The 71,379-nt window shown below is 50.7% G+C and overlaps 1 long non-coding RNA gene across 1 annotated transcript; it reads right to left on the bottom strand.

The window, feature by feature from the left end:
• Nucleotides 1-35,343: 35,343 nt before the first annotated feature.
• On the bottom strand, nucleotides 35,344-48,797 carry LOC138989243 (uncharacterized). The gene is made up of 4 exons (XR_011465487.1): nucleotides 48,655-48,797; nucleotides 44,968-45,108; nucleotides 35,786-35,922; nucleotides 35,344-35,640 (listed from the first exon to the last, which is right to left on the bottom strand). It is a non-coding gene; the product is annotated as an uncharacterized lncRNA (long non-coding RNA).
• Between the last annotated feature and the right edge of the window lie 22,582 nt (nucleotides 48,798-71,379).

Here is a 71,379-nt window from a genome sequence, read left to right as displayed (position 1 = left end):
AATATTCCAGGGTGAGGGCCAAGGTCACGGCCGGCGAGTGTGTCCAAACCATGTCATAAATTAAAGTAGGTGTTAGAAATCCGGGGCTGCATTAATGGAGCCAGAATGAGCAGTGCAGAGCCACAGAGCCACCAGGAGGAGAGGGAGGGAGGGAGGCAATGGGCCCCCCAGATGTGGTAAGTCAGGGTCTGCTTGCTCAGTTACTGAGGGGGGGGCGCTCCATGTGTCCCCAGGGACCCCCAAGTTAATTCTGGCCTCTGATGTGCAGCTCTTCACAGGTGAGCCGGAAATTCCCCTCTCCCATTGTTTTTCTAATCCCAAACGAGCCGTGACACACGCAGAGTCAATTTCAGGTTTATTCATGTTGTTGTTTAGTCATTAAGTCATGTCCTACTCTCTGCGACCCCGTGAACCGTAGCCCACCAGGCCCCTCTGTCCTTGGGGATTCTCCAGGCAAGCATACCCGGAATGGGTTGCGTTTCCTCCTCCAGGGGATCTTCTCGACCCAGGGATCGAACCCGCGTCTCCTGCTTCGGCAGGCAGGTTCTTTCCCATTGCACCAGCTGTTACCTTTATCCAAATAGGAATCAGCCCCCATCGTCGTGAAGCCCCCTCCAGAGTGCCTTTGTGCAGAGGCGAGCCGGCAGCAAGGAAGCCCACACTGTGCCTTATGGATGAGGCTGCGATTGCCCGCTCACTCATGCCCTCCATGCCCGTGCAGAGGGGAGGGGAGATGCTGCTTTGTGACAGTTTCCACGCTTTATCTCACCATCCATACGCTTCCTCTGCTTCCCTCCGCTTCCCGTGCGACGTTTCCATACATGCCCAACTGCCCCACGATCCTAAAGGAAGTAGAAGCACATTATGACGGTCTAAATCAGAGTCCAAGCAGCAGGGCCAGGCTTTCTGTTACACATTCAATCACATCCTAAAAACCAACCGCAGGCCTTAAAAAAAGAAAGCTTCTCAACCCCCAAGAATAACCTAATTGCTTCTACGTTGCATTGAGTTATAACTACATACCCTTCTCATGCAAAGGCAAATCTATGCTGCTCCCTGTTACTTAGACATTAAATTGCTTAGTGCCTTGGGGCCATGGGACAGTTAGGGAGTTTGGGAAGGTCATGTACATACTACTATATTTAAAATAGGTAAGCAACAAGGACCTATTGTACAGCACAGGGAACTCTGCTCAATGTTATGTGACAGCCTGGATGGGAGGGGAGTTTGGATACAAGGATATGGATGGCAGGGTCCCTTTGCAGTTCACCTGGAGCTATCGCAAATAAAATAACATCATAAATATAAAAGTTTAGAAAAAATAAAATTGCTTAATTTTTTCAGAAACATTTCTGACCAAACAAAACAAAACAAAAAAACCAACAATAGAGCCATCCAGAGGTTCGCAGGCATTAGCAATTCCGGTCGTTTGGTGATTGAATTATTCCTGGTCTGTTATTCTGCTTTGAAATGCTGATGCCTTCCCTTCTCTCTCTCTCTCTCTGCTGTTTCTCCCTCCTTTCCTCTCACTGCCAGAGGGGAAGGAAGGAGGGGGGAGCCCACCTCCCTCGCCGCCTGAACTGAGTAATTGGACGGAGACCCACTTGGCGGCAGGAAATGGAACAGATCCAGGTGACCCATGAATAATCCCGAGTCGACTGTAACTTTCATTCTCGGGGTTTCCTGATGGGAATATAACAAAGTTCTGGACTCTGGAGGACAAGAAAACAAGAAAAAGCCCTTTTTATTAAAAAAAAAAAAAAAAGACTTCTTTATTCACAACCTCACTGCCCATGGAGTGAAATTGATCACTTGTGTAAAACATTTCATTTTCTGGCAGGGAAGTTCAAACCTGGCTGAGGGTTATAGCCCTTTCTTTGTGTCCAGGGATTTCCATGTGCGATTTCTCATGATGTTAATTACCTTTCTATCAAAATTTGAGTGTGTCACAAAACATTCTCGAAAGCACAGGATTCTTTTCTATCCAGTGGCTGTAAGAGGAGTCACTCTGACACATGCCTTCTTTTAGATGATAACTGGCACTCTGTGGACAAAATAACCACGATGAGGGAAAAGCCACTCCCCTCCCAGGCTTGTCGCCTGGGGGAGAGATTCTGAGTGATGGAGAGGTAACAACACCACAGCACCCAATGCAGGGGAGGCCAACGGTCCCTTGGCCGCCGGCCACCCTGGCTTGCAGGGCTGTGGGGCCACCATCGCCATGGACACCCCAGCGCTCTCAGCGTGGTTCAAAGGCCGTGTGGTGTTGAATGGACACCCATCTCAAGGCCCAGAACTGAGGAAGCCACAGAAACCTGTAGGAAGAGTAATAGCAGCACTCCTTTGGGCGCGGGGCCTTGGGGTTGATCGTCTCTTGTGCTTATAAGAGGGTCTACACAAAGCTGGTTCTCAATGAAAATTTGTTACAGGAAGAGTACCTGTTGCCTGTCTCTAGGACAGCTCTGTGGCATAGAACTTTCTGTTGGGTAGAAATATTCTTTATCTGTATTGTCCTGGTGGCGACCACCTGTGGCTCCTGAGCCCTCGAAATGTGGCCAGTGTAGCTGAAGGGCTTCCCAGATGGTGCTAGCGGTAGAGAACTCGCTTACCAGTGCAGGAGACACGGGAGCCCCTTGTTCAATCCCTGGGTCGGGAAGATCCCAGGAGGAAAGATGTGGCAACCCACTCCAGTATTCTTGCCTGGAAAATCCCATGGATGGAGGAGCCTGGTGGGCTAAGTTGATGGTGTTGCAAAGAGTTGGACACACACGTTATGAAATTTTAGTACCACAGATGCACTGTTTACCTGACCACGTGCTCTATGCATATCTGTGCTTTTATGTAAACCCAGTGTAATTTCTTGCTTCCCAAGAACCAATTTTCATCACCTTGTAGGGGGAAGGGGTAATATCACCTTGGTTGAGAATGTTCTAGAATGGACTAACTCTTCTTGGCAACAAAGAGAGGTGAAGTCAAAAAGGCATGCACCGGCTTCAGTCAGGTTTTAGTTTTAGTCCTGGCTCTGCCTCTTGGACAAATTGCGTACTGAGTCGCTTCAGTCACGTCTGACCCTTTGCCACCCCACGGACTGTAACCTGTCTGGCTCCTCTGTCCATGGGATACTCTAAGCAAGAATACTGGAGTGGGCTGCCATTTCCTCCTCCAGGGGAACATCCCAACCCAGGGATCAAACCCGAATCTCCTGCATTGGCTGGGTGGGTTCCTTACCACTAGCACCACCTGGGAAGCTTCGTCTCTAAGCTTCTGTCTTGCTCATATGTAAAATGGGGATAAAACTATTTCATGAGGTGATGAGGATTCATTTCATTAAGAGCTTGTGGCACGCACTAGGTGCTCTCCAGATGTTGGCTGGTTTCATCACATTCATTCTGGCATTACAGCTGATTTTCCAACCTCTTATTTCTAGAGGTTGCTATTTTTGAGTCTCTTTTTTCCCCAATAGCCATTTAAAAATTAATATAGTTAATTTACAGCATTGTGTTAGCTTCAGGTGTATAGCCAAGTGATTCAGTTATACATATACGTGTGTGGGGGGTGTGAAGGTAAGTGCAAGTTGGTCGGTCGTGTCCGACTCTTTGGACCCCATGGACTATACAGTCCATGGAATTCTCCAGGCCAGAATACTAGAGTGGGTAGCCTTTCTCTTCTCCAGGGGATCTTCCCAACCCAGGGATCGAACCCAGGTCTCCCACATTGCAGGTGGATTATTTACCAGCTGAGCCAAGGGAAGCCCATGTGTGTGTGTATTATATATATATATATATATATAGTTTTCAGATTCTTTTCAACTATATGTTATTATAAGACATTAGATATAGCTCCCTATGCTATACAGTAGGTCCTTTTGTTCACCTATTTTATATACAGTAGTATATATATATATACGTTAGGGCTTCTCTGCTGGCTCAGATGGTAAAGAATCCACCTGCGATGCAGGAAACTCGGCTTTGATCCTTGGGTCAAGAAGGTACCCTGGAGAAGGAAATGACAGGCCACTTCAGTATTCTTGCCTGGAGAATTCCATGGGCAGAGGAGCCTGGCAGGCTACAGTCCATGAGGTCACAAAAGGTCAAACACGACTGAGCGACTAACACACACACACATTTATCCGTTAATTCCAGACTCCTAGTTTATCCATTTTGGATTCTTTAAAAGGGGGATTACAGTGTCTAGGAACAGCTCGTTCTTTGTTCTTTCAGGGTGAAGGTTCTTAAGAATTCACTGCTCAGACAGACATAGGGCGTCTTCTTCCTCCGGCTCAAGCCAAATCTTCCAAACACTTATTAAGGCCCTTCAGAGCTGATGAGACAAAGCACAGGCGGCATTTGCCTAATATAAAATATGCACAGTAACACTATCTTAATTAGATGTACATGTCTCTGAAGATATAAATAAATGCTTCCTTTTTGATATGTCTGATTTAATAGCCTAATAACAGGGGAATGTTGCTGAAATATAATTCAGGGGGTGAGGGAGAAATTAATAAACTCAAATATTTAAAGCTCAACAGCAATTAACAGCCCATTTAAAACGAATTTCCAATTTTAAATTGTATTTATCCTTATCCAACCAGGACTAAGCCCTGGGGTTCATCATTATTCATTTTCAGACCTAGCAGGGTGCAGCGCCCTTTGCTTGGGAGGCAGTTTCAGATTCCATTTTCCGGGGGCAGCCGACCATAAAGCCAGCCAGGGCAGGGAGGAAGGCAGAGGCCCACCTGAGTGGCCATGGGCACAGGCTTTCCCGCTTTCCCGTGCACTGCCTTAGCTTCTCTCGCTTCCTTGGGAATCGAATTCAATGTTCAGGCTGCGTGTTCAGCTGCACACGTTCGCACACATGCAAACCGGATGTGGTTTCTCTTAAGGGTCCCCAAGCCTCACGGATGGTCCCCCATGGCACCCCGCTGAGTCCTGACCTCCTTGGTGGCATATGGCAGAAACATGAAGGTGAATGTCCAGGCATGGACACCTAGGACTCACCCTAGAGGGACTGCTCCTGCCCGCACCTCCACGAGGGGAGAGTGTGGTGGGCTCAGGGCCCCCTGCATTGTCCCCACTGGGCCCTGCATCTGATGGGACCCAGGCAGGGCAGGAGGTGGGGTGGAGCTGAGGCAGGGTGTGCTGGTGGTGGTCTAGTCAGTCGTGTCCAACTCTCTGTGACGACATGGACTGTAGCCCACCAGGCTCCTCTGTCCATGGGATTCTCCAGGCAAGAATACTGGAGTGGGTTGCCATGTCCTTCTCCAGGGGATCTTCCCAACCCAGGGATCGAACCCGGGTCTCCTACACTGCAGGCAGACTCTTTACCCACTAAACTACAAGGGAAGATCTACAAGGGTATGCTGGCTCTTCCTAAACGATGCTCCACCCAGCTGGGGCTGCCGGAAGCACACAGGAGTGGATGGAGCCAAGTAAGTCAAGGTTGTTCCCTTAAGGATAAATTCAGTTCAGTTCAGTCACTCAGTCGTGTCTGACTCTTTGTAATCCCATGGACTGCAGCATGCCAGGCCTCCCTGTCCATCACCAACTCCCAGAGCTTACTCAAACTCATGTCTGTCGAGTCGGTAATGGTAGGAGTTGCTCTTGGGTTGCTCTGCTGTTTCCAACATTTGGGAATTGCCAGTGGGCTTCCCTGGTGGCTCAGCTGGTAATGAATCTGCCTCCAATGCGGGAGTCCTGGGTTTGATCCCTGGGTTGGGAAGATGCCCTGAAGAAGGGAAAGGCTACCCACTCCAGTATTCTGGCCTGCAGAATTCCATGGACTGTATAGTTAGTCCCTGGGATTGCAAAGAGTTGGACACGACTGAGCGACTTTCACTTTTTCTTTTCCAGTGAGGTCCACATCTCTCCTATATCACTGGGACTAGCTAATGTGTTTTATTGGTGGACAGATCTTGACCCACGTGTGTTTCAGCATAAAATAAGGAGGAGTTTCTTCTTTAGATAAACAGTGCCCAAGGGAGGGTCAGAAAGACCCTGATGCTGGGAAAAATTGAGGGCAGGAGGAGAAGACAGAGATGGAGAATGAAATGATGGGATAGCATCATGACTCAATGGACATGAGTTTGAGCAAACTCCAGGAGATGGTGAAGGACAGGGAAGCCTGGCATGCTGCAGTCCATGGGGTCGCAAAGAGTCGGACACAACTTAGCAACTGGACAACAACATCATGGGCCAGAAGAATAGCTAGGTCTTGCAAAGACCAAGAGCAAATGCTGATAAACCTTCAGATCCCAGGCAGTCACTTGATCACTTACAGTTTCCAGTTCTCTTCATTTCTCTGCCTATAAACCAGCTCTCCCTGCCCCAGGTCAGCCAGCGGTGACCCCCCAACTGAATAGCATCCATTCCAGCTTCTTGACTTGCCTCTCTTCAGTCCTTGTAAGCAGCAGAAAGTTGGCACCACTAGTGACGGTTTCAAATTCCAGGGAGAGAAGTTGAGTGGGAGAGACCCGTGGCTGGGACCAATGGGCAGAATCACGCGGTGTAAGCCTGGCTGCTGGGGACCCCGAGGGGGAGTGAGGGCTTCTCAGAGAAGGGGTCCACGGGTTTGTTGGACCTGACAAAGTAGCCCAAGAAGGACTGGCCCGCGATGCCCGCTCCTCTGCAGAAGGCGCAGCCCTTGCAACAAGGTGCGTCTCCTCGTCCGGACCCCTGGCACGCACAGAAGACTGCATGCGGCTGTCTGCCTTTCTTCCCGCGTGTCCTCCCACTGGGTTAATACATAATAATTTATCCTTAATCCTGGGTGTTCACTGGAAGGACCAGTCAGGGCTTCCAGGAGCACTTGGGGGCACCTCCTAGAATCAAAGAATTGATGCTTTTGAACTGTAGTGTTGGAGAAGACTCTTGAGTGTCCCTTGGACTGCAAAGACATCCATCCAGTCCATCCTAAAGGACATCAATACTGAATATTCATTGGAAGGACTGATGCTGAAGCTGAAGCTCCAATACTTTGGCCACCTGATGTGAAGAGCTAATTCATTGGAAAGGACGCTGATGCTGAGAAAGATTGAGGGTGGGAGGAGAAGGTAGGACAGAGGATGAGATGGTTGGGTGGCATCACCAACTCAATGGACATGAGTTTGAGCAAGCTCTAGGAGACAGTGAAGGACAGGAAGCCTGGTGTGCTGCAGTGCATGGTGTTGCAAAGAGCCGGACATGACTGAGTGACTGAACAAAAACAGTGTGGAATCTTCCCAGACCAGGGATTGAACCCGTGTCCCCTGGATTGGCAGGAGAATTTCGATCCACTCCATCACCGGGGTTTCCCTGTTCAATCATTCTTAGTGCCTGTTAATTTTCTTTTAATTACAGTTTCCCTTGTCACCTAGGGCCTAGGGCCTAGTTTATTTCCAGGGGAGGATTTTATGCTTGTCAGTTGGGCTTCTCAGGGGGGAAAGGCACCCCAGCTTCTCGAAGGGGATTTGAGCCCAAAGAATAAGACATTCCAAAGGATGGATAGGCCAGTCAGACCACAAGTCTCATTTGTCTCATCTTAACACTGAAGCCAGAGGCATGGCACTTCCTTCAAGGGGCCTGGGGGAGACGAGGAAGGTGATGCTGAGGCTGGCTGGGAGGGTCTGTGATGAGCAGGACCCACGGCTGTTCCAGGCAGGAGCTGGGTGATTTGCCATCTGCAGGGGTCCAGAGGTAAGCCAGTAGATTATAAGAAGCAGGTGGACTGGGGAATCCAGGAAAGGTGTGGTCAATGTTTCCTATTAGTTAAGCTTCAGGTTTTCTCCGAGCAACCTTAAGTGAGAAGCAGATATTTGACAGTTCCTGGGGTAGCTCAGAGAATTAACATTTGTGCATGCTCAGTCTCTCAGTCGTGTCCGACTCTTGGCGCCCTCATAGACTGTAGCTCGCCAGGGTCTTCTGTCCATGGAATTCTCCAGGCAAGAATAGTGGAGTGGGTTGCCATTTCCTCCTCCAGGGGATCTTCCCAACCCAGGGATCAACTCCATGTCTCCTGCATTGGCAGGCAGATTCTTTACCCCTGAGCCACCTGGGAAGGCCAGAGAATTAACACAGCAGCCCAACAACCCACTCCAGTTGCCCACACAGAGGCCATTGCGGGTGGTGTCATTGAACTGCAGTTTTCTGTCATTTGTCATTGCTGTTCCTGCTCCGGTGACATCCAGGCTTGCTCCACTGTCAAGTTTCAGGTTCCCCAAGGAGAATCTGCCTCCAGTGAAGTGTGAGAGCAACCAGCCACAGTGTGAGCATAAGCTGGGGTCTGGGACAGGTGGGCAGCAGGTGGCCAAAGTGTGCAGGGCTTGGGGGTTGGGTGGGGCCTGGGAGCAGGAGCAAAGAAGCCTTGGCGGTGTCCAGTATGGAGCAGCAGATCTCAAATCTCTTTGTCTCAAGACCTCTTCACACTCAAAAAAATTGTTGAGAATCCCAGAGAGACACAGGTGGGTTATAGTATCTAGCAACATTGACCTTGTTAGAAATTAAACCCCGGATGCTTTTCAGACACAAGGGCACAAGCATCTGGGCCATGAGAGTGAAGATGCTGCCATGCCTCAGGCAGCCTCTGGAAGCCTCAGCTGTCTGCTCCTGAGAGTAAGAAGGAAGAAGGTCATGACATGCTAGTTGTTGTTCAATCACCAACTCGTGTCCGACCCTTTGCGACCCCATGGACTGCAGCACGCCAGGCTTCCCTATCCATCACCATGTCCCAGAGTTTGCTCAAACTCATGTCCATTGAGTTGGTGATGCCATCCAACCATCTCATCCTCTGTTGTCCCCTTCTCCTCCTGCCTTCAGTCTTTCCCAGCATCAGGGTCTTTTCAAATGAGTTGTCTCTTCGCATCAGGTGGCCAGTATTGGAGCTTCAGCTTCAGAATCAGTCCTTCTAATGCATATTCAGCATTCATTTCCTTTAGGATTGACTGATTTGATCTTCTTGCAGCCCACAGGACTCTCAAGAATCTTCTCCAGCACCACAGTTCAAAAGCATAAATTTGCTGGCACTCAGCCTTCTTCATGGTCCAACACTCACATCCATACATGAGTATTGGAAAACCATAGCTTTGATTATACGGACCTTAGTCAGCAAAGTGATGTCTTTCCCTTCATGGATCACAGCCTTGTCGTGGCAAAGGGGCTTGCATAGCTTGTTGAAGCCACAGGCCATGTTGTGCAGGGTCACCCAAGACGGACGGGTCACAGTGGAGAGTTCTGAAAATGGTGGTCCACTGGAGAAGGGAATGGCAAACCCCTGCATTCCCTCTTGCTGAGAGAACCCCACAAACATGAACAGTATGGAAAGACATCCCGGTGTTCCTATGAAATTAGCCCTGACCTCAGGGATGTTCCAAAAAAGCCTGAGTATCCTCAGCCCGGGTCCATGCCGGGAGCAGCTCTTGTAGTGATTCAGAATGTGGTTCCAGAGCTGGGCAGCCTGAGTTTGGATCTTGCTCTGCCTAGGCTGATTTGACAAGTTTCCCACCCCTTGGGGCTCCATGTCCTGTTCTGAAGATGGGAAGCATAGCACCTCACCCCCGCCCAGCACACGGGGTTAAACTTTGCGGCTCTGATGGGCCAGCCAGCCCCAGTCTGAGGACTGGCCTCGGGAAGTCTGCTCCGTGAGCGGTTCTGGCACCAGACTCCCCCCGACCCCCTCAACCCCTGGGAGAGGTCTCGGTGCCCCCGGCTGGGTGTGCCCTGGGGTTTCAGTGGTCCTTATCCTCAGGAGCTGGTGAGGTCAACAGCCCATGGAGCTGAGATGAGGTCGGATATCCCAGCAAAGACAATTCTCAAAAAGTATCTTTCTTATGGTTCCTGAGTCTTGTGTTGATCAGACACATCCTTCTCTATGTCAATCAATAAAACATGAAATTGGACCAATTTTTGACTATATTATATGTAATGAATACAGGCTTTCAACGCTCAAAATGACAGAAGTTCTGCAGTGCGCCTCCTGCCTCCGGAGTGCTTCTCGGCCCCTCAGCTCAATCAGAGCCCAGCCTTGGGGGCCGTGTCTGCCCCGGGCTGTGCCTGTATCATCTGTGTCCCCTCCCCGGACCTGCTCTCCCCCAGACCTGCCCACCCCGGCTGGCACCTCCAGCTTCCTTCCAGTGAGAACCTGGAGCCCAGATCATCCCTCAGGGTGGCTTTAGAGGGGGATACAGACCAGGCCAGGGGACGGATCCGAGGGAAGAAGGGGGCTGGGAGGTGATGCTGGGGGGACATGCATGTGCAAGGGGCAGGAAGGTGCCCTGCTCGAGCTCCTGGATGGACCTTGGACGCTGCCTGGCTCTGTGACTGTGCCATCCTTACTTTTAGAATAACTGCTGTGACCTGAGAAGAAAAGGGAAGAACGCGTTTCCCTCGCGCTTGCGAGCCTAGGACAATCCATCCATCATTGGCCGCAGACCACACGGGATCTGCCACCTGAGGATCCAGCGACACCCCCGGCCTTGCTTTGGCTCCCTCACCCCCAACATGCCTTCTCCCACCCATGACCTCTGGTTCCCTCCTGGCAACAGGGAGACTTTCAGTTTGGGGCCATTCTTCCTCCTCATCAATGTTTACTGAGCAGAAGCAGTGACTTCAACCCCGAGATGCCCACAGAGCACCCCCGGTTTCACTTCCCTGCCCTGCCTCCCCAGCCTGCTCTTTGTCAGCAGGGTTACATTTCCAGTTTTCCCTGTGGAGCCCTGGGTGCCCCGCCTACGGTCATAAGAGGGTAGAGTTGACAGAGCTGCAGAGACCATCTCTTTCCACCGAGTTTGCAGATGAGGAGACGGACTGGAGCAGTTAAGGATTTACTCGAGAATGTGCAGATAACAAGAAAGGCATTTCCAAGCCCATGACCACCTGCCTGGACGTGGGGACAAAGGTCCCAAGTTCCAAGACTCTCCTCTCCCTCCCCACATGCCTTTGGTCCAGCTGTGGCCTGCCAGGCAGGTAGAAAGTATCCACCTCTGGTTTGTGAAATGGTTTGTGACTCCAAGGAGAAAGCTGTGTTGTGTTCAGTCATGTTCGGCTCTTGGCAACCCCTATGGACTGTGGCCCGCCAGGCTCCTCTGTCCATGGGAATCTCCAGGCACGAATACTGGAGTGGGGTGCCATTCCCTTCTCCACCAGAGAGAAAAAGCCTTACCTAAATGAACAGGGAACGAAACATTTGGAAAAAACGTGGACAGTATTTATACTCTTGTAACATAAGCTGGCTTCTCCCTCTCCTTCTCCTAAGTTTTGTTCCTGTTAATACTCGCCAAAAGGTTCTCTGTGGCCTAAGACGTCAGCTGATAAGGGATCCCAGAGATTTGTATAATAATAAGGGACTCTTGAAGGCCCATGAGTTCTCAAGACTCAAAGGAACGAAGTTATGAAAGTGGAAAATTAAATCCACTGTTGCTAGATTCCACAGGGCCTTACCCCAGCCCGTCACCGTGCTGCTTGGCGAGTAGGGCCAGCAGGTCTTGGCCGACTCACCAGGTGGCCCATTGTGGGGCGGCTGGCAGGAAGGCGTGCCCTGCAGCCAAGAGGCGGGGAACGTGAGCGCTGGAGCCCACAAGCGCTCTCACCCACGTTCCTCCCTTCACCTGCGACCAGAGAGGGCAAGTGGTTTCCTTTAGCTCACACAGCTCATGAGTGGCAGAGGCAGTCTGTAGGAGCTCCCAGCGGCTCAGCCCAGTGTTCTTTCCGCTAACGGACCCTGCTCCTCTGACACCCCTGCTGCTGGCAGACAGCTCCAGACGAGCCATGACCTTGGGTCTCAATGTTGTCAGCTCACGAATCGGTCCTCCGGGCAGGTGAGCGTCATCAGCCCTATTCTAGGGCAGCCCCACTATGAGGGAAGGACCCAAGCCCCCACGTCACCAGGTCAGGTCACCACCCACTGGTTCAAAAATTCTCCAGGGCTGGCTCTGTCCTCTCAAGCTTCTCATCCTGGATTCCGCATTGGTGCTGTGCGTCCTGAAGCACTGATTTTAAACTTGCAAGGGGAAAAGACCATGTCATTCGCTTTTATGTTCATTGTGAAAAGAAGCCAAACTTCCTTGACTTTGCAGGATAATACAAGAATTCTGGCTCTTTTGGGCTGTTGCTTTCAACATGGTGGACTGAGTTGACTTTCCTCTGATTCTGGGGCTCTTCTGGAGAAGTTCGAGGCACACAGAGGCAGAGTCAACCCTAGCCCATGCTGGTGGTGAGGTCCTTGCTGATTGGACCCCTGCCTGCATGTGGGACTGGCCTCCTGGGGCCCAACGGTGCGGTTATACCAATCACCTGGGCCTCCCCAGACGCCTGTGTCTCTTGTCCCCAAGTGCTTGCTCACGCGGGCCCTGAGCAGGTCATGACATGCTAGTTGTTGTTCAATCACCAACTCGTGTCCGACCCTTTGCGACCCCATGGACTGCAGCACGCCAGGCTTCCCTATCCATCACCATGTCCCAGAGTTTGCTCAAACTCATGTCCATTGAGTTGGTGATGCCATCCAACCATCTCATCCTCTGTTGTCCCCTTCTCCTCCTGCCTTCAGTCTTTCCCAGCATCAGGGTCTTTTCAAATGAGTTGTCTCTTCGCATCAGGTGGCCAGTATTGGAGCTTCAGCTTCAGAATCAGTCCTTCTAATGCATATTCAGCATTCATTTCCTTTAGGATTGACTGATTTGATCTTCTTGCAGCCCACAGGACTCTCAAGAATCTTCTCCAGCACCACAGTTCAAAAGCATAAATTTGCTGGCACTCAGCCTTCTTCATGGTCCAACACTCACATCCATACATGAGTATTGGAAAACCATAGCTTTGATTATACGGACCTTAGTCAGCAAAGTGATGTCTTTCCCCTTCATGGATCACAGCCTTGTCGTGGCAAAGGGGCTTGCATAGCTTGTTGAAGCCACAGGCCATGTTGTGCAGGGTCACCCAAGACGGACGGGTCACAGTGGAGAGTTCTGAAAAATGGTGGTCCACTGGAGAAGGGAATGGCAAACCCCCTGCATTCCCTCTTGCTGAGAGAACCCCACAAACATGAACAGTATGGAAAGACATCCCGGTGTTCCTATGAAATTAGCCCTGACCTCAGGGATGTTCCGAAAAAGCCTGGAGTATCCTCAGCCCGGGTCCATGCCGGGGGAGCAGCTCTTGTAGTGATTCAGAATGTGGTTCCAGAGCTGGGCAGCCTGAGTTTGGATCTTGCTCTGCCTAGGCTGATTTGACAAGTTTCCCACCCCTTGGGGCTCCATGTCCTGTTCTGAAGATGGGAAGCATAGCACCTCACCCCCGCCCAGCACACGGGGTTAAACTTTGCGGCTCTGATGGGCCAGCCAGCCCCAGTCTGAGGACTGGCCTCGGGAAGTCTGCTCCGTGAGCGGTTCTGGCACCAGACTCCCCCCGACCCCCTCAACCCCTGGGAGAGGTCTCGGTGCCCCCGGCTGGGTGTGCCCTGGGGTTTCAGTGGTCCTTATCCTCAGGAGCTGGTGAGGTCAACAGCCCATGGAGCTGAGATGAGGTCGGATATCCCAGCAAAGACAATTCTCAAAAAGTATCTTTCTTATGGTTCCTGAGTCTTGTGTTGATCAGACACATCCTTCTCTATGTCAATCAATAAAACATGAAATTGGACCAATTTTTGACTATATTATATGTAATGAATACAGGCTTTCAACGCTCAAAATGACAGAAGTTCTGCAGTGCGCCTCCTGCCTCCGGAGTGCTTCTCGGCCCCTCAGCTCAATCAGAGCCCAGCCTTGGGGGCCGTGTCTGCCCCGGGGCTGTGCCTGTATCATCTGTGTCCCCTCCCCGGACCTGCTCTCCCCCAGACCTGCCCACCCCGGCTGGCACCTCCAGCTTCCTTCCAGTGAGAACCTGGAGCCCAGATCATCCCTCAGGGTGGCTTTAGAGGGGGATACAGACCAGGCCAGGGGACGGATCCGAGGGAAGAAGGGGGCTGGGAGGTGATGCTGGGGGGACATGCATGTGCAAGGGGCAGGAAGGTGCCCTGCTCGAGCTCCTGGATGGACCTTGGACGCTGCCTGGCTCTGTGACTGTGCCATCCTTACTTTTAGAATAACTGCTGTGACCTGAGAAGAAAAGGGAAGAACGCGTTTCCCTCGCGCTTGCGAGCCTAGGACAATCCATCCATCATTGGCCGCAGACCACACGGGATCTGCCACCTGAGGATCCAGCGACACCCCCGGCCTTGCTTTGGCTCCCTCACCCCCCAACATGCCTTCTCCCACCCATGACCTCTGGTTCCCTCCTGGCAACAGGGAGACTTTCAGTTTGGGGCCATTCTTCCTCCTCATCAATGTTTACTGAGCAGAAGCAGTGACTTCAACCCCGAGATGCCCACAGAGCACCCCCGGTTTCACTTCCCTGCCCTGCCTCCCCAGCCTGCTCTTTGTCAGCAGGGTTACATTTCCAGTTTTCCCTGTGGAGCCCTGGGTGCCCCGCCTACGGTCATAAGAGGGTAGAGTTGACAGAGCTGCAGAGACCATCTCTTTCCACCGAGTTTGCAGATGAGGAGACGGACTGGAGCAGTTAAGGATTTACTCGAGAATGTGCAGATAACAAGAAAGGCATTTCCAAGCCCATGACCACCTGCCTGGACGTGGGGACAAAGGTCCCAAGTTCCAAGACTCTCCTCTCCCTCCCCACATGCCTTTGGTCCAGCTGTGGCCTGCCAGGCAGGTAGAAAGTATCCACCTCTGGTTTGTGAAATGGTTTGTGACTCCAAGGAGAAAGCTGTGTTGTGTTCAGTCATGTTCGGCTCTTGGCAACCCCTATGGACTGTGGCCCGCCAGGCTCCTCTGTCCATGGGAATCTCCAGGCACGAATACTGGAGTGGGGTGCCATTCCCTTCTCCACCAGAGAGAAAAAGCCTTACCTAAATGAACAGGGAACGAAACATTTGGAAAAAACGTGGACAGTATTTATACTCTTGTAACATAAGCTGGCTTCTCCCTCTCCTTCTCCTAAGTTTTGTTCCTGTTAATACTCGCCAAAAGGTTCTCTGTGGCCTAAGACGTCAGCTGATAAGGGATCCCAGAGATTTGTATAATAATAAGGGACTCTTGAAGGCCCATGAGTTCTCAAGACTCAAAGGAACGAAGTTATGAAAGTGGAAAATTAAATCCACTGTTGCTAGATTCCACAGGGCCTTACCCCAGCCCGTCACCGTGCTGCTTGGCGAGTAGGGCCAGCAGGTCTTGGCCGACTCACCAGGTGGCCCATTGTGGGGCGGCTGGCAGGAAGGCGTGCCCTGCAGCCAAGAGGCGGGGAACGTGAGCGCTGGAGCCCACAAGCGCTCTCACCCACGTTCCTCCCTTCACCTGCGACCAGAGAGGGCAAGTGGTTTCCTTTAGCTCACACAGCTCATGAGTGGCAGAGGCAGTCTGTAGGAGCTCCCAGCGGCTCAGCCCAGTGTTCTTTCCGCTAACGGACCCTGCTCCTCTGACACCCCTGCTGCTGGCAGACAGCTCCAGACGAGCCATGACCTTGGGTCTCAATGTTGTCAGCTCACGAATCGGTCCTCCGGGCAGGTGAGCGTCATCAGCCCTATTCTAGGGCAGCCCCACTATGAGGGAAGGACCCAAGCCCCCACGTCACCAGGTCAGGTCACCACCCACTGGTTCAAAAATTCTCCAGGGCTGGCTCTGTCCTCTCAAGCTTCTCATCCTGGATTCCGCATTGGTGCTGTGCGTCCTGAAGCACTGATTTTAAACTTGCAAGGGGAAAAGACCATGTCATTCGCTTTTATGTTCATTGTGAAAAGAAGCCAAACTTCCTTGACTTTGCAGGATAATACAAGAATTCTGGCTCTTTTGGGCTGTTGCTTTCAACATGGTGGACTGAGTTGACTTTCCTCTGATTCTGGGGCTCTTCTGGAGAAGTTCGAGGCACACAGAGGCAGAGTCAACCCTAGCCCATGCTGGTGGTGAGGTCCTTGCTGATTGGACCCCTGCCTGCATGTGGGACTGGCCTCCTGGGGCCCAACGGTGCGGTTATACCGAATCACCTGGGCCTCCCCAGACGCCCTGTGTCTCTTGTCCCCCAAGTGCTTGCTCACGCGGGGCCCTGAGCTCAGGGCATCTCAAGCTGGGCACTCTTTTTGAAAATTAACTAATTAATTAATTTTTGGATGCGATGGCATCACCAACTCAATGGACATGAGTTTGAATAAACTCGGGGAGTTGGTCATGGACAGGGAAGGCTGGCATGCTGCAGTCCACAGGGTTGCAAAGAGTCGGACACTACTGAGTGACTGAACTGAACTGAACTGAACTGCACCGGGCCTTCATTCCCGCTTGTAGACTTTCTCTAGTTGCAGCAAACAGAAGCTGCTCTCTAGCTATGGTGCCCCGGCTACTCCTTGTGGTGGCTTCACCTTTTGCAAACCACAGGCTCTAGGTGCATGGGCCTTAGTAGCTGGGCACACAGGTTCTAGGGTGTGGGCTCAGAATTCTGCCTCAAAGGCTTAGTTGCTTTGTGGCATGTGGAATCTTCCCAGGCCAGGGATGGAACCTGTGTCCCCTGCCTTGGCAGATGGATTCTTTATCGCTGCACCTGGAGGGGGGTCTAGGCAGGTCACTCTGGGTGTTTGGGGCTGGGTGACTGTTTGTTGCAGCATGATTCTTTGCATGGCAGCAGCATGCAACGCTGGCCTCCACCTGCCAGAGGAGCAGGACCAGACATCCTTCTGCTGATTTCTGAGCCTTAGCGATTGGCACCCACATTGGGTGCTGATTCCCTAGCAGTATTATTTTGTTTATCTCCTCTTAAACTCCATGATGACTGTAAACCCCTAGAGGTCAAGGGTTATGGCTCCAAATCTATATTCTTCAAACCTCAACACAGCGCAATATCTGATCCACAGAAGGGACAGAAGTGCTGAGTGAATGAGCGATCTGCCAGTCTAGGCTAGTGCCGAGGATGGTGATGAGCCCTCCGAGAAGCAAGACAATTATCCTCTCACCTAAGATCACTGTGCAGCTTAGCCACTGACATCACCTCAGCACCACCACGTCACTTGATGGCTACTTGAAAAATAACTCTGCCAACAAACCCAGATTTCATCACTTGGTCGTAGTAATAGTAGTAACAATAGAGTAATGACAGTGGCTGGGTCATGAGTGTCTTTGCCAAGTTCTGCCAGATGTTTTCATTCTAATTGCTAATCCTCCTAATATTTCTACAAGCTTACGTCTTATTATTCCCAAGTTACAGGTGGGAAAACTGAGGCTCTGAGAGATTAATTCACAAATTCAGCATCCGGGCAGCTCTAGGATTAGATCCAAAGCAGTTTGTCTCCAGACCCTAATCATTGCCCTGTCTTTGGTTTTCCAAAGTTTATCCTTATGGATGATTCTCAAGAAGTGGTTGTTTAAAATCTGAATGGCCTCAGGGTGCCAGATGAGCAGGCTACCCACGCCCCGTCGCAATCTTTGTCACTTCCTATCACTGCAATGAACCTCCAATTCTATCAAAATATGGGAAAAATCATTTTGACGCTGTATTTGCATATCCAAGGACTGCAGGATGGTTCGTATAATCAAATTATGTAGAGTTGTAAAAAAGGAGCATCGCTTAAATAGCTTACAAAATTACTTTGAAGACGTACATTAAAATCTAAGGAATCCATCACCTCCGAGATCTTTACAAAAGTGAAATGCTAACTGATTATGACAGCTTTGTCTCCATCACGGGCACCATTCTCCATTTCTACTCTGTCACTATCTCAGCTCCAGCATCACTGTGACCTCAGCCCCTCTTCCGGGCCCACGCGTGCCATGAGAAACAGCAGATGGAATTAATGCACGGCTGGCTTCCCCCTTCTCCCTATAGTTGATCAAAGGAGCAGTCTGGGGAAAAAAAAAATAGCACCCTGGAAGTTGCTGAAATTCTGATTTCTTTCAGCAGTTTTATAGATTTTATAACTTATCTTTTATTGACTCTGCAAGGTCTCTGGTTCTCAGCATCTGTTTGTGGCATCTGTGGAGAAAGATAAATCCTATTTTTTATGCCACGGAACCAAACTTAAGAGATAGACAAATGAACAGGCCTTGGGAGGAGGGGCCAGCAGCGCGTTCCTCTTACTGTCCTGCCATCCTCGGCCTCTCTGGGACCTTGCGCCCACAGGGCGGGGGGAGGAGAAGGTCCCTTCTCACCTGCCGGGTTTGAAAGCTTCAGGACAGAGGTGTTGGAGACCCAGTGATGAAGTTGAGAGTAGGTGTGCCCCCCCAACCCCTGCCCAGATCGGAGACCTGAGGACGGTTGGTCATGACCACAAGTTTTGGGGAGGCTAGTTGGTAACCATAAAAAACTCCTCTGCATCATTTACAATTTCTCAGACTTAAAAGAATCGTGCCTGGTCACCCAGACCCATGATTATATATCAGTGAACTTCATTATAATAATGGCTACGATGCTCCAACTTCTTTAAACCCTCAACTGTTCGATTCAGTCTCTTCGGCTCCATAACTGTTTGTAAGATTAATAGACTCCAAGGCATAACTGACTCTCCCACTGGAGAAGAAAAGAGAGAGATCCAATCCTACCCTCACAAAAGCGACCCTGCCATCAGGAGACGGTGTCTGTATCCCTGACACCAAGGTGCAGAGAGGTGCTGGGGAGTGGGGTCACCCTGGGGAGGGTGGTCTGGGGTACTCTCCTTTCGCAATGTCTTGACTGGAACTCGTGCAAAATAGACAATTGCCGAGCCCGTGGGATGGAGCCAGAGCTGAATCGGGGCGGGGAGGTTTCAGCCTGGGCTATGAGGTACGCCCAAAGACAGTGGGGTCCCAGCAAGTAAGTTGGTGGATGGACAAAGCTTCCAGTTTGATGTCAGTGGAGCCTGGAGGAGAGAGATGCCTGCAGCTCCCAGTCTCGGGATTTTACACCAGTACCTACAGAACGACCCCTCCTGTAGGACATGAGAGCCTGCTTTCCAGGCTGGTGAGGAGGGCAGGGCGAGCCTTCCCAAGTCTCAGAGCCAGAGGGTCACCGGGGTGAGCCCTGGAGGGTCAGGAAATGCTTCTCGGAGTTGACGGTCTCAGGAAATGACGGCCATGATGAGCGGACCAGAGAGGAAGCTGCTGTGACGGAGGAAGGCCAGAGGCAGGCTCCGGGGCTGGAGGCGCGCCTGGGCCGGGGTGGGTGCCAGGAGAGGGTCCCCTCCTTAGGTCGTGCCCTCCGGGGTCCACACTCCACGGGGCGCAGTCCCTCCAGCGCCGGTGGTCGTGGGAACAGAGTGCGGCCTGCCACTGAGGTGGGACCTGACGGACGGAAGTCTCCCTGTGGAAACAGGAAATGGAATTCTAATCGCGAGCCTGTCCTCTGCAGCTGCCCTAACGGGGCCTCTCCTCTCGGCTCCTGTAATGTCGCAGAAGGAGATTGGGTCCCTTGCAGTCTCACTGAAACAAGCAGGGCGCACAGTGAGAGGTGGGTGAAATAGAGGTGGGCTTTCCCTCCTGCTCCTGGATGGGAGGACCCACCATGGCTAACGGAGAGGTGTCTGGACTGACCGTTCATTCGTGGGGCTTGTGCTCCTCTCTGCTTTAAATAACTGCCTTTAACTGGACATCCATGGCATCTGCTTCTCCCTCAGCTCCCCCAAAACACCCAAAGCAGATTGCGGAGATCAGCCTTCCCCCAGCCTCTGTTTCCTCTTAGCTGACCACCAGATGACCCTGGTGTGGAGAAGGAAGGTCAAGTGTTAGTGGTTCAGTCATGTCTGACTGTTTGTGACTCCATGGACTGTAGTCCACCAGAATCCTCTATCCATGGGATTCTCCAGGCAAGAATACTGGAGTAGGTAGCCATTCTCTTCTCCAGGGGATCTTCCCGACCCAGGGATCAAACCCAGGTCTCCTGCACTGCAGGCAGATTCTTTACGGTCTGAACGATCAGGGAAACCTGAAGGAAACTCAGACCCATATTAATGTGGCTGTATTTCACACATAATTCAGTCCTTGGAAGAAAAGCTATGACAAACCTAGACAGAGTATTAAAAAGTAGAGACATTACTTTGCTGACAAAGGTCTGTATAGTAAAAACTATGGTTTTTCCCATAGTGATGTATGGATGTGAGAGTTGGACTATAAAGAAAGTTGAGCATCGAAGAACTGATGATTTTGAATTGTGTTGGAGAAGACTCTTGAGAGTCCCTTGGACAACAAGGAGATCCAACCAGTCCATCCTAAAGGAAATCAGTCCTGAATATTCATTGGAAAGACTGATGCTGAAGCGGAAACAACAATACTTTGGCCACCTGATGGGAAGAACTGACTCATGGGAAAAAACCCTGATGCTGGGAAAGATTGAAGGTGAGAGGAGGAGACAATTGAAGGCGGGAGGAGAAGGAGATGACAGAGGATGAGATGGTTAGATGGCATCACTGACTCCATGGACATGAGTTTGAGCAAGCTGTGGGAGATGGTGATGGACAGGGAGGCCTGGCACGCTGCAGTCCATGGCGTCACAAGGAGTCGGACACGACTGAGGGACTGAACTGAATTCACACATCTGCCCAGTAAAAGCTGGTGCCAAGGAACAAAGCCACGTCATGGACTTGTAACCATCCTTGTTCTTTAGACTTGAACCCTCTTCTGTTTCTCTCCAGGAGACACTTTACCTGATGGATGTAAAGGGCTCCGTCCATACTGAGTTAGACCCTTCACATGAAGTCCCACCCCACTCTTACCCTCCAGGCATGTGAACCCTCCAGTTAATTCTTCCTTCTTATCATTTCCAGGGAAACAGAAGCAGGGCCTGACCACAGAGAATGCCCAGGACCAGTTTATTGACTTCCAAGGACTATTAACCTTCTGGAGAAGGGAAAAAAAAAAAATACCCTTCTTGTATCTAGGACCTGCTGGGTGCTAATTTAATGTGGCAATGAGATAAAAGTCCACTCAGGCTGCTGTCAACCTCACTGGATCGGAATGCCGTCTACTTAGCATAGAAGTCAAACAATTCCCTGGCAATAGATTGCCTTCCACTTGTAGGTCTACTAAATAAATAGAAAAGTAATTAACAGTGGGCGATGGCAGATATATCAGAGGGGATTTCATTACAGCAGAACAACAGAGGGAACCAGGAAGTCACTGTGCGTCCTCGCGTCTGACGGGGCTCTCATGCTCCGTCTCTGCGAGAGAAGAAATTTCAGAATTTCCCATCTTCACTTTAATCAACAGGGAAGAGAAAAATCTGAAGTGCCTGAAATTAGTCCCCAAATAAAGAATTCTCCTTATTGTTCCATTTAATTATTTTGGTCCTGGAACTTGTGGATGATTGTACCTTTTTTGTTGTATTTTTGTTTTTCTTCCTTCCTTCCTTTCTTTTTTTTTGGAGTGGGGGGGGGGGCTTGCCTATTAAATAACTGAACTTCAAAATGCTAACTGAATGTCTCATTATTTTTATTCTTTCCTCCCTTTGGAAAATAAGTGGCATTATGTCACTTAGAGCAGCAGGAAGGAATGAAATTTCATAGGAAGGAAATTTATGCTCAGTTGGAAAAAGAAAAGATGTTGAAGGCATTTATTTTTGACCAGCTTTTAAAAAACATATTGGAAAGTACTAAATTCAATCTTGCATCTCCAGAATGGTATAACCTAATTTTAGCATATTAATTAACAATAAAAGTAGTGTTTTTGCCTCTACAAAGAAATAAAATAATTAACTTACTGAGGAAATGGGGTCATATGATTTTACTTTCCGAGGGTAATGAATGACATTGAACAACAGTAATGAGGTTTTGAAGAGCAACTCTGACTACTGAGCCCTTTTGGAATTCTTTGTTAAATACCCAACAGCTGGCCAGCTTTCCCTGTCTCCAAACATTACCTGTCTCAACCCAGACTAACCCACCTACACTTTAATGAGTCAAGCCTATGTTCCCCAGGAAGAATGCTGAGCAGCAGGGGCAGGTAAGTTTTTAGGATTCTCAAGGCCGACCTGAGTGTCTGAATGGTCCCTGAGTCAATAAACACTCAGGTGCTTTCTACTTGGGGGGGAAATTCCAACATTTCGTAGGTTTCCATATTTGGACATTTGAACTTGGAATATTTTGTCACGTTTTCACATAGCTTCATTCCCCAGGGGGAAAAAAAAACCTAGTCTTTCAAGTGGTTATTACAGAGCTAAGTGCATAAATATGCATGAGAGGTCATTATTACCACGAGATGATACTTAAAAGGTTCGAGTATCTCTTACTAAGATTTTTCAACTTGTTCGGTGACAATAAATCAAAGTCTCCAGTTTTTGGTTGCTGAACTTTGCCTTTGATGGTTCCTTCAAAGTTTTCAGGAAAATGGTTTCTGAGCCCTGAGTAGCACTCGACCGTCCAATCATTCATGCATTTGACAGACGTTTAAGGAGATCTTTAATTGTTGGTGTCTATGTTTCCTGCAGAAGGGCCACCTTTGGAGCACTGTAGTCAGTGCTCTCCCCTGGAGGAGGAAGTGGCAACCCACTCCAGTATTCTTGCCTGGAGACTCCCCGTGGACAGAAGAGCCTGGTGGGCTACAGTCCATAGGGTCGCACAGAGTCAGACATGAAGTCGGACAGAAGCAACTTAGCACACAGTCAGGCCTCTGAAGGTCGAGTAACAGAATTTCTAGATTTTAGAGCTTGAATAGAGGTTTGGAGAAGCAAAGTCACTTGTTCCAGGGGACATCTTGTCCTGTGGTCAAGACTGGAAGTAGGATGTGACCCCTAGGCCAGGCCTCTGACCAATGAGTCTGCAAAGCTTGGGGTCCAAAGTGCGGAATCATCTGGGGAACCATGACGACAAGAGCTGCATTTTGACTCATTTCTGACTTCCAGAACTTGGTATTTCAATGGAGAAATCGTATGTAGAATGATCAGAGTCAAAATGACTCTTCAACACGATATTCCCATTCACTAGTGACTTCAGCTCAACCCTGGGCGTGCAGCAAGTTCCCTCTTGGAGAAGATAGAATTTCTTTCTTCAGGATCAATCATCCCTGTGGCCCAGATCTCTGTGGGAAACAGAGAAAAGACGACGGAGCTGGGGAGAGGGGACAGCCTCTCCCAGAGCCTCGCTCCTTCTCTCTCTTGGTGAGCGGGATACTACTCGTGTAGTCCACAGGATCTGGCTATGCTGCTTGTCCCAAATTAATAAAGAAAGCAATTTACAAACAATCAACAAAAACAACTCTTTCTTAAATTTTTGCTCGTGGGCTCCTGGTCTCTGATTTATAGGCCAAATCTTTGGAAAGCAGAGCAAGTAGAATCCAGGGTGACAGGCATCTCTCCACCAGGAACTGATTCATGGTCTGATGGAAACATCTATGCTATTTCACACGGGGTTTTCCCTGAATCCTAAGGCTGACCTTGCTTAAGGATGTTGTAGTGAAAGGGAAGTGTGTGAAAAATAGAGCCTTGACATCTATCTGGAGAAAACTCTAATTCAAAAAGATACACTCAAAGATTGCAGCACTATTTACAATAGCAAGACATGGGAGCAACTTAAGTGTCCATCAACAGATAAATGGATAGAGAAGATGTGATACATATATACAATGGAATATTACTCAGCCATAAAAAGAATGGGATAAGGCCATTTGTAGCAACATGGAAGAACCTAGAGACTGTCATACTAAGTGATGTAAGCCAGAAAGAGGAGACGAATACCATACAATATCACTTATATGTGGAATCTAAAACAATAATACAAATGAACTTATTTACAAAACAGAAATAGACCCACACACATAGAAAAAAAAATGTTTACCAAAGATGAAAGGTGTGGAGAGTGATAAATTAGGAGTTTGGGATTAACAGATACACACCACTATATATAAAACAGATTAAAAAACAAAACAAGGACCTACAGTAAATAAAAAGGAACTTATTCAACACCTTGCAATAAACCATGATGGAAACAAATATGAAAAAGTATATATATACATATGCTAAGTCGCTTCAGTCGTGTCCGACTCTGTGCGACCCCATAGACGGCAGCCCACCAGGCTCCCCTGTCCCTGGGATTCTCCAGGCAAGAACACTGGAGTGGGCTGCCATTTCCTTCTCCAGTGCATGAAAGTGAAAAGTGAAAGTGAAGTCACTCAGTCGTGTCCGACTCTTAGCGACCCCATGAATTGCAGCCTAACAGGCTCCTCCGTCCATGGGATTTTCCAAGCAAGAGTAGTGGAGTGGGGTGCCATTGCCTTCTCTGATATATACATACATATATATATATATATATATATATCTCTCTCAGGGTTTTCATATATGTGGGCTTCCCTGGTGGCTCAGATGTAAAGAATCTGCCTGCAATGTGGGAGACCTGGCTTCAATCCCAGGGTTGAGAAGATTCCCCTGGAGAGGATAATGGCAACCCACTCCAGTATTCTGGTCTGGAGAATCCCATGGACAGAGGAGCCTGGCGGGCTATAGTTCATGGGATCGCAAAGAGTCAGACACGACTGAGTAATTAACACTTTCATTTTTTCATACACACACACACACCTGAGTCACTTTGCTGTGCACCAGAAACTAACACAACACTGCAAATCAACTCCTTCAAAAACAAACAAATAGATAAGTAAAGCCTGGCCCTGAACTGACAGGGAGGCATGCTCCATGGGCAGAGCCCCAGAGGAAGTGCTGCCTTTGCAACCTGCTCAGGAAAGCTCTTCAAGGCTGGCTCCCCCACACTCAGGCTTGTTGTTACCGAAGCTGACGCATTTTAAACCTGACTTTTGTTCTACGCCGTCGTTTCGCCCATCACGTGACCCCGGAGATGTGCGAGAGGAACACGCACTGTGAGGGTCACGGGCAACTGACTCTGTCTCCTCCACGTCAGAGCCGTGGGAACTCGGGAAGGTGACCTCATTTCTGAGAGGCTCAGCGTCCCGTCTGCAAACCGGAGGTGATCCTGCCCACCCCGGCTCCCAGGAGCTCAAGGTTAGAGGAGATCACGCACAGAGCACTGGGTCCTGGGAGACGTTCACCCAAGGCCTTCCAGACTTCTTCCCAAGTCGTGTCTGAACTCACTTCGGTCATCCCCAAATGCCCAATAGTCGTTTATCTTATTGAAAACTCAGCTCATGTATCTCTTTATTGTTTTATTGTTTCAACATTTTATTGTATTGTCTTTATTTCAGCATTTTTTAAAGCTGCCTCTTTTCATAATGAACTTTCTGTGTGTCTTGTGTTGTGATTTGAGTTTCCAAGGGATGAGTGTTTCTTTTGCAAACTCTCTTATCAATGCCATGTTTCTACCTTAGAAGCCCAGGAAGCTTGTTGACAGACTAACAGAATGATCAAAATGTCCCAAACCCAAGTTTTCTCTTTCATTTTAAATAACTCACACTGTCTTCCCCAAACCCCAGAACTGCAGGGTCAGGTGAGACCTCCAAGATCTGGGTGGGCCAGAGGGATGACCAGGGCTAGAGAAACATGCTAACCGATGGAGACGCAGAAACGGCCCAGGAAGCAGTACCGCAGTACTGCCTGACTCGTGGCTGGATGCTCACCATCCAGACTTGCTGGTTTCCCCGGGATGGTGTCCCACTGTGCTCTGGGCTGCCCCCAATCCTTTTGGGAGATAACTTCTCTCTTCCCCGGTAACCACTGTGTACTTTCTGTTCATGATTCTGCACATATTTACTTTTATCCACATGTTTTGCTCAGAATCTTGGTTCAGGTGCTGACCTTACACCTTTGCCCAAATGACTTGCAAACACATGTGGTTATAAATATCAGTATCAGACTGAGTTAGTCTCCCCGTGGACATGTACTTATTTACTCATGTTTTGCAAACTAAACATCTCCTCCCATGTGGACCCCTCCATTCTATCACCAGCTTTGAGTTATTCATCCAACTAGCATTTGCTGAGCTCCTCCAAGGCGTCGGGCTCTTAGCTCGTGTGCTAATTCTGCTTTCTGTCTTCCTTTTCAACCCTCAGAAGTCCTTCTTACCACTGTGCTCCGAGGTGCCCGCACAAAATATAATATCCCATGACAGATGTCTTTCCATGTGTAACCAAAGTGGCCCTGGCCTTTGTGCGGCTGTATCCCTTTCTAAACTCGTCCCGACACAATGCCTGGTCTCACCTCTCACACATTTTTGCCACTTTCTGGCACACGTTGTGAGGTGCTGTCATAGATCTAAGTTGATTTTTTTTGGCCGCTTTATTTGTGAGCTTTGGATCCATTCACGTGTTTCTCCTCCCCACGATTTGAATTGCGTCCCTGGTGGGAAGTCAGATGCTTGCTTTTCAATCCCTTTTCCTTCTGCTAACAAAAATGCTAAGGAAAGGTTAGCCGCGCTTGGAAAAGAGGCTCAATGACATTCTAATAAAGTGACCACTTAGATAGTCTTGTTTTAAATGACAAACTCTTCCTTTGAAAAAATTTAGAGCTGAATGAGATCTGAGAACTCTCACTCAGTCTAAGCTCCTGTGGGGAGTGTGTGTTGAGTCAGGTTTAGAATCTGGGCCTCTGGACTCAATTCAGTGGGGCAGGGGGGAGGTTCCTTTAAATATTATCTGTTCTTTTTTTTAATCAAAAATATATACACAGGAGGGTGGGAAGGAGGTTTGAGAAGGAAGGGACATATGGACACATATAGCTGATTCATGTCCTTGTACAGCAAAAATTAACACAACACTGTAAAGCAATTATACTCCAATAAAAATAGATGTAAAATAAAGAACAGAAGGTAAACCGAAGACCACGCCGATCAAGCACGTTTCCAGCACCCTGTGGCCCCTAAATGTGCGATTCTTCCCAGACACCTTGAACCTCTGAGGAGCGAGCCTCAATTCCCAGGGATCCCGCCAGCTCACCCTGGTTCAGCTGTCCTCTGAGCCCGACAGAACCCAGGTCTCTCTTCCCAGCATGCTAATCTCTCGTGATCACAGTGGGTCTGCTGTGGTTTGTCACTGGCAGCCAGGCCCGCTAATGTTGCCTGAGTCTGTTTGAATGTCTCTCTTGATGGGGATTATGTTTTATTTTTAGACAGCTCTCATTGTTAGAAAGTTTTCCTGCTAATCGCACAAAACTCTGCGTTCCTCTGCTGTGCTCACCGGGGTCCATTTTGCTCTGCGACCTGTGAGCACACAGTGCGCCGGGGCTGAGCCACAGGCAGACTTTGACCTGGGCAGTCTTTCCTGGACCCTCTTCCTCCTGGCCCTAGCTCTGGCTCTCCTGCCCTCCTACCTCCCTTGCTCCGACTCCACTTTCAGTTCTGCACTGAAGCTTTGTCATGAGCGACCCAGTGGGGCGGTCCTTCCAGCTTCTTCTAGACCCATCCTCCAGGACATGACCTCCAGCGTGGAACCCTGGCATCCTGGAGCTCCAGGGTGCTGAGTGTGCTGTCCCCCAGGTCACAGCGTGTGGGGTGGACGGCCCGCCCCAACCCTCGCTCGGTCTCAGCCGTTTGGGAGCGATCCTCAGATGCGCAGGTCTCAGTTCTGTCCCCTGGAGTGGCCCCGGGTACATCTAATCCCTGGTAGTATTTTAGGAACATGACCCCATGCCTCTTGTTCGCTCTCCCGGGCACTCTTGCAGAGGGTGGATAGAAGTGCCTGCATGTGTAGAGGCCTGTGCGGGGCCCTGAGCCACTTCCCTGCCTTAGCTGGAACAGGCTATTTCAGCGGTGCCGGCTCTAGCCATGGGCTTTGTTCAGCTGTACTTCCACACCCCGGGCTTGCGGTCAACCGAACACGTCCACGCCGTCCCCTGTCCTATGAACGGCTGTTTAGCCTGGTCCCTGCTATTCTTGAGTCACCTGTTTCCAAACCCTCGTGCATTCTGTTCATTCCTATTTTGCTTGGATTCCTTATTCTGGCGCCTGATGTCTTTTTGAATCTTGACTCTTTCATGGACCTTTACATTTCCAAGCTTTCGCTATGCACGGAGTTTAATACGTGAAGATTCTGTGCTTCAAAAGCATAGATGAAAGTGTGCGGTCGGGGTGTGGGCTCAGAGCTCTGAAGCAGCTTCGCATGTGCACTGGGATCAAGCAGAGAAGTGGTGGGTGGCAGGAGCCAGGTTTCCCGGGCGGGGATGGGAGGTTGTGGATACATGGAGTGGAGGGGGGGCTAGATTAGGGCCAGAGACCTCGGGGTGAACTCAGGTGCAGCCTAGCACAGATGCTAAGGGATGGATTCGGAAGCACTGATAGACTTGTGTGCACACACGAGCTAGCATCCATACACACATTTCCCAGTTCTGTTAGTTGAGGGGGGCCCAGACGTAGGGACATTCCAGGAGCAGGAAGCCCACGCTGGGTCCACGACTTGGTTTCGAAATGCAGTTCTCTGATAAAAGGCACCCGGGCTCTTGGGAGAAAGGGCTCGTTCCAGGACTAGGTCAGGGAAAACGGAAGACAAGCCTGAGCCACGCTGTAGCAGCAGAAAGTGAGGAAGTGCTTCCTTCACCAGAAGTCAGAACGTCAAAGGGACACACGCGTCAACCCAAGGCCACCCCAAAGCTCTGGAATAGCCAGAGTTGTCCCGATGGGAGCAAAAGCGAATAGCACAGTACTGCGTTATAACGCAAAGTCCAAAATGCACCTGCCTGAGTCCATGTGGACATAAAGAAACCACTGAATAAATACAGAGACGGGAGGCAAGGGATGAGCATCCTTACAGACCAGCTCCAAATAATTTACACAGACGCCCCCAGCCCAGCCCTCTGGACTTGGTGACTTGTTTACAAAGAAGGAGTTCTGGAGGAGGGGGCGATGACAAGCGTTCCTGGGGTTAGGTGATTGCGTTCCTGTCATCATTTACACATCAGGGAGGCAGTGTGCGCTCTGGATACGCTGTGCTGAGAATGGCCCTTCACCTCTGTGGTCTCTCCCCCCTCCCCAAATCCATTAACTGTGGTCTATTCATGAAGAAACATCAGAAAAAGCAAATGGAGGGACTCTGCAGAATAGCTGACCAGCGATGCTCAAAACTGTCAAGCCATCAGAAATATGGAAAGACTGGGGACTGTCATGGAGCATAGGAGGCTGGGGAAAGATGACAACCAAATTTAGTACCTATGCAAGTTTTCTGTATCTAAAATGCCTTCTCCTCCAAATGATTAAAAATAAAAATAAAGGAAAGGCACATACATAACTTTAAAATGATGTTCAACAGGCAAGCACAAGAGATCTGATGTTCTGTTAGTGACCGCTTGCTGGATGGTGTTGATCCAACATCATCTACTGGCATCCGGCTGATCACAGAGCTCCCTTCTTGTGGGCATGATGGCCCCCACCCCCGACTGGACTTTACCCAGTCAACGAAGCTGGGACTTTACCCCATGGTATGTGGGTGTGGCAAGCTCCAGAACTCTACACTTCCAAGGCTGTGGCTTTCCACTGTGCTTATTCAGACGAAGACCAGCCGTGATTTTGCCCTTAATTACCATCCTCACGGATGTTCCCTCCTACCTAAGGCACAGTGGGGGCTCCACCCAACTGCGCTACATCCTCCTTGGCTCCGCCCACCCCCGAGATGCGGTCACCGCCCCCTCTTCCCTGCTTGTCTGAGGCTGTGTGTGCTCCCGGGTGTGCCTGCCCGCCTCCCTCCCAGACACTGACCCACGTTCCTCCCACACCTCATTACACTCCCTGAAGAAGCTTTGGAAACTTCAGGGACTCGGGGCTCCAAGACATTCCAGCTATTTCAGCAACTCCTTGACATTTATGAACAGCGATAAAGAACATATGTGTTCCTCTGTTTCTGCCATTCTTGTTTTTGGGACTTGATTGGAACGTAAGCTCTTTGGGTTCAGGGTCTTTTTAAGGACATCATGTTTTATTTATGTATATGGGTTTGGCCGGGAGAAATACCAGTAACCTCAGATATGCAGATGACACCACCCTTATGGCAGAAAGTGAAGAGGAACTCAAAAGCCTCTTGATGAAAGTGAAAGTGAAGAGTGAAAAAATTGGCTTAAAGCTCAACATTCAGAAAACGAAGATCATGGCATCCGGTCCCATCACTTCATGGAAATAGATGGGGAAACAGTGGAAACAGTGTCAGATTTTATTTTTCTGGGCTCCAGGATCACTGCAGATGGTGACTGCAGCCATGAAATTCAAAGATGCTTACTCCTTGGAAGGAAAGTTATGACCAACCTAGACAGCATATTCAAAAGCAGAGACATTACTTTGCCAATGAAGGTCCGTCTAGTGAAGGCTATGGTTTTTCCTGTGGTCATGTATGGATGTGAGAGTTGGACTGTGAAGAAGGCTGAGTGCCGAAGAATTGATGCTTTTGAACTGTGGTGTTGGAGAAGACTCTTGAGAGTCCCTTGGACTGTAAGGAGATCCAACCAGTCCATTCTGAAGGAGATCAGCCCTGGGATTTCTTTGGAAGGAATAATGCTAAAGCTGAAACTCCAGTACTTTGGCCACCTCATGCGAAGAGTTGACTCATTGGAAAAGACTCTGAAGCTGGGAGGGATTGGGGGCAAGAGGAGAAGGGGACGACAGAGGATGAGATGGCTGGATGGCATCACTGACTCGATGGACGTGAGTCTGAGTGAACTCCAGGAGTTGGTGATGGACAGGGAGGCCTGGCGTGCTGCGATTCATGGGGTTGCAAAGAGTCAGACACGACTGAGCGACTGATCTGATCTGATCTGAAAGCGTTATTTGGGCAAATTTTCCCCTCTATGTTGCTTGGTGAAGTATCGATTGACATGTGAGTGTCTAATAAGGAGCAATGTTCGTTTCTTCAGTTTGTCTTTGTATGGGTAACAGTTTCAAGCACCCCCTCCAACCCGCCCCTTCCCTACAACAGGAACCCGTGTTGTTTGCATCTTCGTTGAAGCTTATCCTCCACCGTGTGGCTTCTGTCTCACTGTCTCATCCAAGGTCTCATCCGCCAACCTGAGGTTTACCTAAGTGGGTTTGAATCCACTGTGCAAACAGAAATCCATAAAGCCCCTCACGAGAGGCCTTGCTGAAGAGTGTAAGACACAGCGTCTACACCGCTGCCTGGCCTGTGAGCTCCCTAATGCTCTCAGAGAAGTTTTTTAAGTTCCCGAGCAGAGATTGTCCTCAGAAAGCCCAACCCCCGCTTCAAAACCCTGCTCTTCTCAGATGTCAGCTTTGAAAGAAATTGTCATAGCATTTCCGTTTCTTTCTTGATCGCGCTCACCCAGCTCCCCCGGCCCTCAGCACGCATCGGTCTCTCTCTGATTTACCCAGGGCCATCTTCAGAACCCGCTCCCCTTTCTTATTTCAACATCACCCCCGTTGGTGCTTTCCTTTCCGAGCGTTCACATGAGAGAGTCATGGTGTTTCTCAATCTTCCGCCTGCGATTCGAGCCCATGATGGGGCAGGGATGGGGGAGGGATGTAAGGAGGAAAGCACCCGGGTCTCACTGGATGGCCTGGGGTCCTGGCTGCTGTGAGAGCGAACCCCTGTGGGTGTGTGGCTAGGGTGTGACAGTGCGTGTTGATGGTGTGCATGTGCTCATGTGTGTGCCTACATTTGTGAGTGTGTATGTGTGTAAGGCAGTGTGAGTGGATGTGTGTGCCTGTGTGCCAGTCCATGTATGTATGTGTGTGTGAAACAGTCTCAGTGTGTGTGTGTGTGTGTGTGTGTAAAACAGGGTGTGTGTTGGCCTCTGTGTGTGTGTGTGACTGTGTGTGTATGTGTGTGAGATGGAGTGTGTGTGTATGTGTGTCTCTGTGTGAGGCAGTGTGAGTGTGTAAGACAGAGTGAGAGTGTGCATATTGGCCTATGCATGTGTATGTGTGTAAAGCAGTATATGTGTCTGTCCATGTATGTGTGAGTATGTGTGTGAGACAGTGTGAGTGTGTGTGTAAGACACAGTGTGTGTGCAGGCCTATGCTTGTGTATGAGGCAGTGTGTGTCTGTTCACATATGTATGTGTATGAGACAGTGTGTGTGTCAGCCTATGTGTTTGTGTGTGTGTCTGTCTGTGTGCCTGTCCGTGTACGTGTGTGTATGTGAGACAATGTGAGCGTGTGTGTGGAGAGGATCAGACACCAGCTTTGGGGAGGCCGGGTCCAGTCAGCTGGGACCAGAGGTCTCAAGAGGCCTGTGGTGAGCAGGCTGGATGGGGGGCTGGGGGCAGGTAGGGAGGTGGGGGGGTGGGGGGGTGGGGAGGTGGGGGGCTGGGGGCAGGTAGGGAGGTGGGGGGGTGGGGGGGGGGAGGTGAGGGGGTGAGGGAAGGTGGGGGGTTGAGGAGGGCCCCGGAGCGTCCTGAGGCGCAGACGTCCTCCCCCCACCCCACGGCCGCAGCGGGAAACCGCTGCACACAGACCCCCCAGTGGTCAGGAATCTGGTCTCCATGTGTCCACATTCTGCTCTTCGCCACCCTCCAACCCTGCCTGGAGCCCCGACTTTCTCACGTGTGAAATGGGGCTACTACCAACTGCAAATTGGACACAAGCCACAGGAGGACTGGATGAGACGGAAAATGCCTGGCACGGGGCTTTGCTGGGGAGAAGCGCTTTACCATCAGTGAGAGCTGCTCTCTACAGAGCTCTCGGTGTGTATCACCTCTTTGCATCACGTATACAATGTCTGTAACTGCAAATCAGTGCCTGTCTCTATTTTTCTTCAAAATTGAAGAAATGATATTTTATTGAGATATAATTGATGTTTAAAAATTTTTTACTGAAGTACAGTTCATTTAAAAGCATATCGTTTTTAACTTTCCTCTCGCTCGTAGGTGGTCCTGGTGTGTTGGAAATGTTCAGCCTTGTGCAGACCTGACCTCTGTGCTCCCTGTGCTAAAACACTGTTTTGATCGACCTCTGGATGCCTTGACTTATTGGCTTTGAATTGATCTATTGATTTAATAAAAGTCATTTTTCATGGTCACTGGATCTGGATAAAGAGTCAGTTTAGCTCCGGTTTGGCCAACGTCATCAATAATAGATGTTTTGCTGATTCTGTTGGGTGATTCATTTCCATGGCATAAACACAGGAAACCTCTGTCAATGTCACGGCACCGGTATCTGTGCACAGAACCAGAGCCCCCGCCCCGTCCAGCGGATCCCGTCCACCCGCGCTCTTCATGTTTGGGAGTAGCTACTTCTCTTCGCTTCATCTCAGGAAGGGCCCCCAACCAACCACTCTCCTGAGGGCAGAGGCCTGCGGGGCTGGGGTCAGCGGAGCCCAGGGCGATGAGGCCACCCTCCCTGCCTGCAGCTCCTTCCACGCCCCTCGGCCCAGTGACCGGCTGAGTAAGCGCCCTTCTGGCAGGCCAGCACCTCATTGAGAAACAGTGGAAATGAGGTCATCAGCAGTGGAGATTCACTTCCTCTGTACATTTGCAGCCAAGCAGGAAAAAAAGAAAAGAGCTACACGTTAAGCCCGAGGGTGTCGGAAGGCCATCATGATTTTTGTTCTTGCTAACAAAGCCCAGAGCGCACGTGCCTCACAGATGTGCAGAGCGACACAGATGCACACACCAGCCGCAGGACACCTGCTGTCCTAGCTCTGTCCACCCGGAATCCGCTGTCCAGCCAGGTTCCCGGAAGTATGGCCACGAGGAGACAATGCCTCCGGGTCTCAGGTCCAGGAGCTGGTGGAATTTTGTGCTTCTAAAGCCTTTAGTCCCAAATCTCAAGGGTTTGTTTTTGTTTTTTTTTTTTAAACTTTTTATTTTATATTAGAGTAGAACCAAGTAAAGTCTGCAGGAGGGCATGGCAACCCACTTTGGTATTCTGGCCTGGGGAATTCAATGCACTGAGCAGCCTCATGGGCTACAGTCCATAGGGTCGCAGAGAGTCGGACAGGACTGCAGCGACTGAGCAGGCATGGCCAATTAACAAGGTTGTCATAGTTTCAGGCAGACAGAAAGCGACTCAACCGTACATATACATCTATCCAGTCTTCCCTAAACCCCCCTCCCTTCCAGGCTGCCACATAACACTGAGCAGAGTTCCCTGTGCTGCCCAGCAGGTCCTTGTTGGTCATCCATCTTGAATACAGCAGTGTGTACATGTCCATCCCAAACTCCTGAACTATCCCTTCCCCCTGTTCCTTCCCTCTTGGCAAACCCTAAGTCCATTCTCTAAGTCTGTACCACATCTCGAGGTTCTGTGCACAGCTCCTGCCAGGGGTGGCCGGGCTGGGAGCTTCATGCCAACGCGGCATGTACTTTGGGGAAATGAAAGTTGGCCTCCAAGAATCAAAAAATAGGAAATGAATCTAGCTGGCTGCGTGGGTTCTTCACCCCTTCACAGCCTGGGTGCTGCCCCCGGGCACCGTCTAGACCCTCCCGTGCGGCTGCGAGACCAGTCGTCCTGTGTCTGGCACGTGTTTTCCGTGAGGCAGACCGGTGTCTGGGAACCACAGCCAGGAAACACACGAACGAGGGTCTGATTTCCCTCCTGGCCCCCAGCAGTGAACGGTTTCAGCTGAAAGGAAGAACGGCACTTTCTTTCTCATGACATTTTGAGGGTGAAAATGTCTCCTGGAGGCACTTCCTCACAAGGAGGATCTCCAGTCCTGAAATGCTGACCCACGTGAATCCCGTTTAAAGCTCTCGCTGCCCCCAAAGTTCCTGTACTGACATCTTCTATTTCCCCCTTTCTCACAGCTCTAGTCTTCTCCATGGAAAAGAAAGCTACTTCTCTTAATAATTAATTACGGGAGCTATTTAAGGCATTTGGAGTTCTAATCAGAAACCTCAGCCTTATCACTTTTTACCAAAGTGAGCTCCATTATTAGTTGATTTCCACTGGTCTGAAACTTAAAGAAAACCTGATGAAATATTCCTCTGAGCCTGAATTTAAGCTCCGTAACAATTTTTGACTCTGCAAAAAAAAAAAAGTCCCTTAATAATTATATAGGGAGTTGCTAATAGTTCACACCCTCACATTCCTGAAATTCCTATGCAAATTACATAAACGGAGCCCAAGTGCAGTTGCAGAATTGAATATGCAGGCTTTATTATCACGCTAGTCTCCCCTGGACTCAGAGAAGACTCTGGTTCATTCTTGCTTCAGAGATTCTGACTATGGCCATGTTTCCAATCCCAGGATGGAGAGTGTATGGTTAGCTGTTTTGTGTCCAACCCCCCGCCCTCCAAACCTCCACTTCCTCCAGCTCCCCAAACCCTTGAAATCTTCTGGAAGAAAAGTACAGGCTGAAATCCATTCTTGAAGATGCTTAAAAAGGGTCAAGAGTTCTGGTTCATGAGATGTTTCTTAGATGTCTAACCTTTGTTTTGCAACATATTTGGGTATAGGATTGTGTCTAATTTTCACTCAGAGGGTGTTACAGAGAAGGAAAGCAAAGAGGTGAACTGAAATTTGTTTATTTTAATTAGAAAAAGATTCTTCATTTTCCAAGGCTTTGCCACAGCAGTGAATTTAATAGTATATAATTAACTCTAATGCGCTTATGATTTGATTTGCAAAAATTCTTTCAAGGTAGATATTTTGGGGGAAAAGGGAAGTACAGGATTCCAGCCCGACCCTGGGCTTTGATTCTGATGATCCACATGGTGGGAGGGATGAGGGGTACTGGTGAAGGCTGGCTGACACAAAGACTGGACCATGCCCTGTGTGGAATTCCTTAGGTGGGCTGAGGGGTGGCCCCCCAGCAGGGGAGCCTGCAGGCACAGTGGCCCCCCAGCTTTGCCGAGTCTTCTCTGGGCTGCAGAGTTCAGAAGCAGGTTCATACATGAACATGAGGATAGCCTAGGAGAAGAGACAGGGCACTGGTGAATCAGCTTCTGTCTCACCTGAACATCTTAGCAGGTCTCAGTAGGCAGAGAGCTGGGAAGGACGGCTGAGGAGGTCATCTCAGAGGAGAGCAAAAAGGGAGGCACCATCGAAGGCTCACCACGGACCAAGGCCTCTTCTGCAACGTGGAAGCAGATGTTGTGAGCCCACCTGGGCTGGACGGCCGGACAACTGGTTGACTTCTAAAGGGGATCCGACAAGAGGCCAACTGGATGCAAGGCCGGGTGGAGGGCTTGCCTGGATGAAAGACACACCTGGGTTTGTTGGGAAAGAAAACTGGTCAATCTCTGTGACCTGCTTTCTCCAAATTTGCAAAATGTAGACACTTATGTCCTCCCTTCCTGGTCGCTGTGAGGATGTGACATTGCATGTGAGTGCCTCTTTGTGACCCCATGGACTGTAGCGCACCAGGCTTTTCTGTCCACAGGATTCTCCAGGCAAGAATACTGCAGTGGGTTGCCATTTCCTCCTCCAGGGGATTTTCCTGACCCGGAGATCAAATGCACATTGGCAGGCAGGTTCTATACCACTGAACCACCTGGAAGTCCACTCAGCACACGGGTCTGTCATTAAGGTGTGGTGGGTCCTGAAGAAGCTCCTCAATCAAAGTTATCGTCCCCACTGACCTACATCGATGAATGAAACTCCAGCCACCACTTGGTAGAGAGGTTGTGTCCTTTGAAGGCTCCTGTTTAAACACAAACCATACTCCAGGTGCTGGAGAGAAGGCACTGGGAAAGAAACCCACTCCCAGCTGGAAACACCTTTGTTTGAACTGAGATTATCAGGTTAACCAGTCGGTTAATGAGCAGGGCTCTGACAGTTGGAAAAATGGCAGATGGATTTGGAGGGGTGGAATGAGAATGGCATTAGGGGATGAGGGAAGAATCCTGACGCCAGAGGGCTTACCGGCTGGCCGATGGCTTAGGGTATAGGGGGCCCAGAAGGGAGCTGGAATTGGAAGACGGTGGCTGGGGGAGGGCCCAGTGGGGGAGGGGCTTAAGGAGTAAATTACCAAGATTTCAATGTTGTGAGACTCAGGATGCATTTATTTTTAAGTAGTAAATAGTTGCTTTCAACTGATACACTCAGTTCAGTTCAGTTCAGTCACTCAGTCTTGTCCGACTCTTTGTGATCCCATGGACTGCAGCACGCTAGGCCTCCCTGTCCATTACCAACTCCCAGAGTTTACTCAAACTCATGTCCATTGAGTTGGTGATGCCATCCAACCATCCCATCCCCTGTCGTCCCCTTTTCCTCCTGCCTTCAATCTTTCTCAGCATCAGAGTCTTTTCAAATGAATCAACTCTTTGCATGAGGTGGCCAAAGTATTGGAGTTTCAGCTTCAGCATCAGTCCTTCCAATGAACACCCAGGACTGATTTCCTTTAGGATGGACTGGTTGGATCTCCTTGTAGTCCAAGGGACTCTCAAGAGTCTTCTCCAACACCACAGTTCAAAAGTATCAATTCTTTGGCACTCAGCTTTCTTTATAGTCCAGCTGTCTCATCCATACATGACTATTGGAAAAACCATAGCCTTGACTAGACGGACCTTTGTTGGCAAAGTAATGTCTCTGCTTTTTAATATGCTATATTGTTTGGTCATAACTTTTCTTCCAAGGAGCAAGATATGCTCAGTATACTGTTACTCAAACTCTGATGTTTCTCCAGGTGAAGAACCTTTAAATTTAAAGTGATGGGTCCACGTGTTAACCTGGAAAAAGTCCAACGTATATACTATCTGTGTCAAAGGACTCTGGAAACTTGTGGAAAAACAGCTTGGTAACTATTGCTGGGGTCGTGTGAAGGGAGGGCACTTACTTTTAATCTCTAGGGTATCATGGGAAAGGGTTTCTTCCTAACCCCTCAGCAGTGCCCTGAGACCCCTAAATACACCGTGCAGTGACGGGGGCCCTCAGGCTCAGAGCACGTGCTGTGTCCACGTCATGGGGACCACTCCTTATCCGACCTTTGAGCGTGTTCTTTCTGTACACAAGGGCTGTGCTGTGATGCCAAATTATCCTCTGAGGGGACACCCAATGAGTCTTCCCAATCAGAGGATCCATTTTTTTGTTGTTGTTGTAAAGGAAACTTCTTCCTGTGTCTCCTACTACTTCCTAAATGAGGGCTAACAAAAAAGCTGCCAGGTGACTTGAAACTGTCTTTCTCAAACCTCGGCCTTGTGACTTCGGGGGCGGATATTGCTCTGTTGAATGGGGTGGAGGGTTTCTGGGTCCACAGCATGCCTGGTACTAGCAGGACCCTCACCAGCTGTGAGAGCCACAAATGCCTCCATCGGTCTCTCTGGGGTGGAGGGAAACTGCTCCTGGTTGACAACCCCTGACCTACAAAGGAGAGGTTATCACCTCACGTGACAAGGGGTCCATCCGGAGAGAGCACAGAGGCTCACGGAAGCCCCCAGGGCCCCCGGCTCCTCTTGAGCCTCACCCACCATTTCCACCCACGGCTTTTATCCCTACCGCAGCAGGACGGCCATGTTACCCTGGGCTCAGGAAGGAAAGAGGTGACCGGTGAAGAGCTGCCCTGGTCCTTCCGACAGCCCTCCCCAAGGAACTGTACTTGCACTTCCTTTGCTGGGTGTCACAGCCACTTCCAGATCAAGGGACTTGTGGAGAGAGAAGTAATTCTCACTGGCCATGTTGCCACTTCAGTCAGAAGCAAGGGTTCTGTCACTAAGCGTGAGGGGTTGAGTTGAGTACCCCGAGGCCCCCTTTGCTAAGTTAAGCCCTGAGCACTAAGGCCTCACTTGACCAAAGAGTCAACTCATCCTTTTCTTTTTTTCATGTAAAACTGATTGAAAACAGACCCATCGCAGGTGTGTTGGTGTTCAGCTGCCAAGTTGTGCTGATTCTTTGCGACCCCATGGACTACAGCACACCAGGCCTCCCTGTCCTTCACTATCTCCAAGTTTGAAAAAGAAAGTGAAAGTCGCTCAGTCGTGTCCAACTCTTTGCGACCCCATGGACTATACAGTCCATGGAATTCTCCAGACCAGAATACTGAAGTATGTAGCCTTTCCTGTCTCTAAGGGATCTTCACAACCCAGGGATCGAACCCAGGTCTCCCGCATTGCAAGACCACATTGGATTCTTTACCAGTTGAGCTATCGGGGAAGCCATCTCCAAGTTTGCCCGAGTTCAAATTCATTGAATTGATGATGCCATCTAACCATCTAACCATCTCACCCTCTTCTCCTTTTGCCTTCGATCTTTCCCAGCATGAGGTCCTTGGGTGGTCCTTAATCTGATGTGGCCAGGGTCCTTATAAAAAAGAACATTTGGAAACAAAAGTCAAGTGAATATGGAGGCAGAGATCACAGTGACAATGCTATGAGCCCAGGTCACAAAGACAGCTGGCAAGCCACCTGGACCTTGGTCAGGGGTCTGGACCAGATGCTCCGACTCATTCACAGGACTAGGTCCATCAGGTAGCTCAGCTGGTAAAGAATCCTCATGCAATGTGGGAGACCTGGGTTCGATCTGGGGGTTTGGAAGATCCCCTGGACAAGGGAAAAGTTACCCACTCTAGTATTCTGGCCTGGAGAATTCTATGGATGGTATAGTCCGTGGGGTCGCAAAGAGTCTGACACACTGAGCAGCTTTCACTTTTCAGTTTCAGGCCCACCAGGATAATCTGGGGAAATCTTCCCATCTCAAGACCCTTACCTTTATTATATTAGCAAAATCCTTTCTGCCACATGTGGTCACAATGTCATAGGTTCTGAGAATCAGGGCATGGACGTCCTTGAGGGGATGTTGTTCTGTCTACCAATTTCCTGAAAAATATCCTTTCTTAATAAATAAATTCAGAAATATTGGGTTTAAGTAAAAGTTAAATAGGTTCCTTTATTATACAAATTTTTGGATTTTTTAAAATGTACTAATGTACATTATAGAACCCCAAAGAGAAATTTAATATGTAGTATTTCCTGATCTTATTTGACCAAATATTCTACTCATCCTTCCCCACCCCCAACATTTCAGAATAAAGTGGGAAAAAAGTCTCAGGAAACACGCTTTAGTCAAGCAGGGAAGAAGGCCCTGCAAGAGAAGGTTCGGGTGTCACCACAATAGATGGTAGGGGCTCCTGCCCTGAGCTCTGTGTCCGCAGCCACCACTTGCTGCTGAGTGAGTGACAGAGCCCTGGGAGGAGGAACGCCTCATTTAGGATCTGAAATTTCATCTTGGGAAATAGCCTAGTAGGACCCGCCTGACCTCGCCTCCACCCTCTGCAGCAGTGGAGAGGCCAGCCTTCGCTCACCCTTCACTCAGCAGGGGATATGGGCAGCCTTCTGCTGGGGACCCCTGCTGTCCCCCCTCCCCTGCCCACACTCGCCAGCTCTGCCTGCAGGCCAGCCCTCTGGGCTCGGATCATCAACAGCTGTCTCCCCAGAATATCCCTCCAAGCCACCCTCAACTAGATACATTTCCGGAAGGTCGCCCAAAGGCGGGCTCTAGGCAGGAAGGCACAGCCCACTGTGAGTCACCAGGTGAGGCTGCCAGAGAAAGAGCCTCAGGTCTCGGGTTTGGGGGGGTGGGGCGGGCGGGCTTCTCTGCACACGTGCTATGTGCACGCTAAGTCAGTTCGGTCGTGTCCGACCCTGTGTGACCCCATGGACTGCAGCCCGCCAGGCTCCTCTGTCCATGGGGTTCTCCAGGCAAGAATACTGGAGTGGGTTGCCATGCCCTCCTCCAGGGGATCTCCCCACCCAGGGTTTGAACCCTTGTCTCTTACACCTCCTGCACTGGCAGGTGGGTTCTTTACCACAAGTGCCACCTGGGGAGCCCTTCCTCTCCATGGATGGGTTAACTGATGGGATTTATGCCAGCTAAGGGCTGGGAGGTGGCTCTGCAGTGCTTATTAGTTAGAATGTGACTGGACCGCTCCACGGTGCTCCCTCTGGGTATGGCCCACTCCTGCCCTGAGCCCCTGAGATTTTAAAGCCAGGAAACGCATTTTCCAAAGCTGTCTGTGTCCCCCTCCTCCCCTGCGCCCTTCCCTCGACGGGCTTTGCGGGCAGAAGCCCGGGACAAGGCGGCCCTTCAGCTGGAGCTGCTCCACCGTCAAGGGCTCAGCAGGCCTGTTTAGAGCTCCAGCTGGGGACTCTGATTCCGAGGTTGCGTTCAAGGACCACATTAACGAGTACTCGGAGGAAAGCTCTCGTAAAGCTTTTGAGCTCATAACCGCTTGGTCATGTTACGAGCTTCCAGTGTGCTAAGGTTCAGAAAATAAAAATATTCCAAGAGGCGGTATGCCAGGCCTTTGCCCACCAGAACTTCTCCTGGGCGCTGATCCCACGCCTGTTCCCACGTCGAGGGGCAGGGAGAACGATGCTGGGGACCGTTTCCTCCTTGAGCTCCCTGGGCTGTGTCCCTGAGAACCGTGTAGACGATGACAGCCCCCTGGGTCTCTCCGAGGTCAAAGGGCACCATTGTGGGCACTGGGGCGGGGCGGGGGTGGGGGTGGGGGGTGGTGGGGGTCTTCCCTGTCCCCAGAGACTGTGGAGTGAAACCGCTCCAGGGGATTTGCGTTCTTTTTGCCCTTCCACCTCGAGCTTTCCATCCGTCAGCTGCATGACGTCAGCTCTTATTTTTAGGAAGCTTTGGATGTGACATGTTCAACATGCTGCTGAGACCCGGGCGTTGGCCACGGCGTGGCCGAGGGGCGCTGACTCTCAGGGAGCCCTGGGCGGGGTCGCCAGCCTCCAGGAGGACGGGGAGGGGGCGCGGGGTGGGGGTGACCCTGACTCAAGGCCTCCCCACCCCCCTCCCTCCTCCCGCCTGCAGAGGCCTGTCCTCTCTGGTCCTCCTGGAGGCCAGGCTTTGGCCATGGAGGCGCCCGGCATGCTGGGGGCCACGTATGCAGTGTTAGGTCCCAAGAAAGGCACAGCAAGGACGTCTGAGCTGCCTCGAGCTCCAGACTCACGGCTGCTGAGAGTCGCCACCAGCCCGTCTCTCATGTTCCCAGACCTGCAACCCCAGAGGATGAGTCCTCCAGTCTGAAGTGCAGAACAGAGCCAGGAGGGCCGCTCAGAGCCTGGGGACATCCTCGTCCCAGCATCAGTGTGGCCTCCGTGTCAGCAAACCTGAAATGGTTTCGAGACCCCCTAACATCCGTCCCCCCTATTCCCACATACGCACAATCTTGCTTCATGGATGCAGAAAGCTCCATCACCAGTGTGTCAGTTTTTGGTGTAAGACCTAACTCTGATCCTATCCCATCACGCACTGATCCTGCCTCCTGCTTCATGCTGGGGTCCGGTCTGAAGAGGGCAGGGGAGCGGGGAGGGGACCCAGGGAAAGGAGGACTTCCGGTGAGGGTGGGGATGGGAACCCAGAGCAGCGTGTTGTGGGAGGGGCCAAAGGCAGACTCTGCTTGTTACAGTTCAGAGGTCTCCCCAGAAGTCAGATGGAAGCCCTAACCAACAGTGCTGTGAGGGCCGCTTTATCAGAATAGGATCTTCGGAGGTGTCATCGAGTCGAGTCCATTAGGGTGGCACTAAACTGGTCCAGGTCTTCCCAGGTGGCGTGAATGGTGAAGAATCCACCTGCTGATGCAGGAGATGCAAGAGACGAGGAGGGTTCGAACCCCGGGTCAGGAAGATATCTCTGAATAATAATGAGAATAATCGCATCCTCAGGAACAGAATTACGGCACTAAACTATAGACTATTATGGCTCTTGATGACAATTACTAAATTCTCTTCAAAAATAATAAATTTGTACTTAGAAAATTCTGTATATTCCTAGTTGATAGTAGTTTTACCAGCATCTCCATTATTATAATCATACTTGATGTTTGCATTACTTGCTACTTGTATTCATTATTTGGCTGTGTCAGGCCTTAGTTACTGCATGTAGGATCTCTCATTGCAATGCCTGGACTCTAGTTGTGGCATTTGGGCTTAGTTTGCTCCGTGAAATACGGGATCTCAGTTTCCTGACCAGCGTTCTTCCCTTTCATCGGAAGGCAGATTCTTAACCACTGGACTACCAGGGAAGTCCCACTTCCTACTTCTTTACTAGTGAGTTTAGTGTGTAAAAGTGTTTTTTTTTAATTTTTTTAGTATCTAGCATTCATGGAGCTCACCGATTAACTTTTATTTCCATTTCTGTAAACTGTGAACTCTTCTGACCATTTTCTAAGGATCCTTCTATCCCTTGGGCACCAAGGAGATCCAACCAGTCCATCCTAAAGGAAATCAGTCCTGAATATTCACTAGAAGGACTGATGCTGAAGCTGAAACTCCAATACTTTGGCCACTTGATGTGAAGAACTGACTCATTGGAAAAGACCCTGATCCTGAAGAAGACTGAAGGCAGGAAGAGAAGGGGACAACAGAGGATGAGATGGTTGGATGGCATCACGGACTCAATGGACATGCATTTGAGCAAACTCTGGGAGATAGTGGAGGACAGGGAAGCCTGGCATGCTGCAGTCCATGGGGTCACAAAGAGTTGGACACATCTGAGCGACTGAACTGAACTGAGCTATATGACTGAAGATTTAAGGGCCCTTTATGTATTTTTCCTTTTGAATCTCTGTCATTTGTCACCAAAATAATTACTGTGACCACATTATTATTATTTGCTGTTTGTTACCGTCATTTGTTGTTACTATGTGCTGAGTGACTTCATTATCACAACCTTTTAAGGAAGTATTACCCCCATTTTATAGTTGGGAAAATAAGTGTCTCTGACACTTACATAGTTTAGGCAACCTCACGGAGCGAGGAAATGCCAGCCCTGACCCCAGGCAATCGCTACAGCCCTACAATCCTCATGATATTCTTGGTACAACTTCTACCTATCTTAGTGTCTTCCAGTTATTTGAGTTTTAAAACACCACCACAGTTTTTAATTCCATATAATCAAGTATGTCCATATTGTCTTAAATGTTTTGTTTGCCTGTAATCATAATTGCACTGAGTACACATGTTGACTTTACTTGATACGAGGATTTAGTGAGCCCCAGTGACAAGTGCCCATCCTTATTTTATAGAGGGATTTTGACATCCCACCTGTCACTTGAAGCAGATCTTTTTGTTACATAGAATGTTTTGATGTAGAGGCATTTTTTCCATAACTCACATCTATCCATCTTCATTTTAAATTTGCAGGTAATAATATCATTTTCCAGATGAGAGAAGAAAAAAGAAGCCTTAGATAGTTGTACCAGCTTCCCCTGTGGCTCAGTGGTAAAGAATCCACCTGCCAATGCAGGAGACACAGGGGATGTGGGTTCGATCCCCAGGTCAGGAAGATCCCCTGGAGGAGGGCATGGCAACCCACCCCAGTCTTCTTGCCTGGAGAATCCCATGGACAGAGGAGCCTGGTGGGCTGCGGTCCATGGGGTCGCAAAGAGTCAGACACCACTTAGCCACTAAACAAGAGCATCAAACAGTTGTGCTTTGGCCCAAGAGCACAAGTGAGAGAAATCTGAAGACTCAGGGGTGATTCTCGCTCTGTGTCTTGCTGAGGCCATTGCCAAAGCCAGCTGTGAGAAGCCAGGCCCTGAGCGCAGGGCCGGTGCACTGGGATGACCCTGCGGGGTAGGGTGGGGAGGGAGGCAGGAGCGGGGTTCAGGATGGGGGACACGTGCAACCGTGGCTGATTCATGTCAATATATGGCAGAACCACTACAATATTGTAAAATAATTAGCCTCCAATTAAAAAAAAAAAAGAGCCCCGCCCTCGAGCCCCTGCTCCAGGCCAAGCCTCAGTCACTGCTGTTTAGAGGGCGAGTTCAGGGTCCTCTCGGCAAGGTCTGACACAAACCCCGAGACTCTGGAGCAGGCTGTCTGGGCCCTGGGGCGCTGGCTCCCCTGCGGCCCCGTGAACCGCCCTGGGTGCTGCCCGATGCTGGCGGCCGGCCCAGCTCTGCTCCACAGCCCCGGAGCCGGTGGGCCCTGCCAGCCCCAAGGTCTGAGAACCATGGCTCCTCGGCCCGTCTCCGAGGTGACAGAGGGATTCCTGAGCCCCTGGTGCCGTCGCTCAGGGATACAGACCCTCCGGCGTCCACATCTCCTGTCACCGCAGCTGAGGCCGCTGGGAGAGGTTCTATCAGTGGAGGCGCTGCTCAGAGAACTGGGTCCTGTTCACACAAGGGTCCTAAAGCCGGACCCTGAGCTCCTGATGGGTGGTTGATCCTCCCCCCGTATGGAGGACCCTGACACTTCCCGCACAGCCTCTGCCATGTGCGGTCAAGCTTTGATGTCCTGCCTGCACTGCTGGGACCATGAGCTGGGGCTGGCCTTTTACCTCCGCTGTTGCCTCTGCTGACTTATAGGCCTCCCGCGCCTGTCTGTCCAGGCCGGTCGTCTCTCGTCGGTGCTGACCTCCAGGCAGCTCAGCTCTGTCGCCACCGCACCCAGCAGGTCCTGCACGCTCAGCCAGCCCCTGCTGCCGACAGAGCACAGAGCCAAGTTCACTTTGTCCTGGTCCGTAGTTTATTCTGCAGTTAACATACCTGTGGCTGCTGCTGCTAAGTCGCTTCAGTCGTGTCCAACTCTGTGCGATCCCATAGATGGAAGCCAACCAGGCTTCCCTGTCCCTGGGATTCTCCAGGCAAGAACACTGGAGTGGCTTGCCATTTCCTTCTCCAATGCATGAAAGTGAAAAGTGAAAGTGAAGTCGCTCAGCCGTGTCCGCCTCTTAGCGACCCCATGGACTGCAGCCTACCAGGAGCCGCCCATGGGATTTTCCAGGCAAGAGTACTGGAGTGGGGTGCCATTGTCTTCTCCGAACATACCCGTACCTCCCATATATGATCATGGTGATGTGGATCAGTTTTTAGGAATGGGTGAAAACAGGCTGTGTTCACTTCCCAAGGCACTGTTATGAAGTACCATAACCTGGGGGGTCTGAAAACAACAGAAATCTGTTCTCCCATCATTCTAGTCATCAGGAGCCTGTAATCAAGTGTGGGCAAGGACCCTGCTCTGTCCAGAGCCAATGGACATTTATTGACATCCTTCTGCCAACGAATAAAGATGCAAATTTGATATTTTGGAAGAGAATTCAGTAATCGTTGACAAGAGCCATGATATTCTACAGTTTGGTGTCGTAATTCTGTTCCTGAGAATGAGATTATTCAAGTTAAGAGAAAGCTAGATTTATAATATTGGAGACGACTCTTGAGAGTCCCTTGGACTGCAAGGAGATCCAAGCAGTCCATCCTAAAGGAGATCAGTCCTGGGTGTTCATTGGAAGGACTAATGTTGAAGCTGAAACTCCAATACTTAGGCTACCTGATGCGAAGAGCTGACTCATTGGAAAAGACCCTGATGCTGGGAAAGATTGAGAGAAGGAGGAGAAGGGGGCGACAGAGGATGAGATGGTTGGATGACAACATCAACTCAATGGACATGAGTTTGGGTGGACTCTGGGTGTTGGTGATGGACAGGGAAGTTTGGTGTGCTGCGGTTCATGGGGTCACAAAGAGCCGGACACTACTGAATGACTGAACTGATGCAGGTAAGATTATAAGAATTTAAAAAATCCAAAAATTCAGCCACAGAGTTACTTTGTCATAGACTAATAACTCTGTAACATACTATGTGGTAATTAAAAATGACTGTATTATGGTCCAGAAGCAATAGTTAGAACTGGACATGGAGTGACAGATTGGTTCAAAATTGGGAAAAGAGTACATCAAGACTGTATATTGTCACCCCGCTTATTTAACTTATATGCAGAGTACATCATGCAAAATGCCAGGCTGGACGAAGCACAAGCTGGAATCAAGATTGCCAGGAAAAATATCAATAACCTCAGATACGCAGATGACACCACCGTTATGGCATAAAATGAAGAACTAAAGAACCATTTGGTGAAGGTGAAAGAGGAGAATGAAATGTTGACTTAAAACTCAACATTCGAAAAACAAGGATCATGGCATCTGGTCCCATCACTTCATGGCAAATGATGGGGGAAATATGGAAACAGTAACAGACTTTATTTTCTTGGACTCCAAAATCACTGAGGTCAGTGACTGCAGCCATGAAATTAAAAGACACTTGAACTTGGAAGAAAGGCTATGATCAACCTAGATAGCATATTTAAAAGCAGAGACATTACCTTACTGACAAAGGTCCATATAATCAAAGCTATAGTTTTTCCAGTAGTGATGTACTGGATGTGAGAGCTGGACCATAAAGAAGGCGAAATGCTGAAGAACTGATGCTTTTGAACTGTGATGTTGAAGAAGACTCTTGGGAGTCCCTTGGACAGCAAAGAGATCAAACCAGTTAAGCCTAAAGGAAATCAACCCTGAATATTAATTGGAAGGACTGATGCTGAAGCTGAAACTCCAATACTCTGGCCACCTGATGTGAAGAGATGACTCATTGGAAAAGACCCTGAGAGCAAGAGGAGAAGGGTGCAACAGAGGATGAGATGGTTGGATGGCCTTATCAACTCAATGGACATGGGTTTGAGCAGACTCCAGGGGATAGTGAAGGACAGGGAAGCCTGGCATGCTGTGGTCCATGGGGTTGCAAAGAGTTGGACACGACTGAGTAACTGAACAACAACAAAAATTAGAGAATTTGCAAAATAAGGTGCATGTGAAATAATGTTCAGTTCAGTTCAGTTCAGTTCAGTCACTCAGTCATGTCCGACTCTTTGCGACCCCATGAATCACAGCACGCCAGGCCTCCCTGTCCATCACCAACTCCCGGAGTTCACTCAGACTCACGTCCATCGAGTCAGTGATGCCATCCAGCCATCTCATCCTCTGTCGTCCCCTTTTCCTCCTGCCCCCAATCCCTCCCAGCATCAGAGTCTTTTCCAATGAGTCACCTCTTCGCATGAGGTGGCCAAAGTACTGGAGTTTCAGCTTTAGCATCATTCCTTCCAAAGAAATCCCAGGGCTGATCTCCTTCAGAATGGACTGGTTGGATCTCCTTGCAGTCCAAGGGAATCTCAAGAGTCTTCTCCAACACCACAGTTCAGAAGCATCAATTCTTCGGCGCTCAGCCTTCTTCACAGTCCAACTCTCACATCCATACATGACCACAGGAAAAACCATAGCCTTGACTAGACGGACCTTTGTTGGCAAAGTAATGTCTCTGCTTTTGAATATGCTATCTAGGTTAGTCATAACTTTCCTTCCAAGGAGTAAGCATCTTTTAATTTCATGGCTGCAGTCAAAAGTAGGAGACAATATATTGAGGTAATTGCAAATATTTAGAAAATAGCATATAAATATACATGGATGCAGATGAAAGGAAGCTATAAGAAATGCAATTCATTTTAAATTGATAAAGATGTTTGGATATAATTTTCTGTATATTGTTTTATTAGTAAATGCATTGAAATATATATAACTATCCTCATTTTTCCACATTACATGTTATGAATCAATAACTCCTCATGATTCATTTTGTATTGACCAATAATCAGGATATAAAAACCCAATTCAGGGATTCAGTTAAGAGAAGCTGTGTCCTTTTGGGGCATTTCCTGACTCAGTCGAGAAATATTGACTGAGCATGTGTACATGTCTCTCTAAAGAAAACTTTACTCCTCAAGAGTGACACTTGGTTCCCTGACACTCTCTTTCCTATAAGACCTCCAAATTTTTATTTATTTATTTATCATTATTATCTTATTTTGGCTGCCTTGGGTCTTTGTTGTGACATTTGGGCTTTATTTAGTTGCAAGCACAAGGGTTTAATTGCCCCTAGGGATGTGGGATCTTAGTTAAAAAACCAGAGATTGAACCCACATTACCTGCCCTGGAAGGCGGGTTCTTAACCATTGAACAAAACCACTGGGGAAGTCCCAGAACGCCGACCCTTCAATCAGCTAAATCATTCTCTATTACGCTTACTCCTCAAAACAGCTTCAATAATCACTAGGAAAGTCACTTGGGAAAAGCAGCAAATAACTACAAGAATATTATACATGCCGGAACTAGCCAAATAGAAATGTTCGGTCATTCACCTGTTCTGTGGTCTTGGAGGAACCCTCTGAGTTTTACAAATGACAAAAACACGCTGTCAAAGCTTCGGCTCAGGCCCTGTGTTTGCATGCGAAGAGCAGCTATTTCAGGCTCTGAGCTCTCATTACACAGGCTGGAAGCTTTGTTCTCAGAACTCACGCTGTCATCAAAAGGACTCAACACAAATACAGCAGTAGGTCTGCAGTGGCTGAGCTGTAACCACAGCTGCAAACCCCTCGTCATGTGAGAACTCCAGGCTTTTTCTGGGTCTGGAACGCCTGCGGGCCACGCCTTCCGCCCGCCTGTCCTGCCCCTGGAATCCCGTCTGTTTTCACCATCCTCTTTCTGTCCCTCATGGTCAGACCACCCCCCTCCCGGTGGGCTTGGGGCAGCGGTTTACACACTTACTCTGGTGATCTTCGTGTGGCCAGGGCCTGTGTGTCCGCTCCTAACTGAACTGTGTCCATCTCACGGTGGGTGAGTGTCTGGCCCACAGGCCCTTAGGGAACCTTAACGTGAGGTCTATGGGGAGACTTGCGGAGTCTAGGAGGTCCCCGAAATCATGGGCAGTGGGAGTGCACATCGGAGGGCGGACAGGTGAAGGCCTCGAAATGGATCCCTTGCTTCTGTCCCTTGAAGGCCCCCGTGGTTCCAGCCAGTCCTAGAGGCCCCTCGCCCCTCAAAGGCGGTGGGTTAGTAGTCTCCAGCAGGTAATCTCTCAGCCTGAGGGGCGCACTGGGAAGCTGGCCAGGCCTCCCTGGAAAAGGGCTTCCTCACTAGTGAGGAGGTGAGAGGGGGCCGTCCCAGGATCCACACGTGCCTGCAGCGGACCCCGCCCTCTGGGGACCCCAGGCAGCTTATGTGATGGAGGCAGTTCAGGGAGTTGGGGGCACCTGGGGCCTGCAGCTGTGACTGAGCACGGCTTTCACTGGCCCTGAAGAGTTGACTCTGCACTTGCGACGTGAGACAATATGCGTTCTCTTTCTTTTTTTAAAAAATTGATTTATTTTAGTTGGAGGCTAATTACTTTACAATATTGTAGTGGTTTTTGCCATACATTGACATGAATCAGCCATGGGTGCACATGTGTCCCCCATCCTGAACCCCCCTCCCACCTCCCTCCCCATCCCATCACTCTGAGTTGTCCCAGAGCACCAGCTTTGAGTGCCCTGCTTCATGCATCGAACTTAGACTGGTGATCTGTTTCACATATGGTAATATACATGTTTCAATGCTCTTCTCTCAAATCATCCCACCTTCGCCTTCTCCCACAGAGTCCAAAAGTCTGATTCTTAAAAGTGCAAGAGTTAGTCATTCAGTCGTGTCCAACTCTTTGCGACCCCATGGACTGTAGCCCGCCGGGCTCCTCTGTCCATGGAAATCCCCAGGCAAGGATACTGGAGTGGTTTTCCCTTCTCTTCTCCAGGGGATCTTCCCCACCCAGGGATCAAACCCGGGTCTCCTGCATTGCAGGCAGACTCTGCACCATCTGAGCCACCAGGGAAGCCTGACTACTTCTTGAGGCGCTTTTAATTGAATTTTTTATAGCAGATACCCCTGCCAGGATGCAGCAGTTCTCATCAGATGAAGATAAGAATTTCTCCCTTCCTCTCCCGAGGTTCAGGGTCTCTGTAGAAGGTTCTCACAGATGTTGACTGATTCATTGATGGACAGACTCAAATGCCTCTGAGTAGCCCAGGTGCCATGGAAATTCACCGGGGCCGGTTTGGAGGAGGCTGTACTGATGGCCTGTTTGCAGTTCCCAGGGACAAGCCCGCCACTCATACTGCCCGGTGGTGGGAGAGAGAATGTGGAAGGCCCACGGGTCGGGGTGTAGCCCTGAGGGGTGCCAGAGGGAGGACCCAGCGGGCTGCTGGCCGGACACCATTGGGTGCCCCTTGCCGAGATCATGTGGAGCAAACTGGGTTGAACTTGGGCTCCCCTGGCTGAACTGCGGTGTTGAGAAGGATTCTGAAGCTGTGTCCAAATTCAGCCTCCACTATCCCTTAAGTCTCCCAGGGACCTGAAGAGAGGCAGTCAGTTCAGTGCTGTCCTGCAGTTATGTCCTCGGGCACAGGAATGGCCAAGAGGAGCTACCCTGCATCCGAGGTCAGGGGGGGCGGCCGAGAGGAGATACCCAGCGTCCGAGGTCAGGGGCAGTGATGAGAGGAGTTACCCCGTGTCCAAGATCAGAGGCAGCGGCCGGGAGGGGATACCCCACGCCCCCAGGCCTGAGGCCAGGGGCAGCGGCCAGGAGGAGCAACCCCACGCCCGAGGCCAGGGGCGGTTGCCGGGAGGACCAACCCCACGTCCAAGGAAGGTCAGGAAGGGCGGCAGTGAGGAGATACCCCTCGTCCAAGGTAAGGAGCAATGGCTGCGCTTTGCTGGAGCAGCCGTGAAGAGATACCCCACGCCCAAGGTAAGAGAAACCCAAGTAAGACAGTAGGTGTTGCAAGAGGGCATCAGAGGGCAAACACACTGAAACCATACTCACAGAAAACTAGTCAATCTAATCACACTAGGACCACAGCCTTGTCTAACTCAATGAAACTAAGCCATGCCCGTGGGGCAACCCAAGACGGGTAGGTCATGGTGGAGAGATTTGACAGAATGTGGTCCCCTGGAGAAGGGAATGGCAAACCACTTCATTATTCTTGCCTTGAGAACCCCATGAACAGTATGAAAAGGCAAAATGATAGGATACTGAAAGAGAAACTCCCCAGGTCAGTAGGTGCCCAATATGCTACTGGAGATCAGTGGAGAAATAACTCCAGAAAGAATGAAGGGATGGAGCCAAAGCAAAAACAATACCCAGCTGTGGATGTGACACAAACTCGCGTGATAGAAGCAAGGTAGGATGCTGTAAAGAGCAATATTGCATAGGAACCTGGAATGTCAGGTCCATGAATCAAGGCAAATTGGAAGTGGTCAAACAAGAGATGGCAAGAGTGAATGTTGACATTCTAGGAATCAGCGAACTGAAATGGACTGGAATGGGTGAATTTAACTCAGATGACCATTATATCTACTACTGCAGGCAGGAATCCCTCAGAAGAAATGGAGTGGCCATCATGGTCAACAAAAAAGTCCGAAATGCAGTACTTGGATGCAATCTCAAAAACGACAGAATGATCTCTGTTCGTTTCCAAGGCAAACTGTTAGGTAGGTAGAATAGGGAAAAGGAGTTCAAAATGGCGGCGACTAGAAGACAAGGAAGGTCAAAGAAGGTCCAAGGACCAGAGTGAAGACTTCAGGCAGAACAAACAGCACTCCTGGCTAAGTCCAATTTGCATAGGGCAGGCCCAGCTGGAGGAAAAAAACATATAAAAGGAGGAGCCAAAGCGCTTTCTCTCGGACTCTCTCTCCCGCGTGCGTGCGCTCTTTTCTTTCTTTCTCTCTCTCTCTCTCCTGCTATCTTCTAAATAAAATAGAGCTGTAACACTGATTTGCCTAAGAGCTGTAGCACGATTTGTCTAAGACCTGAGAGCTGTGACGCGCCGAGGGCTTTAATGTCCGTTGCTCCAAATCTTTGTTGTGACTAGACAAAGAATCGAGGAACATACACTCGTGTGACACAAACCATTCAATATCACAGTAATCCAAGTCTATGCCCCAACCAGTAACGCTGAAGAAGCTGAAGTTGAACGGTTCTATGAAGACCTACAAGACCTTTTAGAACTAACACCCAAAAAAGATGTTCTTTTCATTATAGGGGACTGGAATGCAAAAGTAGGAAGTCAAGAAACACCTGGAGTAACAGGCAAATTTGGCCTCGAAATACGGAATGAAGCAGGGCAAAGACTGATAGAGTTTTGCCAAGAAAATGCACTGGTCATAACAAACAGAGAAGACTCTACACATGGACATCACCAGATGGTCAACACCGAAATCAGATTGATTATATTTGCAGCCAAAGATGGAGAAGCTCTATACAGTCAGCAAAAATAAGACCAGGAGCTGACTGTGGCTCAGACCATGAACTCCTTATTGCCAAATTCAGACTTAAATTGAAGAAAGTAGGGAAAACCACTAGACCATTCAGGTATGACCTAAATCAAATCCCTTATGATTATACAGTGGAAGTGAGAAATAGATTTAAGGGCCTAGATCTGATAGATAGAACGCCTGATGAACGATGGAATGAGGTTCGTGACATTGTACAGGAGACAGGGATCAAGACCATTCCCATAGAAAAGAAATGCAAAAAACCAAAATGGCTGTCTGGAGAAGAGAAGCGAAAAGCAAAGGAGAAAGGGAAAGATATAAACATCTGAATGCAGAGTTCCAAAGAATAGCAAGAAGAGATAAGAAAGCCTTCTTCAGTGATCAATGCAAAGAAATAGAGGAAAACAACAGAATGGGAAAGACTAGGGATCTCTTCAAGAAAATCAGAGATACCAAAGGAACATTTCATGCAAAGATGAGCTCGAAAAAGGACAGAAATGGTATGCACCTAACAGAAGCAGAAGGTATTAAGAAGAGATGGCAAGAATACACAGAAGAACTGTACAAAAAAGATTTTCATGACCCAGATAATCACGATGGTGTGATCACTGACCTAGAGCCAGACATCCTGAAATGTGAAGTCAAGTGGGCCTTAGAAAGCATCACTGTGAACAGAGCTAGTGGAGGTGATGGAATTCCAGTTGAGCTATTCCAAATCCTGAAAGATGATGCTGTGAAAGTGCTGCACTCAATACGCCAGCAATTTTGGAAAACTCAGCAGTGGCCACAGGACTGGAAAAGGTCAGTTTTCATTCCAATCCCAAAGAAAGGCAATGCCAAAGAATGCTCAAACTACCGCACAATTGCACTCATCTCACACGCTAGTAAAGTAATGCTCAAAATTCTCCAAGCCAGGCTTCAGCAATACATGAACCGTGAACTTCCTGATGTTCAAGCTGGTTTTAGAAAAGGCAGAGGAACCAGAGATCAAATTGCCAACATCTGCTGGATCATGGAAAAATCAAGAGAGTTCCAGAAAAACATCTATTTCTGCTTTATTGACTATGCCAAAGCCTTAGACTGTGTGGATCACAATAAACTGTGGGAAAATTCTTCAAGAGATGGGAATACCAGACCACCTGCCTCTTGAGAAATTTGTATGCAGGTCAGGAAGCAACAGTTAGAACTGGACATGGAACAACAGACTGGTTCCAAATAGGAAAAGGAGTTCGTCAAGGCTGTATATTGTCACCCTGTTTATTTAACTTATATGCAGAGTACATCATGAGAAACGCTGGACTGGAAGAAACACAAGCTGGAATCAAGATTGCCGGGAGAAATATCAATCACCTCAGATAAGCAGATGACACTACCCTTATGGCAGAAAGTGAAGAGGAACTAAAAAGCCTCTTCATGAAAGTGAAAGTGGAAAGTGAAAGAGTGGGCTTAAAGCTCAACATTCAGAAAATGAAGATCATGGCATCCGGTCCCATCGCTTCATGGGAAATAGATGGGGAAACAGTGGAAACAGTGTCAGACTTTATTTTTCTGGGCTCCAAAATCACTACAGTTGGTCACTGCATCCATGAAATTAAAAGACGCTTACTCCTTGGAAGAAAAGTTATGACCAACCTAGATAGCATATTCAAAAGCAGAGACATTACTTTGCCAACAAAGGTCCGTCTAGTCAAGGCTATGGTTTTTCCTGTGGCCATGTATGGATGTGAGAGTTGGACTGTGAAGAAGGCTGAGCGCCGAAGAATTGATGCTTCTGAACTGTGGTGTTGGAGAAGACTCTTGAGATTCCCTTGGACTGCAAGGAGATCCAACCAGTCCATTCTGAAGGAGATCAGCCCTGGGATTTCTTTGGAAGGAATGATGCTAAAGCTGAAACTCCAGTACTTTGGCCACCTCATGCGAAGAGGTGACTCATTGGAAAAGACTCTGATGCTGGGAGGGATTGGGGGCAGGAGGAAAAGGGGACGACAGAGGATGAGATGGCTGGATGGCATCACTGACTCGATGGACGTGAGTCTGAGTGAACTCCGGGAGTTGGTGATGGACAGGGAAGCCTGGCATGCTGTGATTCATGGGGTCGCAAAGAGTCGGACACGACTGAGTGACTGATTTGATCTGATCTGTCGGGGTCTGGTTCTTGCTTTGGGGTCAGGAAATTTGGGGAGCCCCCCCGGAAGCAGGGCTCTCCAGAGTGGGTTCACATAGCTCTCGAGGAAGGCCCTCATCCCTTTGAAAAGTGCAAGTTGCTCAGTCGTATCTGACTCTTTGTGACCCATGGACTATACAGTCCATGGAATTCTCCAGGCGGGAATACTGTAGTGGGTAGCCTTTCCTTTCTCCAGGGGATCTTCCCAACCCAGGAGTTGAACCTGGGCCTCCTGCACTGCAGGCAGATTCTTTACCAGCTGAGCCAACAGGGAAGGCCCTCATCCCTCAGATATACGTTTTTCTTCACAAACCATCCCACTCTGAGCCACCCCTTGTCCTGCAGATCGCAGGCGGAGGTGCTGTTTTCAGGCCCAAACCAATACACCAGCCCTGGTGTCAGTTCCTGTAACAGCCCCCTACTCAGACCATGGTGCTCAGACTCCGCTGGGTCCCTTCAGAGCCCTCGCTCGGCCTGGGGAAGCCCCGTCCAGCTGCCTTTGCTGGGACTGGTGCGGGGCTCTCCCCGCGGCCGCTCCGCTGTCCGGGGCTCCTGGTGCGTCTCCAGGGCCCGTCTGTCTGGTGAGTCTCCAGGGCAGGGTCGCCCGATGGAGGACCAAGGGATGCCTGCGCCTAAGTTGTCCCAACTCTGGTTTGGCCATGTCTCCCTCAGTCCCAGGGCGCTGAGGGCGTGCCCTCTGCTCGCCCGGGCGCCATCGAAGTGTAAGCGGTGCCAGGTTAGCCCTGTCCACGCGCAGGGGGCGCGGTGCAGGCTCTGAGGGGCTCCCCCTGGTCACCCAGGGAAGGACAGGGCAGGGGCTCCTGGCGGGGTGGCATAGACAAGGAGCTGGACAGGACGTGGGCCCAGGAGCCTCAACGAGCAGCTCAGGGTGTGCTCTTCTCTGGGGCGGAGGGTGTCAAGGATGGCCTTCCAGCATGGAAGGGACTGGACGGAAGTGAGATTGGTGACCTGTGTGGCCGCGGGGGCAAGAGGGAGCAAAGAGGGGCCCGGGGGCGGAGGGTCGGGGGGTGCCATTGAGGGTGTTAGGCTTGGGTCCCCACCGAGGGCGCTGGGGGGACCCCCAACCCCTCTCTTCCCTCCCCAGGGGGTGGGGCGGGGTAGGTGACCAGGACGCGCGTCCCCGGGTGCGGGGACCTGCGCCTCCCTCGCCCGCCCGTCGAGTGATGGATCGGTGTCTCCAGCGCCCGGACGGGGGAGCTGGGGGTGCGGGGCGCCTGACGGACCCGCTTGAACTGAAGCAGCTGCACGCCTGGCTCAGGGGAGGTGGCCGAAGGACATGACCTTCCTCCCGGCCTTTCTTTTGGGAAAGGAAGTCTTTGGAAGTTTGCAGCAACTGAATAAATCTTGTCACCGTGATAAGCAGGGTCCCGTGTCGCCCGCGAGGCGGAGAGAGCGCCACACTTCCTGCGATTGTTCCCGTTTATTGCATTTCAGCGTGTGAGCCCCCCAAGCCCCGATCCCGGGGAGCCTGGGCGGAAGCGGCGGCCAGGGCCTCCGCGGGGCGCGGGGAGCGTGGCCTGGTTATTCCCGGAGCATTTTGGAGCCGCCGCGCCCGCGGCTCGGGTTTCGGGCCCGGCCTCCGGGCCGCGTGACGGAGGGCGAGGCGGCTCATTATAGTAATAGACCCCGCTCTGCCCGCGGGCGGCCTCCAGGGGCGGGACCGGCTGGCTCAGCACCCCTCCCGGTGCCTCCGGGGCGGTGCTGGAGGGGGTCGGGGGTGGGAGACGAGAGGGGGAGGGGGAGGGGACGAGGGAGAGGGAGCGGGGTCGGGGGGAGGCGGCTCATTATAGTAATACACGCCGCGCTCAGCCCGTGGGCGGCCCTCCCAGGGCGCGGGACCCGCTGGCTCAGCACCCCTCTCGGTGCCTCCGCGGCGGGTAGCGGGAGAAGGAGGGGGAGACGGGGAGGGTAGAAGGGGGAGGGGAAGGGAGGGAGGAGAAGGGGGGAGGCGGGGGGAAGGGGGCGGGGATGGGGGAGGGGAGAGAAGGAAGGGGAAGGGGTTTGAGGGGAGGCAAGGGGGAGGGGGGAGGAGAGAGAAATGGGGGAGGGGTGCGGGGGGAGAGGGCGGAGAGGGAGGGGAGAGAAGTGGGGTGCGGGGGACAGGGGGAGGGGGAGGGGAAGGGGAGCGGAGAGGGGGGGCGGGGGCCAGAGGTGAGGGAGAGGCCAGGGGGGAGCGGGAGGAGAGAAGTGGGGGGAGCGGGAGGAGAGAAGTGGGGGGAGGGGGAGGAAAGCGGGGGGAGGGGGAGGAAAGCGGGGGGAGGGCGAGGGGAGGGAGGAGGGGAGCTGGAATGGGGGAGGGGGAGGCCCAGGTCTCCCGGCTTCGAGCCCCCCGCCCCCGGAGCGCAGTCCCCCGCCCTGCGCGGCTCCGGAGCAGAAGTGACTCACGAGGAGCCTGACTCACGAGCCCCGCGGGCGGGCTAGCCCGGCGGGTCGCGCAGTGCGGGGAAGAATGTTCTCGCCAGGAAAGCTGTTTATAAGATGGAACCTGGTGCCCTTGAAATAGAAGCTCCTGGCACGGAGCGGGCTGGCGGCCCCCGCCACCCGGGCCCTGCGTTTGCGCTTTTGACTTCGGAGCTTCAGCCCTTCCTCCTGGTCTGGGACGCTGCAGGGCCGTGACTGCGGCCCCAAAGCCCCGCCGCAGGCCGGGGCGCCCCTCGGGGGCTGGGGCAGAGTGTGAGGCCCGGCTGAGCAGCGCTGGCCCCGGCCTCTGGCGCTCCCGGCCTGCGGGCCTCCCGGCTCGCAGGAGCAGGACCCCGCCTCTGCCTGCATCTTCGCCCCGCATTCTGCCTGCACCCGAATCCCCCGTCTACAAGGACACCTGTGACGCGGGGTGAGCGCCAGCCTGCTCCCGCATCACCTCCTCCTGGTTACCTCTGCAGCCGTCCTCTTTCCCAATAAGGTCAGGTCCTGAGATCTAAAGGCTAGGACCTCAGCCAATGAATTTTGGAGGGAACACACTCTTAACTGACAACCGATGTGGTGCATATCGTTGTAGAAATTTAGAAAATAGGTGCAAAAAATGTCACATTTCTATGGCTCAGAGATCACTGCTGTGACTATCTTAGAGCGTTTCCTTCTGAAAAAAAAAATCTTAAAGTTAGACAAAATGAATATGCTGTTTTGTATATTTATCTAATGAGCTCTTCCTAATTCACTGAATTTCTTCTCATCTAATACCTAGTCTGAACTTCCTGGGTGGCTCAGTGGTAAAGAATCTGTCTGCCAATGCATGAGATGAAATTCCTGGGGTTGGGAAGATGCCCTGGAGTAGGAAATGGCAACCCACTCCAGGATTTTTGCCTGGAGAATCCTGTGGACAGAGGAGCCTGGCAGGCTATAGTCCATGGGGTGGCAAAGAGTTGGACACGGACCGAGCACGCGCGCGCGCGCGCGCGCGCACACACACACACACACACAATACCTAGTCTATGTTCAAATTGTGAGTTATTTACAGTAATTTTGTTCAAACCAGTAACCAAACCATGGCCATTTGCTTTTACTGGTTGTTAACCTTCCTTCAGTTCAGTTCAGTTCAGTCGCTCAGTCGTGTCCGACTCTTTCCGACCCCATGAATCGCAGCACGCCAGGCCTCCCTGTCCCATCATCAACTCCCGGAGTTCACTCAGACTCACGTCTATCAAGTCAGTGATGCCATCCAGCCATCTCATCCTCTGTCGTCCCCTTCTCCTCCTGCCCCCAATCCCTCCCAGCATCAGAGTCTTTTCCAATGAGTCAACTCTTCGCATGAGGTGGCCAAAGTACTGGAGTTTCAGCTTTAGCATCATTCCTTCCAAAGAAATCCCAGGGCTGATCTCCTTCAGAATGGACTGGTTGGATCTCCTTGTAGTCCAAGGGACAACGTTCCTCAGGTCTCTTTAATCCATAACTGTCCATTTTTCATGGCATCAACTTATTTTGGCTGATTATGCTGCATAATAGTTGCCTCCTGGATTTATTCAGTTGCCTCCTTGTGAAGTTGTAACTCACTCCTCTGTGTCCTGTGTTGCCTCTGAAATGGAGCTATTAGAACCCTGATGGACTCAGCCAAACATTTTTGGATGGAAAACACTATAGATACTTCTAAATGTCTCCCAGCAGATGACATGGAACATCTGGTCGACCCAGGTCAGGTCAGGCCTTGCCAGGCATGAGGGCGGTGCTTGGGGGTTCCTGTGCTGTGTGGGAAGGCGTATCTGATGACTCTGAGGTTTTTGCACCTTGAAAATTTCTGGTAGTTGAGAGAGGAACCCTTGCTCTCTGGTGGCAGCTGGTGCAGGGAGAGGAAGTGTGGTGGGCCCACAGAGCCATCCTCATCACTGCCCTTTGGGGATGTCACCAATCTCAAGACTTCCAGTTCTAAGAAGGCCTGCCCTGACTCGGGGTGATGGGGGTGTGCTTTCCCACCAGACCAGGGCCCCATGCTGGTCCACACCTCTTCCTGTGGTATGTGGGGGGGTGGGGGGGGCGGGGCTGGCTGGATTCCAGTATCCCTCCCAGATCATTCCAGAAGGACCACTGCCCTTTCTCTCCAGCATTTTACAGTTTTTTAAAGAGAAGCAATTTACAATGAAACATAGATTTTGTGTGTATATTGGCTGGTCTTTTGACATATTCATACACTTGTTAACCTCTGTTAAGATAGAGACCATTTCCATCACCCATCAAGTTCCCCATAAAGTGCCCCTTTCCAGTTACTCCTGGTCCAGTCAGAGGTAACTACTGTTTCAGCTTTTCCTGCTTTAGATTATTTTGCCTCTTCTAGACGTTCACAGCCAAAGAATTGATGCTTTCGAGTTGTGGTGCTGGAGAAGACTCTTGAGAAGATCAAACCAATTAATCTTAAAGGAAATCAACCCTGAATGTTCATTGGAAGGACTGATAGTGAAGCTCCAACACTTTGGCCACCTAGTGCAGAGAGCTGATTAGTTGAAAAAGACCCTGATGCTGGGAAAGATTGAGGGCACAAGGAGAAGAGGGTGACAGGGGATAAGACGGTTAGATAGCATCACTGACTCAGTGGACGAAAGTTTGAGCAAACTTCAGGACATAGTGAAGGACATAGGAGCCTGGTGTGCTGCAGTCCATGGAGTGGCCAAGAGTCAGATGCGACTTAGTGACTGAACAACAGCAAGACCCTCACAGACATGGAATCAACTGCATGTTCTCTTCTCTTCGCATGGTGTTGGGCCTCACCCACCGCCGTGCGGGCGTCAGCCCTTTACTGCCTCCTCTGAGCAGTGTTGTATTGTACAGACTGCAGTTAGTCCATCCATTCTCCTGTGGATGGACGTGTGGGCTGTTTCCAGTTCTCTGTTATGATAAATAAAGCTCTATGAACATTCATGTGCAAGTAACTGAGTACACAGAAGTTTTCATTTCTCTTGGGTAGATATCCAGGAGTGAAATTAATGAGTCCTGGTTAAGGTGGGCGTAGCATTTCCCCTCCTACCAGCAGTGGAAGGGAGTGCTGGTGTCATCAGCATCTCTATTCTTTGCAGTCTGGTGGCTCTGCTCTGACGTTTCAGTGTGGCTCCAGTTTGTATTTCCCCAGTGGTTTATGATAATGAGAACTTCTTTTGAGTTCTTACTGGCCATTCATATACTTTTTTGACCATAGCTTTTAAAAATTGATATGTTTCTCTTCCTTAATAAAGCACTGTAACTTGTTAAACAGGCATTTACCACATGAATTGAATTTTTTGCTCATCTTTCAGTGACGATTATCAAAGATAGATGGATAGGAATTGATCTTTGACAAGAAGCAAAGTCGTGTGTTTTTATCCAGTTATTCCAAATTCCCACTCTCTGGGTTTCTGGCCAGTGCTGGGTGTATGATGCTCTTTCTTTCTATTTTTTTGGCCACACTGTGTGGCTCATGGGCTCTTGGTTCCCTGAGCAGGGGTTGAACCGGCACCGCCTGCACGGGAAGTGAAGAGTCTTAACCACTGGACCTCCAGAGAAGTCTCTGTATGATGTTCTTGAAGAGAGTTCTGATACATCATAGGACTGAGAGGACCCCTCTGCCTGAAAGCTCACAGAGGTGTGTTGGGGGAGGGAGCAGAAGTGCAGAGACTGCAGCTGAGAAGAGGGAGGAAATGACGCACAGCCTCGAGGGATGGATTCTTGCTTGCCTCCTGGAGAATCGTGGCACCAGAGAACTTTCTTTCAGGTAGAATCTTATTCTTTCGATGGAGAGCATCATTTGTTAGCCCCCTTGGCAGAGGTTCCTTGGAGCCAGAGAACAGCTCCGAGCCCCCAGGAAGCTCAGGCCCTGGTGCAGCCCAGCACAGCCCTTGTCACCTCCCTGCCCAGTTGTGACGGAGACGCGGAAGCCAACCTCGGTTCCATTTTCTCGGCTTCTTTTCCTCCTTCTGCTGGTGCTGCACCTGTTCCCCGCTCATTAGTGGCTCACTGTGGGAGGACTTTGCTGAGACACCCAGGACTGTCCCCGCGGACCTTAGGAGAGGCCCCAGGGCAGGAAAAGGAGAAGAAAAACAGGAAAAGAAGCTGGGGTGGGAAAGGGAGTGGGGGAAGCGGGGGAACTGAGAGTCGCTGTGGAGTGTTCCAGCTGCAGCCCTGCGCTGCCTGGAGGGTCGTGAGAAAGGGAGACCGAGGACCCCGCATCCTCTGGGACTCCACTCCACCTGTAAGCGCTGGATTAGAACACGTGGGGGCGAAAACTAAATGATCAGCAACAGCCGGGTGTTAGGAAGACAGTTTAGAACCCAGAGGGCTGTCCTGAAGCCCGCCTTGTCTTCCGTGTGTGTGGGGGGGGGGGGCGGGGCGGGGCGGGGGGGGTCACGTTATAAACGTTTGCCCCCTGCTTCTGTTTTGGGCTCAAGCCGCCCTCTGTTCCTGTAGAATAGAGTGCCTTCTTCCGCCTCACCTGACCTGGAAACTGCCCCCAAAGCGGCCGTTTCCGATATGCTAAGACGTGTCAGAGAAAAGAGGTTGGAGAATCCAGGGACCACGCGGAGGGGCGTGGGTAGATGGCGCCGAGAGGATGGTGCTGCTCGGGGTGTGCGCGCCCGGAGCCAGGAAGGATTAGAGGGGCGAGGAGGGAGCCCGCGGGGCAGGAGAGCGCGGCTCCGGGGAGACAAAGCCTCTTTGCGCGCCTGCCACGGCGAGCCCGCCCCGGCGGACAGGGGCTGTGGGAAAGTGTCGGAGCCCCGGGCCGCCCCGGGCCTTTGAGCCGCGGTGAAAGCGGCCTTGGCGGGGGGCCGCGGGCTGGCACGGAGGCGCTCTCCCAGGCCCCGGGCACAACCTTGGGCCAGGGCCCACTTCCCCCTAGAGGAGCTTGAGCAGCCTCACGGAGGGGACTAGCTCCCCGGCCTCTGCAGGGTGGCCCAGAGCCCTGGCGAGATAACTGTGCCCCCACTTTATTCAGTAGCCTGGGAGCACGGGATAGGGTCCCAGAGTCCGGTATCGAAGGGACTTGAGATCAAAGGTCGAGCTCTATGACCGCACTTCACAGAAGGGGAAACGGAGGCCCAGAGGCTTCCGTTTTGTGGCCAGAGCTCCTGGTGGAGGAGCTGAAACGCTGGTCCCCGGGGTCCCTGCTCAGGGCGGCCCCGCCTTCGGCCTGGAAGGGGGAGGACGGAGGAGGGATGGAAGGCAGGCTGTGACCCCGGCAGGGTGCGTCTCGGCCTGAGCCCCGCGGGAGCCCTGGGCACGCTGGCATCTGGGGCAGGTGGAGGGGCAGCAGGACCGGAGGCAAAGTGAGGCATCAGAGGGGGCTGTGGAGACCTCCTCACCTCTGTGCTCTGACCTTTGCATAAACTGTTCTTCACAGCTTTCCCGGCTTCCGGAAGATTTTAATTGTATCCCACGGACTCAGAACGACGGGAGGGTTGCTGGGGGCTGGGGAGTTGCTGTGGGCCAACCTCCCACCGGATTTGGGAACCCACTCTGGACCCGCCCTCGTCGTCTCTGAACCCCTCCCCCACTTTTTAAATTGAATTATAATGAACATGCAAAAACATATTAGTTTCAGGTATACAACACAGTGATTTGACACTTTTCTACATTATGAAGTGATCACCACAGTAAGACCAGTTACCATCCATCACCACACACGTTGTTACAATATCACTGCCTCTATTCCTTGTGTGGTACTTGACATCCTGTGACTGATTTCTCTTACAGCTGGGAGTCTGTTCCTCTAAAGAGCCTTCTTTAATCCATCCCTTCTCTGTAACTGTTGAGTCTTCCCGTTTTGTTTTCTTTTTCAGATTCCACATATAGGTGAAATTACATGGCATTTATTTTTCTCTGACTTATTTCACTTAGTATAACGCTCTCCAGACCCATCTCTGTTGCTGCAAATGACAAGGTGTCATTCTTTTTTATAGCTGAGGAATACTCTGTTGTGTATGTAAATCGCAACGTCTTTATCCATCCATGATCCGTGGACACCTGGGTTGCTTCCAAATCTTGGCTATGCTGGAAGGTTCCGAAGAGAAGGGGGTAGAGGCAACCCCGAGTCAGGGAAGACCACGGGTGTGGACCCAGCTGTGCGGAGCAGGCCTGGCGTCCTCCACACGCTCCTGGCAGCCGAGCTGAGGTTGTGGCAGGAAGGGGTGGGGGGAAGATTGTGGTTCTCAGGAAAGCGACGTGTTGGTCCAACCACTGATTGTGCCCGGGTCTCTAAGACCAGGAGGGACTGGAAGTTCCCCGGAGAAGCGCGTGACGTAAGGACGTGGAGGCGCAGAGAAGGTGACACGACATGGCCGGGAGGAGGGCTGGGAGGTGTGTGTGTGTTTGTGCACACAGGGAGGACACACGTCTTTGCAGGGCAGTGGCACAGAGTGGACATTTTCACAAATAAAATGCCGAAGAAACACGTTAGTGCCGCAGAGTCTGTGCCCACTGTGGCTGCAAATAAACGCTGTCTGGACTCCTGTAGTAACACCAAAAATCACTTCCCAGGTGTGAAGCGTGGGCAGATGAGGTTTAGCCTCGGTCTTTTCAGCCGGAAGCAAACAGGCTTCTCCCTGAGTAGCATCTCTCTCTGTTCAGGGATGCGGGTCCCACATCGCATTGAAAACCACACTGCATCCCAGAAACACAGGGCTGATGGGCGTGCTCTGGATGGACACCTGCTCTGAGATGGATGTGTCTGGGATTTCAGTGCACAGATGTGTACACAAATTATTTGTTCTGTGTTTACATCTACCCTCGTAATTCTGGAGGTCTTCCTTTGAAAGATTAAGTCTCAGGCACAGTTTTAAATGACTGTCACAAGATACCTCATTTAATCCTCTCAGTACCCTCAGAAGTAGTCTTTCAAGTGGGGAAACAGGCTCAGAAATTGTCTTGGAAGGTCAACACCATCTAGAGGGAGGTGGTGACCTGCAAGTTAAACCTTGGCCTTGGCTCAGGTGGTAAAGAATCCACTGCAATGCAGGAGACCCAGGTTCGATCCCTGGGTTGGGAAGACTCGTGGAGAAGGGAATGGCAACCTGCTCCAGCATTCTTGCCTGGGAAATCCCATGGACAGAGGAGCCTGGTGGGCTATAGTCCTTGGGGTCACAAAGAGTCAGACAGGACTGAGTGACTAACACACTCTGACCTGAATCAAAGTTGAATGCCAACTCGCTGTGCTGGCAACTCTCTCCCACCCCACACCCCTCCCTGGACATAATTTTAATGGTTAGATTGGAATCGGATCTCCTTCTTTTCAAGTCAGTCTAGACTCCTTGTACACCCACCCAGGAGACCTTCCTTTTTTAACCATAGCTCAGCAGTGTCGCAAAGTCCCTGAGATCCCGTCCTGCTTGTTAGGATTCAGATTCTACGTCCTTTGGGGAAAAGTACAGTATTTGATCTTCCGAGAGAGCGGTGGGTATGACTCCCGTGTGCCGTTGAGGCCCACGATACCCCCTCGAGTAGGGGGAGCCTCATGGGGGCCCCTCTCGCTGGGGGACAGGAGGCCCTCTCTGGGCTGTAACTGCTTTGTAGGTTCTGATAGATTTTCCAGAGAAAGACGTTATTCAGCCGGAACTCTGACCTCTTGTGAGGCGCTGTGGTATTTGTCAGCTATGTGGCCTTTGCTTAGCGGTGACGTTATTAGCTAGCCCGGCAAGACCAGAAGGCTCCATCTATTACCTCTCAATAAGGCGTTTTCATCAGTTTCAATGTTTGGGTCATTTTTGTTGTGAAGGGAAAATCACTTCAGCAGGTTTATTCCTCACTCAGCAAACAAAGATCCACCAAATATATCACATTTAAGGCAGAGATGGTCACAGTTCAGGAATGTTTTGCAGTCGAGTTCCTTCTAAACTGAAAACATTCTTTCAATAAGGAGGATTCCTATGAGAACTGTAAAAATCCTACCCACATAGTGCCCCCTTTTGAATGGAGCCTACTGAAGGGTTATTAAACTTTTACCTTTTTGTCAATAAAGTTCTTCATGGGACGTTTTTCTTGCTGCATTTTAATGCAGTGTTTGCTGCCCAGATGTACGAGGGAGGAGACAAAAAGGCCATTTAAAGTCCTGGCTCTAGAATAGCCCTATTCTGCATTTCATTGAATCAAGTGACACCCATGGGCTGTGCTGTGTGGGGACATAGTTTCAGCTGTAGGTGGCTGTCACCAACCCACAGAGCCTTAAGCCTGGGCCACAGACACAGTGTTAATTTCAAATCTGACTTCAGTGAGGGCATCTACCAAGGAAAATCACACACGCGGTGTTTTATAACAACTGCTGATCCTAATTCTCTGAGTTTTGAGCAGTTCATGAGAAACTTTCCTTTGTGTATTAATATAAATGATTCCATTAAAAAAAAAGTTTCAAATGTAAAGATGACACTACATTGAATATTTGGAAGTGTTTTCTTGAACAGTGAGACTTTTTAAGCTCCCCCCGCCACACCCCCGATAATACTTGAAGCAAAAACGATAGGTTTTTACTATTGGCTTTGTAACTGATTGATTGAAACCGTATTTTCTAAGGTACACGTATTATTCGTTCTCTAGACTAAGGACAATTTAGTTAGCTTCCCGACTAGGGTTGAAGCTTTCATATTATTCTTAAAAGCTACATTAAGTTAGTCCCCCGAAGAGCCCTCGTGCTTGGTGGAAAACAGCAAGAGTGGCCCGGCTTGAACACAGGGCTGTGGAGACCCCCCCTCACGGACCACCGACTTTCAGCCTCGCCTTTGGGAAGAGAAGGAATCAACGTTAGAGCAGAGACCTTGGTTCGGAACACTGGTTTCCAGACCTCGGGTCCTGGGGGCACTTGTTCAAACAGGGAAGCTGGACATCACCCTGGAGTGTCCATTCAGCAGGTCTGCCCCAGGCCCGAGGAGCTGGACTCGTCCAGGCCCCTGGTGAGGCTGTTGTTGCTGCACCAGGGAGCCCACTCTGAGAACACCATGCTAGGGCCAGGGGGTGACTCTGGGGGTCAGCAGGGTCAGGACACTCAGGCTGCTTCCGTTCAGCCTCCTGCAGGACGTGGGTTTAAACAGACATCTGGGTCCATCTGTGCTCGATGTTCCCCACAGGGGACACCCCTATGACGGGAGGTGCTCCCAGTGACCTGTCTGGCTCCCCTGGGGGATCCCAGTGAGGACTCGGGAGGTGGAACCAGTGAGTCCAAGCTGCCCTGAGACCACACGCAGGCCACTTGCTGTCTGTGAACAGCCAGACGGGACCTGTGTTCCCCAGAGCCTCTGAGGACATTTAAAATACTTTCCTCTGCCTTGGTTTAAAAGGAGTAATGCCTGCCTCTCCCAGGACGCAATCAGGGGGACAGTTTTTTTAAAGAGCTACTTCCCTGGTGGCTCAGAGAGTAAAAGCGTCTGCCTACAATGCAGGAGACCCGGTTCAACCCCTGGGTGGGGAAGATCCCCTAGAGGAGGGAATGGCAACCCACTCCATTATTCTTGCCTGGAGAATCCCATGGACAGAGGAGCCTGGCGGGCTACCATCCATGGGGTAGCAAAGAGTCAGACATGACTGAACGACTTCATTTTTCGCTTTCCTCCCAGGACAGCAGAGTCTGTTTGTATTTTCCAGTCTGAGGTCTCCAGCGGGTCTCACTCGGTGCTGATCATTCCTCTTCCCCAAGGGTGACACTGGAGGAACCGTGGGTCCTCCTCCGCCAGATGGGGCAGGGCCGCTGCCTCTCGGATAAGCTGGCTGCAGGGTGGAGCACCTGGTCTATAAGACTGCTTACTCACTGACCCACCCCGCTCCCTGGTGCTCACCCTGCCCTCGGCATGCCCCCCAGTAAGGGGAACACGGGGGCGGGGTGACCAAGCCATCACCCTTTTCTCACGGAAGCCCACACCCCGCAGACAGGCAAGCGAACACGTCCATTGTGTCCAGTACTCAGAGGGTTTGAGGCCAGTAAAGAAAACTAGGGATCAGGCAGCAGGACATGGGGGTGGAGGGAGTCTTTCAGGAGAGGGGTCCACAGAGCACCTGGGGAAGCGCCCGCCAAGCCACTTGTGAGTCACAGTCGAGGTCAGTAGGGCTGACGTTGGGGGAACACGGGGAGGGAGACGGGAGGGAGGAGACAGGTCAGGAGGGGCCAAGGGTTGGGAGGAGCACGGAGCGCAGTGGGACTGGGGAGTCTAGGGCTGTGAGCAGCTGGGCGATCCCACGGCATTTGGGCCCCAGGGGCCCTGGCTCCCAGGAGTGCGGAGGGAGCTGGTCATCTGGGTGTGACGGCCACGTGGACGGGGCTGGAAGAAAGGTGTTAGGGGTCGTGGTCAGACCTGGGAGCAGCTTGGCAGACAGGCTGCATCAGGACCCAGGAAGATGTGTCAGGAATTCTGGGGTTTCCAGCTGAGGAAGGGGTGACGCGAGTGCCCGCTGCCTAAGCTGGAGCACGTGGAGGGGGGCACATCAGGGCGGGAGGACGAGGACTGAGGGTGCAGGGAACCGGGGTTTTGGTCTCAGAAGCCTTTGGACATCCAGGTGGAGCAGCCTGTGCGAATTTAGGGAGGTCGGGACTAAACTGGGGGATTGGGGGCTTACAGACGGCATCCGGAGCCCTGGGGCTGGAGGCGATGGAGGCCAGAGCCCAGGCCCAGGACAGTCAGGGGTCAGGAAGAGGCGCGACTGGCATGGAGGGACCCGGAGCTGTGGGTCTGAGCACCCACCAGCCCCTTAACCTTTAAGGGAACTCGCCCCTTCTCCCTGGCCACTGTCACCAGGTGGGGACACAGCACACACCCTCTTTTCCCGCTCTTAATGGGGGCGCTGCCGTCTCTTACTGGGTGGAACTGGGTTTACCTTGGAACATAGCAGTGCCGAAGCCCAGGTCCGCTGGCACATCCACGGGATCGGAACACCCGAAGTTGCCCTGAAAATCACCATGGAAATGCTGTGGGCCACCTGCACTTACCTGAGTGGAGGGGGCGGCACCTACAATATACTCTGAAGGCACGATGAGGGGCTACTTCTCAACACTTTATACGTGAAAAAAGAAACCAGCGAAATACATTTTTTAGACTTGCCACACACAGGAAGAGAACAGATCCTTTCAGTCAGATTGAAATTTACAGGAACTTGGCAAAGGAAAAACAAAGTATCCAAATACCTTAAAAATATTCCCACCGAGGAGGCAAAAAATCAACCCCTGAAATAGAGAAAGGCTAATGAACCAACTTGCAGAGCTCCTTCCGCCCCATGTCTGTCTACATCCTTCACGGGTGATGGGAGAGCCGGCTGGTGGCCAAAGAACTTGTCCAGAGAGGCAGACTGCACCAGAGGTGAGATCCAAGCAGACAGCTTCATGCAAGCAGAAGTAATAGAGTCCTTCCTTCCCCAGGAGCCCATGCCGAGCTGTATCATGGTGGTTATGGCTCCTATGTTCCTCTTTAACATCAGCATCAGCACAAACTGTTGCTGTTGATGGGGTTTCCCAGAAGCAAAGCCCGACTGGTGCTCTGGATCTCCATTCAGCTTCCACATGCTCACACTTTGAAGCCGGCAAATCAGATTCCACACCAATATGCATTTTTCTGCAGGAAAGTGTTCTTGATTAAGCCAAGTACTACTATTTTTTTTCCCCCCACTGCAGAGCAGAGAGGATGCTTAGAGTATTTTTTGAATTGTTGTTGTTATTAAGTCGCTAAGTTGTGTCCAATTCTTTGTGACCCCATGAACTGCAGCACGCCAGGCTTCCCTGTCCTTCACTGTCTCTCAGAGTTTGGTCAAACTCATGTCCATTGAGTCGGTGATGCCATCCAACCATCTCATCCTCTGTCATCCCCTTCTCTTCCTGCCCTCAATCTTTCCCAAGGGTCTTCTCCAATGAGTCAGTTCTTCTCATGAGGTGGCCAAAATATTGGAGCTTCAGCTTCAGCATCAGTCCTTCCCATGAATATTCAGGATTGATCTCCTTTAGGATGGACTGGTTGGATCTCCTTGCAGTCCAAGGGACTCTCAAGAGTCTTCTCTAGCACCACAACTCAAAAGCATCAGTTCTTTGGCGCTCAGCTTTCTTTATAGTCCAACTCTCACATCCATACATGACTACTGGAAAAACCATAACTTTGACTATTCAGACCTTTGTTGGCAAAGTGATGTCTCAGCTTTTTAACACATTGTCTAGTTTTGTCATAGCTTTCCTTCCAAGGAGCAAGCATCTTTTAATTCCATAGCTGCACTTACCATCAGCAGTGATTTTGGAGTCCAAGAAAATGAAATCTGTCACTGCTTCCACACTCTCCCCATCTATTTGCCATGAAGTGATGGGACCAGATGCATTAAGACACCCCGATTACAAATAAGCCTAGTAGAGTGGTTGGCAGTTCCCACTTCAAAATGGACTTTCCTCCTCTGCTCATTATCAGGGCAAGGAATGCTGAGTCCAGCGCACAGAGTAACCAGGATATTTAACTCACTTCCAGTATCTTATTATTGGAATAAACAAAATATCTCTTATTTTAAAAGAAAGGAAAAAAGTTGCTGGAGCTCAGGAAAGCCCTTCCTCCTGGATCTTATAAAGAGGGTGGTTTTGTGAGAGCCTCTTGGGGACTGAGTGGGGTGAGGGGCAGCTGGGGTTGGTCACCACCCGAGTGGCCTTTCCTGGCCGGGGCACTGCGGGTCTGCCGGCTATGTGTTGGGGCACAGCCTGCCAGACGCCGAATATTTGAATTGTGGACACGGATTGTCTTGGTGTGACTGGAAGGAAGCATGGTCATTTCTAGCTTAGATCTCGAAGTTTCTTGTTTTCGAAAGAGAATTTTCAAAAACTGGTCCACTGGTACATTTCTAGAAGAGGGATGCTTTCCTGGGTAGAATTGTTTTGAAAGCATTTGAGGTTTTCTGACTCCACTTTAAATCCCATCAGAGAGTAGGAATTTATGATTAGAAAAATGTTCATGGAATATTTCCTCAGGTTTATTACTTCTTCAAAGCAGTCTTTGAGCTTCCCAGCTTCTGCTTATAGAAGGCCAGTGATGAATGTCTCAGAATAGCCTGAGAAGTAAGCGATGTGGTGGGTATTGAAGTAGGAGGACTTCCTTTCGGCTTCTCTAAATGACAGTGTTCTGGGACGTCCCTCCTCCTGCACCAAAACATCTCCTGTTTCTAGATTGCGTGTAGGCAAACCCTGAAAAAACTTGAGGCTTGTTTACATAAGAAAACTTCAGCTTTGAAGGCCATATTCTCCAAGCATGCAACCATTTCGCAGAATTTTCCAACTGTGAATTTCTGTCTGATGTTTCCAGATAGAGTTGGGCCGTAAAATGATGTGCTGTTCGTACAGTTTGGCGAGGGGTGGGGCGGGCGGGGCGGTGGTGCCGGGGGTTGGTAGGGGAGCCTCCCTCGAAGATGAGGGTGTGCCCACGGAGGCGACTTGCAGGGGGCAGTGGGCTTGTGTGAACCCCGACGTCTCTCTCAGCAGCTCCAGTGCTATAATAACCCAGACCGGCACATGTGAGGGGCCCTGGTCCGCTGGGGACCTCCCCTGCACCGCACGTGGCTCCACCCCTCTAGCCTCCAGGCTGTTTCCTTGGACAGGGATAAGTTGGGGAGGGAAAGAGCTCTCAGGTGGCAGCCTGGTTATCCTGCCAGCCTTGATGAAGCGTCCCTCCGGAAGGCGTCAGCGGGCCCGTGGATTGACTTCTTCCGAGAGGTGTGCTCTACCTCGGACACTTCCGCTCCGGCTTCCTCTTCCAGCTCCCTGTCTTCTGAATCGTCAGGAGGCCCAGGGTTCCACGCGGCGTATTTCTTCCACAAATAGACTGTCAACCCATCTGAGAAGCAGCTGGGGTGCTCTGGGCTTCCCGCCTTCCACCTTCTTTGATGTTCGCGCAGACGTTGGAAGTCCTTGTTCTGGGCCTCCTCTGTCTTGTTGCTCCTAAGCATCTCTCCTCCAGCTTAGTTTCCCTTTCCTGGTGGGCTTCTCCCATGTTCCCTGAGTTTAGCAGCCCGTTGAGGGCCTTTGCTCAGGGATTTCTGAGCTCTGAGCTCTGCCATCTGCTCATGTGGTGTGAGATGCCTTCAGGCACCTGCCCACCTGGGCTGACCACGAGGTGGGGGGGGGCACTTCCCCGGGTACCTGGGGCTCTCTCCCCCTTCACCTCCACCCACTCTTTTCCTCTGTGTGTCCCTACAGACAGGGAGGAAGCCACCTGGG

Source organism: Bos mutus, chromosome 9 (assembly GCF_027580195.1).
Source record: "Bos mutus isolate GX-2022 chromosome 9, NWIPB_WYAK_1.1, whole genome shotgun sequence".
NCBI lineage: Eukaryota > Metazoa > Chordata > Mammalia > Artiodactyla > Bovidae > Bos > Bos mutus.
Note: the sequence above shows the minus strand (reverse complement) of the source record. Positions and strands in the feature narration are given on the sequence as shown.